Consider the following 72089-nt stretch of genomic DNA (forward strand, 5'->3'; position numbering starts at 1 on the left):
GGAAAGGAAAGGAAAGGAAAGGAAAGGAAAGGAAAGGAAAGGAAAGGAAAGGAAAGGAAAGGAAAGGAAAGGAAAGGAAAGGAAAGGAAAGGAAAGGAAAGGAAAGGAAAGGAAAAAAAAAAAAAAAAAAAAAAAAAAAAAAAAAAAAAAAAAAAAAAAAAAAAAAAAAAAAAAAAAAAAAAAAAAAAAAAAAAAAAAAAAAAAAAAAAAAAAAAAAAAAAAAAAAAAAAAAAAAGAAAAGAAAAGGAAAGGAAAGGAAAGGAAAGGAAAGGAAAGGAAAGGAAAGGAAAGGAAAGGAAAGGAAAGGAAAGGAAAGGAAAGGAAAATTTAAAATGATGAAAGGAAAATTTAAAATGATAAAAGGAAAAGGAAAATGGAAAACAATAAAGGGATCAGAGGATAAAAAGAAAAGGAAAATAGAAAAACAAATTTGAAGGGAAAAAAGAAGGGCAACGGGCGAAAGAATCGCATTTTAAATAAAAATTGATTTCAATACAGGTGGCTGATGTCTAAGGATGCTCTTTACAAGGCAGGGATTTGTTCCTAGCCCGTGGGATGAGGAGCATCCCCAGTGCCTGTGGGCACCCGCTGGAAGCTGTCCCTTCACAGCAGGAGGTTTCCAGAGTTCCCCTCCAGCCATCACTCCCACCAGTCCCTGATTTCATTCCTCTGGTGAAGCTGTGAGAAACAATATTTCTTTCTGCATAAAATGATATTTCTGTACCTTATTGTATTCCATACCTATGAAGTTTTTTCCAGCCTTGGAACCATATCGTACACGCAAAGGCAAAGGCTGGGAGGAATTTTTAGAGATGAGTAATAAAGCTCTGGGAAAAAAAAAAAAAAAAAAGATTTATGATGGAAAGCTGACACAACCTTAAGTGGATAATTCAATTTTTACTCACTTTCTTTGTTCCCTACAGAGGCACTTAGAGCTACAAAGCCCAGGCACACACGGGGCTGTTGATCCTCGGGCTCGGAAACACCCCGGAGCTCTTTTCCGCCGGCTTCTGCCCAGGGACGCTGACAGTCTGTGCCAGCAGTGCTGATAAATACTGACCTGATTTTTTTGGGAGCTTCCCTCTCTTTTGGTCGCACACTCACACCTTCATCACTGCTTGGGATTTGCCTGGATTTTATTTCCCAGCTCACGTTTGGGAAAAAATCTTTGAACATGTTATGGTCTCTGTGCTTTTTCTTAACTAAGAGTGTACAGGATGCAGACTTTTGGGTGCTCAGATTTTTAATTTAATTCTGATTTCTTTCCCTGTGTGTCACTCTGCACCTTCTTCATCTTTCTAATCTTTTTACCTATGAGAAGCTTTTCAAACTGGTAGTGGTGCAAAGATGGGTGCAAGAGTATTTTTGATAAAAGCACATTAGAATCCAAACTAAATTTGGGCAAAATGGAGACACAGAGGGGAAAAATATCCTTCCTCAGCCAAAAGCTCTTGGGTTTTTGTGGGTAACACTTTGCACACCCTGGGACTTGCTGGACTGTTGCTTCCCATTAAGCTTCTTGTGAGAGTAACGTCATTCAAAAAGGCGAATATGGAGAAGTGATGAAAAGGAAAAAGCTGTTTTCTAGGAATCCTGTGGCTGAGCATGATTTCCTCCCAAACTGGTTGGCAGGAATTAGATTATTTCCATTACAGCTGTAAAATTTGCTGTTTGATCAGGGATTTTATTGCATCAAAAAATTCCACAGGTTAGACTTATCTGCTCAGTTGATTTTGAGTCTCAAAATTTAAGCTAACAATAGGTTTGTGGTTTGGAGTTAAAGAAAGAGATTTTGGGGTTTAAGTAAGAAATTCTCAGCATGGAGTTTTATTCTGGTCAATATCAGAATAAATACTGTGATCGATCCAGCCCAGAAATCAATTTATTTTCCTTTAGGGAGTGTGTTCGTTAAAGAAGGGCACGATTTGCATTTTTAATCCTGATTTTTTTTTTTTTTTAAAATCAACACTTCAAACATTCCCCTGGGTTGGAAAAAAAAAACACGCATGAATGTGCAACCACAGCACCCACACACAGAATTCCATGTGAAGCTTCAATCACAGCATGCACACGTGGAACCACAGCATGAACATGGATGAATGTGTGATTTCAGCACACGCACACACACACACTCCTGGTCACCTTCCTGCCTCCTTGCCCCGGTGCCAGCCACGCACACCCCCCCCACACCCCCCATACCCACAGATGAGCACCCTGCAGGGGCACCCACGTCTCCCCCTCGCACACACAGTCACCAGACACACAGGCATATTTTTATTGCAGCTGTCAGGAACATGAAAAACCTTTCTGCCAGCACTCAGCACGGGCAATTTATGAGCCTGGTCTGTTTGAGTGAGGGGGGGGTGGGGGGGTGGAGGATCAGAGAAGAAATGATGGGAGAGAAAATGGCCCATAAATTGTTCGCCATGATTTACACTGTAGTCCATTTGCAGCCTATTCTTTTTTTTTTTTTTTGAGCCTCACACACACAGATCCCTCTCCCGCTCTCCTTCACGTTGGGGTCCTGAGCCGGCCCAGCTGGAGGAAGGCAGCGATCAGAGTTCAGTTGGTGCAGACAGAGCTAAAGTAAACAGCCGTGGTCATTCAGCAGGCAGTTAGCAGCCTTTGGACAGATGAGCAGGGCTTTGCAGGACCACACACGCAAACCCCTCCAGACCACACAGGGACCGGGCTGCGTTGGCTTTGCACGCAACGCATGCAGGGGGACACCCCCCTCCCAGAGCCCGGGCTGGGGCTGCGCGGGGTCTGCAGCCCCCGGCCGCCCCGGGAAGCGTTTCCTGCCCCGGTCCCTCCTGCTCGCAGGGTGATTAACTCCGTCACCCGGCCCGGAGAGCATGGTATACATTCCTCGGCAGAAGACATAGTGTACTCCTGGAAAAATGCCACTGCTACTTCCACAGCTCATAAAGTCATCTGCTGACCTTCTCCTTTCTCCCTTCCAGTTCGGCCCATCGGTCTCCTGCTTCTCATTGTCACCTCGGTTGCTCACTAACGAGGTACCATACTGGAGTTAGCAGCCTGTTTTCCCCACTTTTTGATCAGAAAACCCTTTTAGGGAGCAATGCTGTGTGACAAGGCTGAAGAGCCTTCAGGCCATTCCTGAAGTTTTACTGTGGCTGGGAAAACCCTCCCCTGTGCAGATCTGCGCATATAATCAAGTCACCTGGCAATATACAGGTACCAGCCTGCTCAGGCACAGCACAGCATCCTTCCTCCTTGAGCAAATGCCAGGATGAAGGTAGAAACATCCTTGAACCCCAGGATGAAGGTCGAAGCATCCCAGAAACCCACTGAGCCATTGGCCCACATACTCCTCTAGTCTTTGCAGTGTTTGCAAGCATTCCCCAAGCCCTTTCCTTCCATCCCAGCCTCTTTTCAGATGTTGAACACCACCCCTGCTCTGATGTAACTGGATTCTGTGGCTCAGAAATTGTTGCTTCTTTTCGTGCTCTGGATGGACTGATCCAGAGTCCTGAAAAGCCCTAACAGCTCTTTATACCCACCCTGCCCCCCATGTCCAGAGTCCCTCCTGGACACACTACAGGGTCAGGCAGCTGTTCCAGCATTGCCTGCTCCTGGCTGGCTGAGCAGAGCCTTTGCTGCAGGAGAAAGTAGGGATTTCCTGGAAATGGCTGAAGTAAAAAGGGTCTGGAGGTCAGAGTAAGAGCCTACCATCATTCCCAGTTCCCTATTTCTAGCTCCCAGTGACACCTTTCAGAACATCACCTCTCCCAGCACTGCTGAGATTTCACCCATGGGGGGTGAGAACTCCCAGCTCGCCTCCTCTGACATCTCCTCCAAAACCCTCCCCAGAGCACTGAGCACATCCTCCTTTTACTCTTCCTCATCCCTCATCCCAAACACAACTGTGTAATTTCTCCCTCCCCTCCAGAAGCACCTCAGGTTCCCCTGCAATACGAGCAGAGCTCCAAGGGGAAGCTCCCTGTGCCTCCATCCCCTCCCGCAGCAGCCTCAGAGCTGCAGCCGGGCCAGCACTGAGATTATAAAACAGATCAGTGTTCGCTGGAGTGAACTCTGAGAAATTACATTTGCCTGTCAGTATCATGTTAAAGCATAACACAGACTCTCATTTTCCCACTACTTTGGCTCCGAGGGCGTTTCGGTCCCTGCTGAGAAACATGAAGGTCGTGGCCTTCAGGTTTCCAGATCTGCCCTTACACACCATGGGGAGATCTGACAACAGCCTTATTATTTATGTATCCAGGCAGGGGCTGCCTAATGAAACCCAGAGATTTTTATTGACACGCGTTGGGGCTCTGGGTAAGAGACAAGCAATCTGGCGGGTGGTTCACGTAAACACAGTGGCCCTTCATTTGGGGTCAGTCCTACGGGTGGACTTTCCGTGCCAGGTTTGACAGCACTTAATTCACACCGGGGTCACACTTAAGCTTGTGAGCTGGTGATGTGCCCCAGCAGGGTGGGTTAGAGCCGGTGCCAGGAGAGCTGAGTTTTTCGCTGGGTGTTTGGGGAGGATGAGTGACAAGGATAGACTCAATTCCCTGCTGTAAATAAGGGGTGAAAAGTGGTTTTGTAAATGCGGTCGCTGCTGGGAAGGGGGAAAGTGGTCATGAGAAATATAAGATTTTTCACGGATGATTAAGGGGAGGAAAAAGAGATGCAATTAATGACCTTTCTACTCAGAAAGGTATTAGGGTTTCTCAGCACAGAGCTGGTCCTTCTTACGCTACCAATATCCACAGTGGAGGTTTTTTTGGGTGGTATTTGGAATATTATTTTGGTATTTTCGTTGTCCAGACTGCTTTGCTGCTGCTGCTGCAAAAGGCTCCTACTCTGGGGTGCCCTGCAAAGTCCAATTGCAAGGTCTCATCCCTTGTGCCCTGACCCCTAACTCTGCAGAGGGCTCCCTGTGTCTATCCCGGGTTCAGGAGGAAAGCGGAGCTTTTCTTGGCAAGGAAATGACTCCTAAGTAGTCTCCTCACAAACCAGGAACATGTAGGAAAATTGTGGCCGAGTACATTTTAGTCTGGCGTTTAAAGGACTGAAAAATGATTGCAGTTTCCTTTGGCAGTTGCAGTGGGAGCCTGAAGATGTGACCTTTAAGGAGATTCTGTTTACTGGAGCCACGGGCTCGGAGCATTGCGTGATCCCAGCAGATCTCTGTTCTCTGCCTTGGCTCTGACCCCTCCGCCGGCCGCCCGGGCTCAGCGGCAGCCGGGAAACAATAGAGAGGATACCTTGCAAATACTGCCCGAGATAAATCACCCCGAGCCTTTCCCTCAGGATCTGAGCAGATGAGAATCACACATGGCTCTACATCCTCTGCCCGGCATCGGGCGTCTCCGCAAGGTGCAGGGCAAGAGCTGTTTTTCGGGTGCCAGGTTTTCCTTTCAGAGAGAAGCTGCCAAAGTCACAGAGTTAGGGTTTGTTTCTCAGAGGACTAAAACACTGATGATGACAGGAGTCCTCCCTGCTCCAGGGTGAAGCCACTGCCAACTCGGCATGTTCTGTGATTCTGCGACTGTGATTCAGCAGCCTCTTGAGTCACACTAATTCCGTTGTATACCTGGACATATATTCCATTATATGCATCTTAGGAGCTCATCGCAAGCACCCACCAAGTTGTCTTGCTGTAGGTGCAGCACTATGGTCCATCCTGGAGCCTGGCACCAAAAATCTCCCACCTCCCCTCTATTTCTAAGAGCTTTTGCAGGAAAACAGCTACAGCTCAGTTGCTTATCACCTAACACCCAGGTCCCCTTTCCTCCTCCCTCCCCTTTGCTTTCTTCCATCCAAAAATGTCCTAATTCTCAAGAGTTTAAAAAAAAAAAAAAAAGAAGAAAAAAAATCTGCCTGAAAGGTGCGTGTGAGGAATGTCATCCTTAATTATCATGGGCCGAGGTCCAGTGCCAAATGACTCCTCCTGCAACTTCGCTGAGGGCTGGAACAGTGTATTAACAGGGAGTTTGGACTGGTGGGATCTATTTGGAATTCATGAGGAAATCTTAGGACCTGCTTTTCCTGCGAGAGACTAAATACAGCCTGTCCTGAAACAATGGTGGAAGGGCTCTCACTGCAAAAACCACTTTCTAGTAAACGGGAGATGTAAATTTAGATCTGGCCCTTCTTTCTGATGCTGCTTGTTTCTATTACAGCATGTTAATAATTATAGACCTGTGTTTTAGTCTGAAAAGAGCTAATAATGGCCAAAAATGCTGTTACTTTTTTCCATTTCACAACTGTCTTGTTTTATGGTATCCAGTGTCTTCCTCTGGTGTGTGTCCCTGTGTCTGTGTGTGTGTCCTGTGTGGGGCTGAGACTGGGAAGAGCCAGTCTGCTTCAACTTCCTCTCCCTGGTGAATTAGAGCAGGTTACCTTGCAAAGGAAATTTGCAATGGTTCCCTGAATTTCTAAGGAAAATATAAAATTTTTTTTTCTTTTTATCCTTCTTTTTAGCTCCAGAGTCCTATTCCGGGACACAGAGCAGCCCAGCCACATGCAGCAGCACACGTACACACCTATTCCCCTGAGGCTTCTTTGATGCTCACCCAAAAAGAAGAGCCAAAAGACTGTGTGCCCATCCCTCTTTTCCTGAGCCAAGCCCTGGTGGCTTTCCAAGACACTGGGACAGGATGCAATGAGTCCCCTGGGATTCACAGGGGGCCTTGCTTGCTGTATCCCCAAGACAAGATGAAGAATGACCTTCAGTGGCCCATCCCATGCTTTCTCCAGCTGCTGCCACCTCCACCCCCAAGGCAGGTGTGGGATTTAGAATACACTAACGCTACTGGGATGGTACCTGCTGAGCATCCTTTCCCCCTGCCAAAAATTCCTCTGGCATAATGATGTAGTTTCTCTAGGGAGGGCTGGTTTTATCCTCACTGAGGATGCAGATGGCCAACAAGCAGGAATATATTCCTTTTTGCTCCTTTTCCTATGGATAGGGTATAGTAATTGCAGAAGTTTGCAGAAAGATTTGCTCCTGAGAATTTGCGAGAACCCTGCAGAGGAGGGTGAGACACCCGGATCTCAAAAAATTCTTCCCTAGCCCAAGAGGATGTTCTGAAACTATACTGAGATTTTAGGGAAGTATTTTATAGTAATTTCTCTTGTGTTTTTGAAGGAACCTCTCACAAAAACCTGGAAGCCCTGTGGTGCAATTGAGGTCAGATGGCACTACCAGGGGAGCCAGAAGCCACCTCCTCCCTCCTATTCCTTCCTCTCCTCATCCCCTCCTATGTAAACCAAAACAAGAGGAAAAGCTTTTAGCCCCAAGTCTTTGCTAATAAATTGGTGTATCTATAACATAGAATTATGCTTAGTGTCTCCCAGCTTAGTTTGAACACTAAATGAGCAGCCGGATAGGTTTTCTTGCAATTATAGGATGAGATTTAGTTTGCAGTTGATTTGGTAATGGATAACCTCAGTTTTATTAATTTCCTTTCTGCTGAAAATCAGGAGATCGGGGCAGAATGCAGCATGTGATCACTCTCCAAACCAAGGTATTTCAAATTAAGGCACATATAATGTATCTACCAGGGCCCAGAGTTATTTTCAGGAAGGTGTAAGTGGAGATTCTCTCCTTTTGGTTGCAAACAGAAAATTAACTCTTTCACTACTCCACTACATAACAAGAAGCTTTTTGTTAGGGAGGCATTATGGCCTGGGGGGTTTGCAGAGTTGATTTTGGACTAAATAACCAGGGGAAAGGGGAAAAAAAAAAAAAGGTGTGTGAAAAACAAGCTCAAACTCCAGAAGATCCACCAGTACCAAATGTGGCATTTATGGGGAGGATGATGTGCTGCTGGAAGACCTGGTCTAGTGGAGAGTGTCCCTGCCCACGGCAGAGGGGAGTGGAATAAGGTGGTCATTAAGGTTCTTTCCAACCCAAACCCTTCCATGATTCTATGCCTAAGATCCTAAAACACTTGTTTTGGTGAAGCAAGGAGCAAACCTGCAGCTGAACCTCCTTGTCTTGCTGAAATATTTGTAAAAATTGAAGGTTTCTTTGCGAAATAGATGAAGCCAATGTGACAAAAGTGCAATTATTGCACTTTTAAATGTTATGAAATTATTGTTGAAAGTTATTACAATATGTTATTTGCATGATCTAGATGTAAATACCTGCGCTGGCTTGGTCACCTCAGACCTGGGGTGAAAAAGAGTGACTTGTATTTATTTTGGTGTGGCCCCTCCATGCTGGGAGTGTTTCAGAGGTGCTCTGTGCTGCTGTGGGACCAAAATAAAGTTACTCTGCCCCCGAAGTCTCTGCCCTGCTGAATGAAGCACTTCCAGCTTCAGACTGCAGGGCTCCCCCTGATCTCAGATCTAATCACTCTGGGCAGCCAAGACATTAATCCCTGGAGACTCGGAGCTGCCTGCACTAATAAATGAGGCATCGTTTGGAAAGCAGTGAAATTTGGACAGGACTCTCCTTGGCTCAGCCCAGCTCCTCACATTCCAGGCGCACACAGACCGCTCACGGAAGATTTATGCATTCAAACAGGAGAATAACCTCCTGCATATTTATTAACATACAACTTGGATATAGCTTTGTTTCCTTCCCCTCCACACCCTCGGTGTCTATAATTACTGCAAGGCTGAGCCCAGACAACCTCCCTGCCCAAAATGCCCCCAAAGGGTCCCTTTTAATGTGATTTTCCTTTGCTCAGGTAAACTTTGCTTTGGTGTTTCTGCAAATTCATTTTCTCCCAACATCACAGTAAGAGATTTGGCCACAATATTTCTTCTCCTGCCCAAATCTGTGCTTGTAACACAGGGGTTTGCTCCTCTTACTCCTTAAAAAATAATAAACCTGAATGGTCCTAATAATAATGACGAGCTGAGAGCAAAATTCAAGAGAAAGAAGCAATGGGCATTTCCAAATGCCTTTTAAAAATCAGCACAAATCAAACTGCACCTTTTCTGCAGTTTGAGAGATGATGTCACACCATCAGATCTCTCTACCCCAGGAATGTGAATATTTGTTCTTTAAATAACTGGACCTTGACCAAACTCTATGGAAATGAAAGAGAATCATTGATTTCCATGTGTTTGGAACAGTGTCCTGATTAAGCTTTCTTTTTAATTAATTGGAAAAGCTAAATGAACTGTCAGTGTCCTCCATCTGCTTGAAAGTCCTGGTCAGGTTTTTATTAATTTACACTCTGTGCTTTTGGATTCATCAGTCTAACTCAGCCTTGATTGCAAATGTAGGAACAATTTGTCTTTTAGATCCCCTCCAACACGACATTTGCTTCCTGCCAGGATTACAAAGAATTTAGGAGCGACTATTCACACCCAGATTGAATTCTTACCATTTACAGAATCCAGCTTTGACCTGTATTTATGGAGGTTTTTTTTACTTTTGAAAAACCACGCTTTAAGTGTCTGCAGCTTCCCTGGATACCTGCTGTGTGTGGAGCTTCGTGTGTGTCTTTGTGCTGTGTTGATGCTACAAATATTCCTTGGAAAAAGCAATGAACATTTAAAATCATGGTTGTGTGTCAGTGAAGGAAGATCATATGGACAAAAGGACTCTGAAAATAAAAAGTTATTTAAAAAAAAAAGAAAAGAGAAATTCTCATGATGAATATAAAATTAAGAGATCAAGAAATAGCTTGATAGCTCTTCCTTCCTACTTTCCTCGTTAGAATATACTTTCCAGACATAGTAAAATGGTTTATTTGAAGGAAATTAGAAATACATTTAGGGCTGCTGGGTTATTTCATTTTTGATTTGCAAGGAGACATGATCTGAAGCAGAAATGCTGCTTTTTGAGTGGAAAAAGGGTGAGCTGCAGCACGTAACTGTGTAAACGAAGGATTGGGTAGCCAAAGGTAGTTTTTACTGTTTTACAGGCAACAACATTAAGAGCACAGAGGAGAGATTTCCCAGATACTCAGAAAGAGACAAAGAAAGGAATAAGACCTGGACCTTCCTTGAACAACAGTGCCAGTGTGCAGAGAAATTTTCATTACTAGCCTGAGTTTATATTTATGAATCCCAATTTACTTCACCACAGTGCTCTAATAAATTAATAAACTGACCTGTACCTGCATTTATATGTGTACATATGTGTGGTTTTATTTTTCCATGAATTTTTATATTGTACACTATGCACAGAAGATAGTTGTGAATCAGATATTAGATAATTTAATAGCATCAAGAGGAATTCAGAGAGTGAAAAGAAAACTTAGATCCCCTGTATTTCACTTTATGTGGGTTTCCTATCCCCGTTCTGGGAAGGAATCTGCCACCTCCCTCTTTTAAACCCCATTTTGAAGCTAAACCCCTTCTCCACCCTCCATCTTCCCTGACAGCCTTTGCCCAAGCGATAAACTTTCCTTTCAAAATAAAGAAGGAGAAGCCGTGTCTGGCCACAGGCTGCCAGCCCTGTGATCCCTGTGATCCCCCAGCTCCAGAAACATCCCTCAAACTGAAGGCTTCACCCCCAGATGTGTCCCTGTCTCCACAGCTGTACCCAGTGATAAGGGACAGAGCCGGGTGGATTCCTAGTCCTCTCCAGATCGCGGGGATTTGCTTCTCGCTCCAGCGGGGTCGGAATTTCACCCTGTTATCTCCCACTGCTGCAGGTCTGCTTTTGCTGGTGTTTTACACGCTGTGGTTGAACATGTCCATCTGGTTGTTCCTGCAGCAATATTAATTTATAATTATAGCCACTCGTTATCTGATGATTTAATCCTGGGGCAACAAAAATAACAATACATATATAAAGCTTTGTAATGCTTCAAATAAAATTAACAAAATTGGTTTTGATTTTTTTTCCCCCCTCTCTCCAGAGCAACTAAAGAGACAGAGATTTTTCTGAGAGTCTGGAAGTTCAGCTTGGAGCTTATTAAATCAACCCCAACCTTATCTAAACCTCCCTGGAACTGCATGATAACAAAATCTTATCGCTCGTCTTTTACAGCCCAGCAAGAAGAGCCTCTTTTTTTCTTCTCCATTTCCTGCTACTTCTGCTGCCGTCAGCTGAGAGCAGCAATACCCCAAAATTTTGATCCCCCTTTCTGAAATACAACTGCAACCACACAACAACAACAAAAAAGGAGTCAGTTGAAGTCCTTCACACTTTAAAAATATATATATATTTGGGGTCGGATGCTGGTAAAGAGGCAGGTCAATGCTTTTATTTGATCTCAACAGGTTTTTCCCATCTGGTGAGACAAGTTTCAAATAAAAACCCTGGACATTTTGGATATGAAATGTTTGGCAAAATGCAGGCATTGGAACATCTGTTTAAACCTGATTTAAGTCCTTCTTTCCCCCCTGAACCACCACCCCCCAGCGCATCTGGGATTGCTTTCTCCCTTATCTCCTCGATTCCAATTACAACACCCTCTTGTCTGTGGTTTCACTCTTCGTTATGAAATCAAGTTTTATTTTTCAAACCCAGTGAAACCAACTTAATTAAGCACCACAAACAAGATACCACAGAGGGATTCTGCCCCTCCATTACCAAAGGGTGGGAGAGGAGAAGTTAATTTATTACAAAATGTGATGCACAAGTTGTTCAAAACGAAACATGAGGTTTTTTTGGGGGGGTGCATTATCCGGTTTCAGTCACCGCAGAGCTCTGTGCTCTTATCGGTTTATCTCCAGCTTTTAACATGGAGAAAAAACCTCATTGCTCCTATAAATAGGCAAAATAGAACATATAATTCTCCAGAAGGGAGCAGTGGTGCTCACCCGCAGCAGCCCCGCCGCCCTCCTTCATCCGGACACCGGCCGAGGGGGCTCCCGAAGACCCCGGAGGTTCCTCTCCCGCCGGGAATGCCGGGGAAGCGGGGGCTGTGGGTGGTTAGGCGTGGAAAGCCAGCACGGGAGGACTGGGGAGACACAAATGCCCTCAAGACACTGATAAACGACCGTATTGTTGCTCCCTGCGGTTTAAAGGGGAAGGGAAAGGGCAGAGGGAGAGATAAGGAAGGGGGATGAGAAGTAGAAGAGGCCAACAACAGGTCCAAACCCGCTGTGATTTTGCAATCTGGTAACTCCTCTGAGTCCTACTTTCTTTTTTCTTTTTTTTTTTTTTTTCTGCTGAATTTGTTCTCTGTACTGAATCTGACAGGATACAATGCTTCAAAATCCATCTGAAGTCCTTATTGCACAGCACTGGAGCTGGGAAGGAGAGAAAATTCTTTGCAAGGGTGAGTTGCTACAGCCCTGCGTCAGCCAAAGTGGCTCCTAAACACACCCCTGCAAACCCAGACCCTTTTGCTCTTGGTTTACCCCAAGTCTAAAACGGAGAACAGGAGCAGCCCAGGTCCAAAAATTCTCTGTGTATCAGCTTTCCTCAGCCCCATGACACGAAAACACGGCTAACAAAGATCTTTTGAGGGGAGCAGATGGAGTTTGAACCTTGGAGCCAAGTCCAGCCCAAATCTTAATGAGGTCTAGAGGAGGTTTACCTAAGTTTGAAACTCATAACGGGGTCTTTTATGTGCGTCCCTGCTCCCATGTGCGTGTGCATGAGCGTGTGTGTCTGGGTATACACACACACACACGGAGGTCATCCTTTAAAAAAAACCCGGTTGTTTTAGATAACAAAATAAAGTTACCTCACTCTTCCACTGGGAACACTTCAAATGTGGAGGGAGGAACATTTATTTAACTAAGGCAAACCACGATGGGTGACCACTGAGCGTGTGGGGACGCGCATGTGAGAACAGCAGCGGCGTTTGTTGCCTTGGAAAAGAAATTCAAGGTGAAGGGAGTTTAAAAGGACATGAGCCTGGTAAAAATGAGCTCAAAAGTACCCCAAGCACAATCTGAAGGAAACTAGAGGTGTGTTGCTGGTAGCTGGATCTAATTAGGCTAGAAGGAGACAACCATGAGGAAATGGGGTAAATAGTCTTCAGCTGGAACAATCTATAAATCAGAGCCAGTAATGTTAGCAATGGTCACTGGCTTCCTCTGGAGATGGGCTGCAGTTTTCAGAAGGCTGTTGGAGAGCCAGTGTCCTGTGCTTCAGCTTTTAATGCATATTTCTTCACAAAAAAATCCCCAATTCTCTATATTTCCAGTGTTTTACTGTTGACTGGGAGGAAGCAGAGTGACACTGATTTGTCTTTGTACCAGAGTAAATGTACAATGCCCAGGGATGTAAACCTTGGCATGTAAACTTTTGTCCTCAAGTGCTCTGGAGATGCCAAGTGCTGCCAGGGGAAGGTGGATTTAACTCAAGTCCCAGGACTGCTTCCTCTCCTGTCATTAGAGCGTCCACTGAAGGAACACTCAGTGCAAACGGCATCCTGACCAGGGCATCTCCAGAACATCTTAGCCTGTTGTTATATCCTTTACTCAGCCATGTCCAGAAGAAGATATTTGGGCTGCAGGTCCTCTTTTTACCTGGAGATGGGAGGAAAAACGACCATCTCCAGGTGTGATTTCCATGTGGGATGCAGCCCCAGGTCAGCACATTTTGGGATTGACTGGTGCGTCCATCAGTGATGTCAGACCAATGTTAAGGCAAGAGGCAAATGCAAGACCAGGCAGCTACAGCAATCAGATAGATCCATGGGAGTAAGAGGGGAAAAAAAACCACCACCACAGTTCATCTCTTTTTCATTTTTTTGGGGGGCTCTTCATTTAACTTTTCAGCCTTGGGAAGTTTCTGTTCACCCATTTGATTCAGAGCAACTGAAGTTCAGCATTTTGCCCAGTGGAGAAGTGCAGAGAAGCTAATTTTGTTATAAAAATAATCTTTTATCTGTGCACAACAGTAATATTTATTCAGGAAGGGTACACAGACAGCAGGAGGTCAGCGCTCCCACTGCTTGGCTCAGAGGCTCCATCACGCTCTTTATTTTATTTTATTTCTTCCTTTTTTCTTTTTTTGACAATTCATTCCCATAGATATTTATTTTTCCTGAAAAGAGTGTCTTGAGCTGATTTTGCCCATCCTCAACACAAACCAATAAAACACAACGGTGCCTGGCTGGGTTGGGTGTTTTGGCTGACAGTTTAGGTTTGTAGTCGATGGTCCCACACTGACCTATTGCCACAAACAAATAATCTCCCCGTGCCCTTCCACAACAAACACAGACTTCATTCCTTCCATCCAAGCCTCGGGAACTTGTGGTGGCTGCACTCGTACACACAGACTTTCCTTGAGCTAAGATCTGCTTAGAACTAAGTAAGATGTTGCAACTCTCTGTCTTTTTTTTTTTTTTTTTTTTTTTTTTTTTTTTTTTTTTTAAGTACAAGGCAATATTTTTTAAGCTTCTTCTTTTCCCCATTCCAGTCCTGGGAGGTGTTGATACCTCCTCCAGTATCTCTCCAAACACGGCACCAAAACACATCAGTTAAGACCAGCCCTTTTGTCAGCACAGAGATGCCAAAATCTAAATAAAATTCGTCATCTCGTCAAGAAGGAAGAGCAGAACTTGGCCCTCGGAGGTGTTGCCGTGTTCCCTTGACGTACCATCCACGATGTTCCACTCGGTGGGTGACGGAAAGGAGGGGGGAGGAGACGGGATTTAGGGGACATGAAAAAAAATTACGTTGAAAAAGAGAGAAAAATCTTTCTGTTTGAGGTGAACAGCCATAAACTTGAAGGCTGTGTTAAAATCTTATTAAAATCCTGCCTGTGCTCTAATGAAACAGGGATCTGTCAGTGGAGGAACTAAGGAGGATGTTATTACAGTGTTTGCTGTCTCTTCCTATACATTTTCATCCCGTGTAGTGATATAAGGCTTTTAAAACCCTTTAAGCACCTGTAATAACATTAACCTTTTCATCAAAATATCCTTTGAGCATAAGAAATTATGTTTATTTAAATTTTGCAATGAGGCAACGTGCTTCTGTTATTTGCACATGAAAAGCTTTAGCCGGCAAATCCTGGTTAAGGGGCTGCATTTCGTTTAGGCTCCTCTCTCCCTCCCCAGAAACATTTTATCCTGCAGGTAATGGGGGACACAGCCCCCCACAGAGCCCCATGCAGATGGGGTTGGGGTGCTGCAACCCATGCTGCTGAAGAAATGGTGCTAAATACAGCAAAATAAGTTTATTTTGCTTTTTTTTTCGTTCCAGTTTAACCCAGGCAATGCAGTGTAACTCCCACCTCCAGGCAAGGATAACACTGCAAGATTATTTCAACTGTTTCTTCAGTAGTTCTGATGGAGCAAATCTTTGCTTATAGAAAGCAGATAAATCCCTGGGAGTTTCCCTGGGACTCAACGACCAGGAAAGCAAAAACACAACAATTTTAGTCCCTTGTCTTTAGGCAGTTTCTTTGCCTTGTTGCGGGATTGCTTTGCTGTGCGAAGAAAACCCCGTTTTGCTAATCAAACATGCCTTGAGCCATGCACAGTTGTGTCAGCAGAGAAAGGGGGAGTGAAAAGAGGGGGAAAAAGATGTGAGTTTGACAGACTTAATCTAAGCCCTGCTGAAAGACAGGGCTGAATCAGAGCACTGAGCGTTCCCGCATCCGTCACCATCTTCTCGCCTTTCAAACCTTGACCGTGGGTGTTCCCCTCGTGGACTGAGGGATGGGCTCTGCTGATCTGATACCTCTTCCTGGGCCTTACCACACTGCCCATTTGCCCCATGCGGGCACTAAGACCCTCTTGTGTTTGGGACTGTGAAAAGTTGGGATAAAATCCCTTTTTTGTCCCCTTTAGGAGCAGAATGGCTCTGATCCCTCAGACCAGCTCCGATCCCTCAGAGCTGCTCCAAGCAAGGTGTTTTCCCCTTAGGGTGACCCACGGGGTGATTTTTGCCAGCAGCAGAGGCTGAGCAGCCTTTGGATCTCCCTCAGCTCAGCCTGCCAGGGTGGTGGAGCAGAGGAGACGCTGTGGATGGATGGAGACAGGCGGGGACAGTGGGAGGAAGCGCTCAGTTGATATTAGCGCGATGGGAACAACAACAATCCTGGCTGCTGTCATGTTTTGTTTTGTCTTAAAGGCACCATGGTGGTGGAGAGCTTTACAGAGGGGGCTGAGGAGGCTGGAGATGTTTTGCAGATGTTTAAGGGGGACCCCTTGCACATGGAGGAGGAGCCTGGCAGAAAACAGGGAGTTGCCTGTTCAAATCGAAAGGCAGGGATGGAGATGGGCTCTCAGCAGATCCAGAGGCCAGGTCTTGAATGTGAAGGACAGAGGAGAGCATGGGTGGGGATGGGCTGCAAGGTGAGGACAGGAAGAGAGCATCTGATGCAGCAGAGAAGAGCCAGAGCATGAGGTACACAGAGAAGGGAGATACAGCCAAAGGGGCAAGCTAGAAAAGCATCCTTTGCAGCAATATTCTGGAGGTGAAGCAGCTGGAAATGCAGGGATATTCCCAGAGCCTTGGCATAACTTCTAAACATGTCTTAGCAGGGACCCTTGTGCCTGAGCTCATCTATTGGTTTCAAACTGAAAGAGGGTAGGTTTAGATTAGATTCTGGGGAGAAATTCATCCCTGTGAAGGTGGGGAGGCCCTGGCACAGGCTGCCCAGAGAAACTGTGGCTGCCCCATCCCTGGAAGTGCCCAAGGCCAGGCTGGATGGGGCTTGGAGCAACTTGGTCTGGTGGAAGGTGTCCCTGACCATGGCAGGGGGTGGAATGAGTTGAACTTCAAGGTCCCTTTCCACCCAAATCATTCTCTGATTCTGTAATTCTATACACTGGTTTGTCCAGGAGGGCTGTGCAAGGGATGGCCCAGAGAGACTGGGAGCCTCCGGTGCTGGGAGAGGAAAGAGGCTGAAGATAAGTCAGGCTCATGTCTCTCAGAAATACGTCTGGGGGAACTAACTGAACCTGGAGAAATGTGACCTATTAAATGCCCCTTCCAGACCCACTTCTACGCAAATCTCTGTATGTGCAAATAGACAAAGGAGTAATTTTGGTGATTCTCTATGTAAATAGTTTTATTTATCTCCCTGCATTTAATTCTGAGATTTCTATGTGTACAGGCAGAGGGGAAACACTACCATTTTCTGATTTTCCCTTGTCCTTCCCTGCACACATTTTGTTTTATTTGAGTTTTCTCCAGGCTTAACCTCTTTCATCAACATTTTGCCTGCTACCCACAAAGCACACAATTGGGATTCATCAGAACAGCAAGTGCAGAAAACTGCAGAGGAACTGCCATTGAAACAAATACATCTGTATTTTTCTGACTCTTTTTTTGTTGCCTGAGCAAAAGGTGGTCAACACACTGGGAGTATTGACATTTCCAGTGGGAAGACCTGGGTTTAGAAAACAAAATTACAAGTGACATTTAATGACAGTTAATTTCATTACTATTATTATCATTATTATAATCATAATAATAAGTATTCTACCATACTACTACTTATTATTATTATTGTTATTATTATAATTATTATTTTGCTCTGCTTTCTTTTCAGTGGTCCCAGAAATTATCTCTGTTACGATTTCTCCTACAACCACTGGAAATCAAAGAGGACTGTGAACTAAGAGGAGCCATACCTTGCTTTCTTGAGCAGCGAGTGTGTCACCAAACCCTTCCCAGGAAACAGCAATTGTAACCAAGCCTTCCAGCAAAATTTCACAGGGCTTTCTTCCCCAGCAGGATAAAATTAGCCGAGCTCTCTCAAGATGACAGCTAAGAACTCCAGCTTCCCTCAGATGACCTCAATGGAGTCATTTGTTGCTTAAATGACAGACAAACGCAGTAATTAGGTCTATTTAGTAAAGGGGAGGTGAAAGGTCAAACTACTGGGCAAACTGTCTCCACTGCTTGACTTGGTGACCAAGACGGGGGTTTGTAAGGGGTGATGTTTGTACAACAACCTGACACGGGCAGCAGCCCGCCAGCAGGTCCCTGCTTGGCAGCAGGGGCTCCCAGTGGTGCTCAGAGCCTGAAATCCCCCGTTTCTACTAATAAAACCCTGAACTCACTCCTTTGTGGCATAAGAGATTGGACCCACATGAAGGAAGAGCTGATGAAAAGATACGCGATTGTGTTACGGGGCTTGGGGTGGGGTAATCAGAAAGGGGATCTGTGGAGAGGGGTTAGGAGACATGGGCTGAGTTAAGTGGGAAATTACTAACCCTCCCCACTTCATTTCCCTCTTCCTCCCTGGCAATGCTTCCTTCTGTTCTCTTTGCTTATTTGTTTTTCTGAACTTCGTTGTGTTTTGTGTGACCAACCCAACAGTGCACCCGGGATGCCACACCTGGATTTTTCCCTGCTGTTTTGGTTTGGATGTCACAGCACGGACTTTGAACATACATGGAAGTATTGCTTGCCATACATCCCAAATCTCCAGAAGACCCCTGAATCAAAATGTTTAGCAAAAATGGCCATTTTTGGCAGATTATTGCGGTTGTGCTCCTGCTGGCTGTTCATTCTTGGGGCTCCCAGCAAACCTTTTACCTTGCAACATCTGCAAGAATTCCCTCTGCTGTTTCATAAAGTTGAGTAACTCTGTAGGATTTTTAATTAGTGCAAACTGTAAATTAAGTGCTCCATTTTGCATAGAGAAGTTGTTAAAGATGACCAACCCCTTGCTTTTGAATGAAAAGAGCTTGGAGTGCCCTCACCAGGAGCACTGGACCACGTGTCTGCTAAAGTGCTACATTTCTGGATCTTTCTCTGAATTTTCTTTGGGTCCTCCTGCTTTCATCTTGCCAGAGTGTGGATAGTGCTTAGGAATCATGCCAGGACCCTTCCTGTGGTCCATCACTGTGGTGGTCGCTGCTCTGAAGCACACTCGGGTGTCCTGGCATTTCCCTCCACACCTTTCCTCCCCCACCCGCCTTTCCACCTGAGCCCCTGCCGGTCTCCCCCAGAGCTCTCTGTAAAACTCCCTTCCTTTGGGAGGCCTCTTAACCCCTGTCTGCGGGGCCCCGTGAGGAGGTGGCGGTGATGCTGATGAGAGAGAGGGTCATGGAGAGCCGAGGCGAGAGTGAAAAGAAAATTAGAAAACAAACAGAGGGGAGGTGGAAACGCACCCGCCCTTGAAGTGCAGAGACACTCCCATCCCCCCGCAAAGGGGCTTATCTTCAAAAAAGAGTCCTTGCGATGATACAAGAAAGAACAGACTTCTCACACCTTGTCTTCACTTCCCGGAGATCCTATCAGCCAGAAGTGCCTGTGATCTCAGTCAGACCTCTCTACCTTGCCACTCGCCTTTCAAGTCTGCGGCAGCTGTTTTGCTAAGACGGAGACCTTCCCACTTCATCCTTTTCTCCCTCGGTGATGGCGAGTGAGAAGACAGTCGGCGTTTCTGACGTGCTTGGGGAGCGGTAAATGTCACTCCAAAGCCTTTCTTTTGTATATTTTCTCGTGGATGGATTAGTTTGTTTAAAGAGCATCTCCTATTTAACACCTCATTGAGCAAAAAAACACGTACGGACAAGATTTTTTTTAACTGGCTGCTTATAATGAGCTTAAAGTGCTCACCGAGTACTTAAATAATTTGCTCAGTTTTCAGAAACACTGATCACACAGGAGTTAGGCTCTGGGTGAGTCATGAAACTTATATGTTTTATAATGATATGATACATATTTTCCCACCGTTTTTTCATCAAAAACCGGACAAATCACGGTATTCTGTATGAATATTCAGGGTGTGAGTAAAGAATCCCAAGTTGGAAATAAGATTTGCTGCAGTGGTTTCTTCTCTTTAGGATCTGGTTGGAGTCCCATGACTCCTGTGATGGCATCAGCAGGAGGGATGTCCATAAACCAAGAGCAAGGAGTAGCCCTTTTCCACATGGATTGAGTCATTCCTGCAGTGTAATGGTAACACACTGCTTTTGCATTGCACTCCTCATTAGCCTCCATAGACTGCAGTGTCCTCCCACCCCCAAAAATGTTGGTGTTCTCTTAGGAGATCTCTCTTCATCTGTTCCCTATCTTCATCTGACACAAACCATCCAGCAGGTCCTCTGTTACAGGATTACGTGGATGAGATCCACTTTATCATGAGATCTTTGAGCGTTTATGACCTTTTGTTGGTCCTTCGTGGCACTCCTGGTAGAGAATTCAGCCTGATTCAGCCTGATATTCCTCTGCTGCTCTGCTACTCTTCCTTCAGGAGTCTTTCCATTGACTGCAGGGGGACTGCCCAAGGGGTAAAGTCCAAATCCCTTCCCATAGAGCAGGTCTTTTTTCACAGAGCAGGCAAAGCTGTTTCTTCCTTAGGGTAAAATTAGCTGCAACGGCTTTCTCAAACCCTTCCAGCCCAATCAACTCTTACTCTGTGCTTTGTAGGTCACTGCAATTTCCTATTGGGAAGATTTTCTTGGGAAAAGCTTTTTTTTTTTCTGTAACTTTTCCAGCTGTTTATTTTCCCCAAGGAAAGTCAAATTATCCTTGAGCACTGTATCAGCAGATGTATGAAAAAGCTGATCTGTCACACAAGAAAAACCTGAACTGAACAGCTTCCTGCATTTCCTGGACTGGGAACCTTAGAAAATAAGACCCAGACTATTTTTCTTCCAGCACAAAATGTCCAGTATGAAATCAAACCATGACTCCTGGGACCTTGGAGGACTCTTGGGATTTGGTGACCTGGATGTATGCAGACTACAAGGGAGGGCAAGCCATTGGCCAAAACTAGAGTGTTTCAGGGACCAGAGTAAATTGTAACAATGTTCCAGGGAGCTTGCCAGGGAGGCTAATGGACTGATCTCATTCACCTTGATGTAAGTCCAGAGTAGCTCCATGAAAGCCAATAGCACTGCTCCTGGCTCTGTGCGGCAGTACCGCTGAGATCACAAATTACACATTTCTAATGAAGACAAAGTTCAAGGAAGACGTACCACGCATGGAAAGGGAGGGTGTAGCAGTGTCTCAGGTCCCAGGCTTTGGATCCCAGAGGAAATGAAACTGGCTCAAGTGTTAAGGATTTTGGAGGTGTTCTTTCATTGACTTGCTGAGTAAATCAGGAGTAGTGATGCTAATTAATACTGTTCCTATGTTTAAAAGCAGGCACCCAGACAGGACCTGCTGCAGCCCCACATTGTCTGTGGTCCTTCAGTGAGGGTGCAGAAGTGCTGTTGCAGGAGTATCCTGGAGCAGCTGGAAAGCATCATCGCCATTTCATTTCCAGAAGGGTTCTAACCTCAAGAACCCAAATCCTCCTCCATGTGGGCTTAACCAGAGGGCTATTAGACCATGAGATATGAACATTCATCACAGCAAAACTGAGGTGCCACATCTCAGGGATGTACAGGACCTCAGCTGTGTGTGAATGCTTTGAGGTCTGCTATTCCTCCTTACTGAATCTTCCCTCTGGAGCTCCCTGAGGATGTCTCAAGAGGGCTGTTCTCCCTGTGCCCTCCCACAACCTGGTTAAACTGCGGTAAGGATTAAGCGTCTTGCACAAATTCAAAGAGAAAAGCAGAAGTAAGAAAGGAACAGTGTCCTGAACTTAATTTTCCAAAAATTTAGTTGAACATGGTTAAAAAAAAAAAACAACAAAACAGAGCTGTGAGAAGCCTGGACAAGCTCCTTCCTTGAATGCATAGAAAAAAATTCATTGTGAGATCCCCAAGGATGCTGTCTCTCTGGTTTTAAATCTTATGCAAGAGAGAATAAATACAGAGCCCCTTCCCCCTCCTCCCTTGACATTTCATTTGTGATTAAGGCACTATTCATCGCCCCTCATCTCCCAAACCCTTTACTATTTATGGCCCTGCTGGTTTTGCAGAGGTTGACACTAGCGTGCATTCAGCTCGGTTCTTCTCTCCCCGTCTCATCCTGTTCCCCCCTCCCCTCCCTACAGGCATTTCTCCATTTCAGTAGAGAAACCACTAGTGACTGGAGTGTCTGTGACCTCTGGGCTGTCAAACTCCCACTAACTAAATAAAAGCAGCCCAAGAGGGAGAGAGTGAGCATAAATCACCTCCCGTGACAGAGACCACCTGGTAACCGCTCACTGCGCGGAGGTGCCCAGTCTATTCCAGCTGCTGAGTTTGCACTTTCCCGCATTTTTATGGACACCGTTGGAGAGATACATGGTGTTTACACAAGGAATGGAAATTTCAGTTTTGCTGCATGTAACTGATTTCCTCAGCTCATGATGGGCAAGGTTTTTGATCAGCCAAGCGATGAGGCCCAGCCCGTCCCAGAGGTGTCTGGAGACCCTGTTCCCAGGTAGGATGGGGCAAACCTTGCAAGGTCCGGGCTCCTTCCCGGCTCATCCATGTGAAAGCTTTTGCCACTGTGAGGGAAGATGAATAGGTTCATCTCAGAGGAAAGCAAGGTCAGATACAGGTCTAGGCAGGCTTATTTCCAGCCAAAAGTGGCATCTTTATGATTCACCAGCTTTTTGATTTACACTGAGGGTGCCCATGTTTTCATCCTCCATGTCTGGGTGGCCAGTCCCCTCAAATTCAGCATGCCTGAACTACCTTCAGCCTTCAGCCCACCTGAACATCATCAAGGGTCACCCAAAGGTGGTCACAGAATCAGAGAATGGTTTGGGTTAGAAGGGACCTTAAATCTCATTCCACTCCCCTGCCATGGGCAGAGACACCTCCACTAGACCAGGTTGCTCCAAGCCTCATCCTACCTCACCTTGGACACTTCCAGGGATGGGGCAGCCATAGCTTCTCTGGGCAACCTATGCTAGGGCCTCACCACCCTCACAGGGAAGAATTATTTGTTTTCTAATATATAATCTAAATCTCCTCTCTGTCAGTTTGAAGCCATTTCCTCTTGTGAAGATCAGCTGAAGATCTGCCACTGCTGAGAGAAGAGCTCTTTCTAGGGTCAGATATGGCCATTTCCAAACACTTCAGGTTAGTTAATCCATGTGGTTGTGACAAAGTGAATTTTTGATTTGCTCCTGCCCTTTTACATCTGGTAAAGTTGCTTTAAATTATTTCCAGCCAGGATTGCAACGCTCATCCGTGGAGGTCTCAGTTTGTTATTAAGTAGCATTGCCATTTTTAAACAAAAAGATGTATATACTAAGCAATGTTTATCAAAAAAGACTTTCACTAAGAAGAAGGGAATTTTGTTGATGGTCTTCCATGAACAAAGAAAATGGGGGCAGGGAGGTGAACAACCATAAAGTTCAGTAACATTTATCCTGTGAAATGAAGTTTTAAATGGGGAAATTAGGCTTAGATAAAGGCGATCCAGAGAGGAGGAGGATCATAATATCCCAGAGGTTTCTGAAATAAATAAATAAATAAAATATGGAGACTGTATTAGAAAAAATAGCAATTAACAGGTGTGTGTACTTTCTTCTGATCACTGTTTTTCCTGACTATAGAAATTTCAAAGCAAATTTTTTTTTATTAATTTATTTTTTTAAATTTTTTTTTTTTTTTTTTATTTCATGGAGAGAGTTCTGCTCCTCAGCATCTTGGATGAACAAGAGGCTAAGACAGATTTCAGGACAGCAACACATTTTTCCATCTTGGAGGCTGTTGCAGCCAAAATGCAGCTAAGGAAACACTGAAGCCAGCTGATAGAGTAAAACCCTAGGACTGGGTGCACAATTAATTTTTTCAGACTGGTTCCAAACCCAAATAACTCAGAGGAAAAGCAGTTTGGAAATAATTCAGGTGAGATCAGCCAGAAACGATGTTTTGCTTTTGCACGGAAAAGCAAAGCCAGAAATCAGAATTGCAGTGAATGAACCTATTCACAGTGAACCTGCTCACGATGAAACCTCCCCTTCTAACCCACCCCTGCTGACCCCTCACACCACGTGCTGGGCCTGGCTTGGTTTTCCTGAGAAACCCTGGGGATGATGCCCAAGGTGGCATTATGAATGATTCAGCTCAAAGAGGAATGGCAGTCCCAGATTGTCCCTCCACTCTTTTCCTGCCTCTTCTTCTCCTGCTACTGTGGATCTCCCAACCACTTCTGAACCTCAGAGGAGAAACTGGAGAAGAGAAGCTGGAGAGGAGTCTGGAGAAGGCTGGGCACTGTTCAGTTGGAAGCTGCTGTTCTGAAGTTCCCTGATATTTAAAAAGATCTGTTTTCTGTGCCTCTTTCTCCTCTTTGGATAACAGAATCAAGGTATCAGTCCTGCTTAAAGATTGCATTGGGGCACTCCATGGGGGCTCCAACATGCCGGAAAACTAAGAGAGCTTGAGGAATATCCCCCTGTTTTTTTTTTTCCTAGACAAGATCTGTGGGAGATGTTTAAGGATTTGGGTGTGCTACTCAGTTTGTCCCTCTGGACTGACTGCGATCCTACTGGATCTGGCTCTCGGGGTGAGCTACGGACACCACGGTGCTCAGCACACGCTCTTTGCTGATGCCTTGCACAGCCTTTCATGTGTATCCTTTGCCCCCCTGCCAGGACAGCAAGTTTGCTTTTTCCTGGAGCCCCTTCAGCTCTGGGATGCCAGAGAGGATGCCAGAAGGAGAAAATGCTTCAGTGACGTAAGTGCAGTAATAGCACTTGTTAGTGGTATGTGTGCTCCCTGCCAGGCGAGGGGAGAGCAACCGGGGTTTGCTCAGAACAGTGTCTCTGTGTCCCTTTCACACACAAAAAAAGCCTGAACCCTTTCCACAAGTCCACAAATTTAATTTAGGAGCATTGCATGTTCTCAAATAAGGGACTGGTTTGCTCAGGTTTACAGAGTTACATTTAATTGGAGTGCCCTGAGTAGCAAAAATTGAAAGGTCTCCATAAAGACTTCGGCAGCCGGGACATTAATTGCATTATTTTCTTTACAGATAAATCTTATTTGGTGGAGCCAGCATCATCAGATAAAAAACAGATAAGATCAAACTTTGCCTTTAAATTCCAGATCTCCTGGCTTGAGAAAATATGAAGATCAGATTACGGTGTAACTTTTAATGGGCTTCAGAGATTTCTGCCCAAGCGGGATGGTAAAAAATGTAGATCCTTCAAGATCCTGGAAGGAGCAGATATGCCGTATTTGTGCAGTAGTCAGCAGTTTCTGATAAGGAACAGAGGATATTCAGGTCTGATTGCTGATGTTTTCCACATAAAAGCTGTGTTCTCCTTCAGGAAAAGGACTCGAGTCTCCTCAGCAAACATGAAAGCCAGCCCTTACACCCGGCCTAACTCTCCTTGTCGGCTTTGATCCAAAACATTCTTCCAAGCAGGAGCAGGCTGGGGAAGGGAGAGGGGAAGGGACCAGGGGGAAGACTGAATAAGGGAGCCAAGAGGCTGCTCTGGAAAATCACTGCTGAAGTTACAGGAGGGGAATTAATCTTGAGAGGCCGCTTGTAACAGTTCCATCCATCAGGAGTGACACTGGTACCATTATTAGAGAAGATGGAAAATTAAATTGCAAAATTATCTGTTCTATTTCATTGACTTTTTTTTTTTTTTTTCCCCTTCTCTCTCTCTTTCTTTCTTTCCTCTTTTCATTCCAGGCATCACTTGCAGCAATACCACTTGCAGTTGGCAGCGGGTTATTAAAAGTACCTGGCCATGAAAGGAAATCAGATCCCAGGGCACGTTTGGTGGTGCTGCCATTGCAGAGCCATTAGTCCAAACGTGGCATTAGGGGGGACCCAGCTGATGCACTGGGTGGAGCGAGGATGAGGGGCCCTGTGCGGGATGCCCTGATGTGCCAAGCTCCTGGGTCACTGCAGATCCATGGCATGGCATCATTTCCCTCGGGATCATGGCCGGCTGCCAGACTTGAAGTCCCTGCCCATCTCTAAACATGGGACACTCTGGGAGAGACACTGGAGAAGAGGAACACTAGTGCTGACTAGAGGGCAGCCATGCTATTATTCTCCTCTCCTTCTCCCTGATGCTCTCCACCTCCATTTCTTGGTTTTTGGGTTTTGCTCACCCTCCTCACATTCTCACTGGAGATATCTCATCCTAAATTCCCCACTCCTTCTTCTCCCACAGCGTTTCCTTTGCATCTTCCCAACAAGTGGGAACATAATAATTTAAAACCAACAACAACATAAAAAATAAATCCCTATTGGAATGCATTTTAAAACAAGTTACAGCCTCCCACCCCAACAGCTGTTTCTCTCTCAGTCCAAACACAGGGACACCCCAATGTGCGTCAAGGCCAGGCTGGATGGGGCTCTGAGCAACCTGATGTCGTGGAAGATGTCCCTGTCCAAAGCAGAGGGTTGGAATCAGATGAACTTTAAGGTCCCTTTCAACACAAACCGTTCCATAATTGTCTCATTCTAAAATCATGGGAATCCGAGAGCAGAGGGACTATCAGGGAGCTAATGCCCAAAGTTCAAGAGCCCAAGCTGTGTCCCTCTCCCAAGTGATGTGCAAAGGGTAAACATGAAGAATGAAGCATGAAAAATGGTCAAAAAGCCTCAGTAACCTTCAGACACTGAGTCTCTTATTAAATCAGAGTAAAAATTTATCAAGTAATGTCAGGAGTGGATCAAGCCCTAATAAGTGGAAGAGTTCTGGTCAGTTTTGAGTTCTAATTGACTATTATCTCATAAAGAAAATAGGGGAAGAGAGCAGAAAAGAAATGACCTGAGTATCTCTGAGTTGTTCTGGTTGTTCTGGTGGAAAGATCAATTCATAATACTAAGAAGAAATGTAAATAAGTTGTCCATCTTGGTAGGAACTTAACCCCAGCCTGCCATTAAAGATAATTTCTTTTTTTTCTGTATGTGTGCTTATTTATCTCTGTGTATATATATTTATTATTATTTAATCACATAATAGAATTCGTGGGCATTTGAGGGCTGTTACCCTAATGAAAAAACGTAATGTAAAGTCTGAATTGTACAGAGCAGACAGTGAGTTTTTTACTGAAAATCCCTTTTCTTCCTTTTTTTTCTCTGCCTGATTTCTGGCTTTTCCTGGCTGTTGCATTGATGAGTAATTTGTAGGGGTCAAGACATACGCAGTGACTCCAGCACTGTATTTTATGCTGCTACTGTTTCACTGACAGTTGAGACTTAATTCTGTAAAATAACAAAAATAAATAGCAATATCCAGTTCTTGTAAAGTTCTTTAGTTTCTCAAAGTATTTTGCTAAGGGAAAATGCATCAGAGTGGGTACTCTGATAGAGAAAACTTTCAAGTTGTTTCTCCTAGTCCTGGTGGAAATTTATTTAGCAAACCATGACCTGTGGTCCTGTGGCTTTTGTGGGTGTCCAAATCAAAATGTAGCACAATGGCCAGAAATCCTACAGGCTGCTGTTGCTCTGTGAAGGGTCAAGGAGATCCGTATTATCTCCAGCACAGAAACTGCCTGAGCTCATAGTCTTGGCTTTGGTATCAAAATATCTCATGGAGGTGGATGCCCAGCTTCCCCCAGGGGCTGGATTTCCTTCTATGACCAGAAACATCCCTCAAGAGATGAGAGATTCCTCTCCATACCATGATTCAGAATTGGAGAGGCTGAAGATGACTTTTTTTATTTTTTTACATTTCTATGGCCAGTTTTTTCTACCATCAGACTTGGAGGACACACCGTATCTTCTTTGCATGGATTATCTCACAGAAATGGAGAAATTGTTGCATCCAAACGAAGCAACATGACCTGTGAGGCTCATTCCTCCCTCTCAGGCACTGGGAGAGAAGATCCTGGTGGAGTTTGGGTTTCCTGGCTTGATTCTTTGCAAGTTTGACAAAGCCCTCCTGGGCTGCCTCTAGGAGAAAATGCTTTTCTGACCAAGATGAAGATTAGATGGATGGATGGATGGGATTCACTCACACAGCTCTACTTGCTAAGCTAGGAGAGACCAAAACCTAAGCAACAAAAACACTACAAAGTAATTCTTCTTTTCCCCTTTTTCTCCAAATCTGCACATAACCCAGACCCAGCAGTGATGATCTTATGTTCTAAACCAAGGTGGCCCAGAGCAGAGCAAAGCACAAGGGAGGGTGGTGGTCAGTAGCTGGCTCAGGGGCTACTTATCTGTGTCTGTCCTGGCCTCTTCAAGTGCCTCCATCACCATAAAGAAGTCAGAAATGCCCCTCTGCCCTCACCCCAACCCCTGGTAATAAATCTAGGGAGATGCAACGTATAGCACAGCAAGGGACTGTGCCAGAACTGTCTCTGGAGCAGCACAGCCAGGACGGCAGTACCAGGAGAACATAAATTTCAGCCTGTTCTGCCTTATACCATGAACGCTGAGAGAGAGAAATGTAATACAAGCCTCTCCCAGGCCATTCCTGTGCCAAACAGCAGCCTCTAGATCATTTGTTGGTTTATTATAAACAGGCTCCCGCTGCAGTTTCGAAGCAGATATTTTTTATGAATAAACGTGGGGCTCTTTTTCTTTCCTTCCCCCTGTGGAGCAGTTGCTTGCAAACCCTCACGTGTCACTGCCTAAAAACCCAGAGCTCCTGCAAACCTGGCATGTTTGGCTTCTGGAGTTGGGAGCAGGGGTTATTTTGGGGTTACTCCTGGAAAACTTGTTATCATTTGCCTTTCCCAGACCTGCCTGTACTGGGAGGCTCTGCAGTGTCCCTTCAGGAATGATCAGCTGCAGTTTTAGTGTTCAGACCCAGATCCCTGTTTACTGCTTCTGCAAAGGCTTTTTTTTTTTTATTTTTTTACAATCAGTGTAAACACAGTTGATCACTTTATATCCTCTGTATATTGTTTCTTAATATGAATGAAGTGAGACAGCCTCACAGCCATCACTCAGATTATGGCCCAATATAAACTCACAGAGAGTTGGGGAGTGTTTGGGTTTGCAAACTGTGAAAACAGCTTAAACTGTGTAAGGAGAACATGGTCATGTTGTTAACACTTAGCATTTAACATTTTATCAAAAATTAGGGCCAGCATATCTTCGCTGTGTACAAATTTGATCTGTTTACCTTGCTTTTGGTGGGGTTTTTTTTTTGTATTTTTAAACAATTCTCCCTGGAAAAATGTTATATCTGCTACTGAGTAATCCAAGACAAATAAACCTGCTGTGAGTGCATTTAAAAGAAGCAGCTTCTTGCATTCAAATGAGGTAAAGAGAAAGAAATATTTGACCTTTTTGCCAAAAATATTATGGCTTGCATTTGCTTTTTATTTTCCTTTTATTAAATTACTTTTATAAACCACTCCGAAGTTTCAGTTTATTCGGTGACAATTAGTTTATGGTGTTTCTGAAGTGGATTTAGATTGGAGTGATAAAATTACAGGCCAAAATTACAACCATAATGGAAAATACTGGTTCATGTTTGGCTGCACATACCACAACTGAAAGATTACCAGCCATTGCCAATAAGCAGGAGGAAGTAAAGATAATAGTATATGTGTTTATAGACATGAGCTGGATTCCAGGACATGCCACGATAGATTTGTAGAAGGTGAACTGGAATATTTAACTGTGTTTCATTAACAGAGAAAGATCTGGCAGGTTGTAAAGAGGTAACTACAGTTCAGACACTTGGTTTGTATGATCTTTCCAGGAAAAATGCACATTTTGTAAACCCTCAAATTAACAGCTTTCTGAATGGCAGTTCAGCTGATGACATCACAGAATAATTCCCTCTTTCCTTTGTGTTCTCAAAAAAACCTTGAGGTGTTAGGGATGTTTTCTGGGGATGGATCTTGTCTTTCAGGGGAATGTTTGCAAAAAAAACCCAACCCAGAATTCTCTTCTATGGAGGAGAAATATCACCAGAAAAGAGGGTTTGATACTCAGCTCGATGTTCCTGCATGATCCCAGCTGGGGCAGAGCTTCCTGGCTGTCCTGGCTTGGGCATCACTCCCTTGCTCCCATGCTCTGCCTCTTCCAGGATGCTCCTTGCTTACAAATCCCATAGGATGTTGAAGTTGCCAGTTAGTGCTGATTGGATATGAAATGTCCTGGTGGTTTCTTTGGTAGGTTACGATCCTCCTTCCTCCTTCTTCCACTGAAGCATGAAGACCTCACCAGGAGCAGCAGCTGTACCTCATCTTCATTCCAGGTGCTGCCCTCCCGGTCTCAATCCATTCAACATTAGCTGTGTGTCAGGAAAACTGCAGGACTCACCTCTCCTCCTTTTCCCTTCACTCTCCTTTCCTTTTTCTTTCCTTTCTCCCTCTTCCCCCCAGCAAATGCCATGTCTTTTTCCCCCTATGTTGACCTTTGTTTAGTTTTACCCGATCGTGTGGAAGCGCAGAGCCATGAAAAGAAAAAACCCCAAACCAGAACACTATGGCTCTGCATGCACTCTGAGAAAACATCCTGAAAATCCTGAGCTTTCACAGAATCACAGAATCATTTAGGATGGAAAAGACCTCCAAGATCATCAACCTGTGACTGATCCCCACCTTGTCCCCCAGCCCAGAGAACTGAGTGCCACATCCAGTTGTTTCTTGAACACTTCCAGGCATGGGGACTCCACCACCTGCCTGGGCAGCCCCTTCCCATGCTTGACAATTTAACCTTGAACATTTTGGATGCTCATGGGTAATTATTGTCTGGGTTTGAAACTTCCTGAATTTGGTTTACCCAGAGTACATCCGTGATAACAATGAGCCCAGTGGAGCTCTTCAGTTTTCCAAGGGTTTCTAAATTTGTTGTTATACAGGAATTATTAGATGGGACCCAATGATCTTACAGGTGTTATCCAACCTAAACGATTCAATAATTTTAGGAATTAACACAGTCCTTGAGCAAAAGGAAAGGCAAAGAGTTTCCTCAGGTTATGAGAAAGCTCTGTGGAAGAAATTCCCATTTAATGATCTCAGGTAAGTTTGTTTTGATGGATATAGATGGTCAGAGGCTGTGTAGTATCCAAATAGCTCTGGGAAGGGGGTTTTATTCTGGTTGCTGATCTGCAGAGATGGAGCACCCTGTGAAATGGTTGCTGCAGAAGCGCTGTGATCAGCACTGGTTAAAACCCATTCTTGGAGAACACCGAGGAGAGTATTTCTAAAGAAATGAGTCAATGCTGCTGAGAAACTGAAAACATTAGTGGTCTGAAAGAGTGTCATTATTTCTGCTGTAAAAATGTACAGGGTAGTTTGGCATCTCTGCCTGACATCTGCTCCTCATTGTCTTGTGCCAATGCAAACTCATCAAGTCAGAGAAGATGAAATATTCCCCTGTGCTCCCAAACCCACCTCTCCCCTGGCTTGCTCTGCAGCTGTCAGCAGCTCAGCCACCTTGGTTTCATTACTGGAGAGCTCCCCCCGGGCAGCCACTTCTGCTGCTGACAGTTCTGCTCGGAGTCCTGCTGAGCCTGGTTAAGATGCTGTTTCCCCACGGCTCTCCACATCTCCTTCCCTTCTCCAGCAGAGTCGAGGGGGACAAACCTCACAAGAAACACCACATCTTAATGTAAACCCACATCGATGAAGAGCTTAAATTGCAAGTTTGGATTCCCCTTCGCTAGGGAAAAACTAAGGAATACCAAACATAAAAGTATGAGCTGAGGAGCCAGTTGTCCAGAAAGATGGACAGTGTAGAAATTGTAACCATGAAAGAAAGTCAGAAAGAGAGTCCAAAATCTGAATGAGAAGAAAAAAAAGCAAATATTGCAAATTAAAATCCATTAAAGCCTTTGAGATTTGACAAAGCTCATTCTCTTAGCTCGGCTTGAGATAGTCTTTTGTTGCCAACTAAATTAACAACCTTGCAGTCATCAAAAGGGGAAAAGGTTGGTGGGGGGAGGTGGGTCCTCAGGAGATGCTGGAGGGCTATGTAGAAATCCTAGAGCAAGTGGAGTTGCCAGGAGAAGAGTTTGGAGGAAGCGAGCAATCTCAGGAAGTCAATTTGCACTGAGGAGCAGGGCTGTGCTTTCAAATCCAAAATAAACTAGCTTTAAAACAAACCAAAGACCCAGTGGATCCAGGCTTCTGGATACAGCATTTGAAAATGTTGGCCCCAAGCGATGCCTAAATGTGCTGTAAATCCCTGGGATTGCACACACACATCCATGCTCACACACACAGGGAGGCCCATAAAAGCCCAGCTTTATGGGAGCTGAGCTCGAGCTCAGAAGCTCAAGGAAGCAGCGAGTCTCTGTGGGCCCATCTGCACAGCCCAGCCGTCTGCTGCCGGTGCACGACCAAAATGCAGCTGCACAACAGCTGTGCTGAGCCCCAGAGCCACGGATACCCCAGGTCTGGGGTGTCTGCAGGGAATCCAGGATGCCTGCTGGGGTGGGAGCTGCAGAAGGATCAGCAGAACCCCACTGAAACTCCATTAATCCAGCAGTTCTTCACACCCCAAGCCTTGCAGAGGCACTCGAGGTCCTTGCCCACCACCTGAGCCCAATTATTCTCCTGAGGAGCAGAGGGCTCCCATTAGCTGGTGGCTCCTTCTACCCTGTCAGAGGTGAACTAACCTCATCACTGCTGCAGGTACAGTCTGTGTTCCTGGGGTCTATTTCTACTGGCTCATCCCAGAGAGCCCTTTCTTGCTTTGCTCTGGCCACAGCTGGTTCCTCTGGGAATGGACCCTAGGATGGTGTTCAGCTACACAGGCATTGCTGGTTCTTCATCTTGGTTTGGCTTCTGGCTCTGCTTCCAGTCCAAGTCATGGATGAGTAATGCCCTTGATTGCTTTAGTTCTTCACTTTTGTTATCTCTGGTGTTGGCATGTGGATTTAAACATGGCTGGGTCTGCTGAGCTTGGCTCTTCTTGTCTTGGTCAAGGTCCTCTCGTGGGCTCTGTTCCCAGTGTGCTTTGAAAGCTGTGGCAGGCATGGCCAGGGCGTGTAAAGCTGTGCCCTAAAGGTGAGCCTGGACTTGAATATGGGTTCATGCCCAGCTTCAGCACACAGTTAAAATATCAGTGTAACTTGTAAAGCTCCATTCAGGAACTCTTTGGGATCATTTCACCCCTATGTATTTGCTTTGGAAAGAGGAAAGCATTGCTTGAGGTGCCTCTACCAGGACCAATCCAACTTTTTTTGCATGCCCTGGCCATGTGTGCACACAGCAGCCTGGGGTTGGGAATGCACAGCTTTGGAGTTCTGAGATATATTTTAAGACCTGAACTTTGGGAAGTCAAACTATTGAGCTCCTCTCTTGGCAGAGGTCTCTTTAATTTCAGATTTTTCATGGCTGTTAGCATTTATCCTGGTTTGGACTTTCCCATGTTCTTATTCCCATGCAGTCGGTACCATTTCTGGATTGCAGCTGAGAAGTGCAGCCTTCCCCCAAGATTTGCAAGCAAACCAGCAAACTGTCTGTTACTTCAAGCTGGAACATGGCCCAAACCTTTCACCACTCATGGCAGGGTATTGACAGCTCCAAGCGTTTTCTCTAAACTGTTGATGTTGTTTGGTATGGTTGCGATATTTTCTCCTTAGGCTTGAACTGTCGTGCCTCATTTCTTTGTTTATGCAAAGCCTCACAGAGTTCGTTAGGAAAGTGTGGGCTGGAAAAAATGTCTCGTGCATGAAGCAGCTCTTCGGGGCAAGGAAAACCAAACTGAAGGCTCTGGGGTGGTGGACCTATATGGTATGGTTTATAGAACACTGGTTTTTCAGGACACTGGTGGATGTCTAGGTCCAGAGTCAGTGCTGATTTGGTGAGTGCACAGCTCTCCTTCCCCTATTAGTGCAGCTGGAGAAGATCTCCAACATCTGGAAGGTGGGCTGCACTGCTGGGCCTGATGACGGGAAATCCTGGAGGGCTTTGCAATGAGTCTAAACTTGTCCAGATCCAGGCTGCTGCCTGTGCGTGAAGGCTGATTGCATGTGTGTGTTTGTTACGGGATCCCAGCATCATGGACTCTACATAGGAGAACTGCATGGGTATTTTGTATCCCAAATGGGGGGTTCTTAACTCTCAGTAGTCCTAAACCACCTCTTGAACTGTTATCTGTGGCTGGGCTTGCAGATGGTTGCCCTGATGTTGTACAGACAAGCCAACTGCCTGGCTCCTTGGAGGGTTGTTAAAGTGGAGATGTAATGTCCAAGCTGATGATCACCTTAACCCATCCAGCCTGGAGGTGGGAAAGGAGGAGTTGCGCCTTGTAGATGTACCCAGAACAACTCTGAGATTCACATCCAGATCTAAAGCCTTTTTCCAGCTTTTTATGTAGCACAGTTCGTAGCCCTCTAAGGGCTCTGGAGGCTTCCAGAGACTTTAGCCAAAGCCAGCACTGCTCTGGGTATTTTCCTTTCTGCTCCATAGGGGCCATCTCTGTTATCCTGGTTCTCTATCGAGGGGTTAAGTTCCCTGTGAGAGATGTTGATTTCATTACAACCCCAGGCTATAAACACTGCGTGCTGCAGCACTGACTAATTGCTGGGTGTTATTGGCAGATGGAAAAGTGTGCACGTGGGCCAGGAGATCAATTCAGCCCCTTGCTCTCTGCCAGCAAGTGAGTTATCTCCATCTCAAGTGATTTTTATTTCGCTTCTTAATCTCATTTGTAAATGCAATCCCCCGATGACACATGCACAAAACCTTGGCTTGCACCACCACGTTGCTGAGACGAAGCTGTTTCAAACATTGTCTTAAAATCCTCCTTCTTTATTTTCTCCCTTGTTGGACTTATTTGGGTTAAGTGGGTGAATGAAAAGGGGAGATGTTTCTTTGTGATTTCAAGGGGTTGGGGAAAGGGGAACACATCTTTTGTCCAGATGAGGAACCAGAATCCCAGAGGAGCTGGCTTCTTCTCTCAAATTTGCTGTTTCCCCAAGTGCAACTGAGTGGATCACTTCTCATTTATTCCATGTCTTCTGCTTTTTCTGTGAGATTTAATCGAAGAATTTGCCCGTGAGAAGTTACAAGAGTGATAGTTATTTTAGCTAAAGACTTTCAAAACTCTTATTCAGCTTGCTACCAAAATACTCTGCTGTAGGTTGAGGTGATCACAACGGGAGGAAGGATTCTGTGGAGCCTAGTCTTTCCTCAGCTTCACACAAGGATGTATTTAATTAGAGAAGCTTATATGTAATTCTACATAGTGATATGAATATTGAAAGTGCTACTTCCATCTTCAAAGATGTTTGAGTAAAGCTTTGATTCCAGTGGGAGCTACGTACACAACTGACTCTCTTGTTCTAGTTTTGATCAAGTGTGACTTCACCTTCTCCTCACTTGCAGCCCTGTGATTGTCTTTGCTTGGGTGAGCAATTGTATTAAAATCAGTGCAGTGGTTCTGTATGTCAGTTCAGGGGTTTTTGGTCTGAGGATGCTGCTGCTGGACGTCAAGGTTAAATCACATCCATGGAATCATCACAGAATCCTCAAATGGTTTGGGTTGGAGGGAACCATTAAGATCCTCCAGTTCCAACCTCACAGCCATGGGAAGGGATGTCTTCCATGAGACCTGGCTGCTCCAGACCTCATCCAGCTTGTTCTTGAACACTTCCATAAAGAAGAGGGGATGAGGGACAGGATTGTAAGTTCCTGGGAAATCCCTCACAGCCTTTCTCTGAATTCATGTCCGGTTAGGGCTGGGAGATAACTTCATCCACCATCCAACAGCAAGGATTTCCTCAGAGCATGAGAAACAGCCTCTTTATCCCTCTGACCTTGATCTAAATTAGTTTCCTTTTAAGCTGCTATTTAAAGGGAGGGGGTGCAAGAGAAAGAAGGAGAGTTTGATTTCTTTAATGTTCCTGGAAGCAGGCGATTGATAACACTTGCAAGGGCCAGGCAGGGAGCCAGAGGGATCCTGCACGAGGCAGCTTTGCCAGCGAAGCTCAGTGTTGCTGGCTGGGGATGCAAAGCTCTGCTTGTTTACGAATCCAGGCCACCCTTCGAGATGCTCTTGCCAATGGCTTCAGACTGGAGGGGGTGCTGAACACTGAGCTTGATGATCTAAACAAATGCTCACCAGGGACTGCGTTAGGACCACCAGCTTCATGGTCCTTTTCAAAATCTACAGGCAGATGCCTTCCCTCCCGGGATTCAGAAGGATTAACTCCTTCCACCTTGACTGCTGCTCTCATGACAGCTTTGGCTTCGAGCGAATTGGAGAGGTTTGGCTTTTTCTGTTTAAGAAAAGAGGAGAAATGCATGAAAAAAGTCAGTGTTGTGTTTTATTTGTGAGTAGAAAATAGTTCTTATCATAGCTCTGGGAAACTATTGTTCTGGTTTTTATAAATATGCCTGTATTCCCCTTGACTTTTTTCCTCTCCCTTCCCACTTGCTATCTCCTCTGCTCTATGCCCTTGGCTGCTTCCCAGATGCTTCTTGATGCAAAAGAAGATAAGCTGTTCCAAGTTATAAAACTCAGAGGTGCTGCACATCTCACACTCCCCTAAATCAAATCCTTGCCTGGATATTCCCACACATTCAGAGTAAAGCCCCATGATTTCACTGGGACACAAATGATCCCAGCCACCTTCTCTCCCGGGTGGAGACTTTCAGATGAACCTGGAACTGGAAGTCTTGTGTTTCTGCCTCTCCAAGTGCTCCAGTGAGCAAAGCCTGGGTAACCTTCCTGGCATCTGCTCTTGGCCAGGTGCCCTCTGCTGACAGCCTTCCTTGTGCTGGGCAAGGCCTGAGGGTTTGAGGGAAACAGGGACCAAGAGCCCCCAGGCACAGAAGGATTTTCAGCAGTGGTAAGAAATTTGGGGTGAGCAGGTAGATTTTTAAGGGATTTGGAAAGTGAAAACCCCAACGCCTTTATGGTGTTTTGGAGGCGCTTTTTCTGTAAAGCTGTGGACCAGTGAGAAACTTCAAGGTTATTTGAAAAACAGGAGTGAAAAATCCCTTGCCACTCTGTTCTCAAACACTGGCCCCAAGGATTCAATTTTGTTCTTCCTGTGACTCACAGAATGACATTGGCTCTGTTCTCCTTCCTTGGAAAGGAAGTAAGGAAGGTTAACAATCCATCTTAAATATATTTTAACATAACATATCAGATTCCCTTTTGCAAAGTGTAATAATTTCTTGGGCTGGAAGGTGCCGTGTACAAGCCAAGCAGATTCAGAGGGTGTAAATCACTGTGATGGGATGAGATTTTTAATAATCCCTTCATTTTTATGGATCCTTTTGCAATGCATCAACACACTGCAAGGCTTGATGTAGTTACTCTTTAACGCCCTTATGAACTAAGGTTTCTTGGGAAGATGGCAAGAACCTACAGGCCAGCTTCTGGGGACTCTTGTTTGCAGGCAGTGGAAGCAGATGGGTTTGCAGAAACATCTCATGTTCTGTTTGTAGCACGTGGAGAGTCACAGGGCTGGTGAAGGAGCCAGCAGAAGGCAGTCATGCTATGGTGGAGGGCTGGGCAATGGGTGTTAGATCCCTTCCCTTACAAAGCCAGCTGGGAGGAGGAGGAGATGTGTTCTGGAGAGGGGAGGAGGGGACGAGCCGCCCCCCTGGTAAGGCTGTCAGTGGTGCCTGCTCTGTGTTAAGGGAGGGAAGGAGCAGTTACAGTGCTGCTCGGCTCCCCCCCAGCACTCCTCCTTGCCTTAAAAGAGGCAGAAATCTAAATCCCTGGGTAACTTCAAAGCAACTCATGCAAGATTAGGCTCTTTCAGAATCAGGCAGCAGAAGAGCAAGAGGGAGGAGGGATTCTGAGGTTCAAATCCTGCTGAGGACCCTTAGGCTCACCCTCTCTGGGGAGGAGGGGGAATTTGACCCCTCTGCTTTGGAAATACTTGTAGCAGATCAGGACCCTGTGCCCCTGTTACTCCTTGCTTTCTATTTCCCAAGCTGCCGACTCTTACTTCCTTTCTCCCTGCTCCTCTTCATTAGCAGCTCTCAGCAGTGCAAAGGAGTCGTACTCACAAGTATGAGTTCATCTCCCAAAACTTTGTACTGGTGCCAGCGGGTCAGTCACTTTGCAAAAAGAAACTTCCCTTGAAGAAACACTATCCTTTCTGAGAAAAGGCCAGCAAGCCAGAAAAACAAACTATCAAAAATACTGCCTTAAAAAACACTCCTTAACTTCAATCTGTTTCTGGTCTCTTCCAGTTGGATGGCTGGGTAAGCAGAGCCTCCTGGGCTCTTGCAGCTCTGCCAGTGACCTAAAAACCTGCTTCTGTTGGGTGACTGAACCTGGCCACCCCCTACAAAGGGTGGGCAGAGATTTCTGGCAGAGGCAAATCGAAGTGTTGCACAATTCCTGTCCCTTGTTTCTAGGACCAGGGTGCTTCTGGGGAAGAAGTCTGGGAATGTCAGGCTATGGGAGAGGCTCTACCTGATACTGAGCACAACACATCCATGTCTCATAACAATTCCAGGTGGATCTTTCAACCACTTCTCATCAAGCATGAGATGGTGATATGTGGAAGCCAGTGCCTCCTTTGAAGGAGTTGTGATTTCAGCTTGCTCTTCTTGCAGTCACTAAACCCTCTGAGGAACAGCACAGCCTAGCTAACACTTGGTTTGAAAAATGTTATCCAGCACCTCCATACCTCAAACCATCCAGATCCCAAATCCCAGCGTTTCTTCCGCTGTGTGCCACTTTATTTCCTCACAAAGTCCTCTGCTGGAAAAGATTTTTCCCATTGAACTGCAGTGAAGGCAGCTGAAATGTGTTATTCCTGTAGTGAAATAATGTTTTCCTAATCTCAACATCTTTTTTTAAAGCATGTCCACATGTAGTGCACTTCCAGAGCAATTCAAGTTCCAGGCACAGCTGCTGAGAGCACTGGGAAAGGTTTAACTTGGTGATCTTGGAGGTCTTTTCCAACCTTAATGATTCTATAACTGCTGGCACACTCCAGTCCTGCTCCTCTCTGTGCTGGACGATGTCAGAAACCAAACGAAGTACTTGTCTGTCCCTTTGCCTGAGTGAAGTTTTCGTGGGATTTTTTGTTTGTTTGTTTGTTTACTTCCTCCTTGATCTCTTGAACATAAGCCATAGAGGGCAGAAAGACAGATGTGTTTTAAAGAAGTATTGGTAGCATGGCAGCACTTTATCTTGGCTTTGTTCTTTCTGACTGCATCAGAAAATCCCTGGCTCAGAAGTGCAGGAGATCCAGAGCAGCTGCAGGTCAAGGGGGTTTGGACAGTGAGATGTCACTGGTATTTCCAATTGCTGGTTGAGGCTTTGAGCAGAAGTGGAAATGTGCTTTCTACTTTTAAGGCCAGTGACTTTCAGCCAAGTCTCCTTTGAGTTTCCTCCCCAGTCCTTCCTCTCCTCCAAACAGACGCAGTCACACTAACAACATTACTCTGGATTGAGCTTCTTATGTGGGCAACAAGGAGAGGAATCATGACTTTGGGCTTGGACCAGAGCCAGCAGTCTTGCCAGCTGCTGAGATGGAAATCCAGACTTCAGGAGTTCAGTCAGTGTTTACCTGCATGCCTGCTGATGCTCTTTCCCTGTTTTCCATGCTTCATCTGGTGGGTGACCTATGGATGATTCTCTATGGAATCTAAAATGGTCACCAATTTTCATTCTTAATAGAAGTCTGGCCATTGCCATTGCAAAGGGCTCTGAGAAGAGGCCAGATCACTGGGCTGTTGTAATTACTAGATGGTCATTCTGTTAATGTCAATCCTGCTAAGATTCAGTTAAGCACCAACAGATTAGTCTAACGTGTTCCCAGTAAGAAATAACTACTTTTGAATACCCACTTGCTTCTAAGCTGGAGAATAACCCTAATGGCCAAGCACTGCCAGCTACGCAGGGCTCTGCATAAAGAATAAAACCCATCAGATTCAACCTCAAGCTGCTGAAAATGAGTCTTTTACTGTGGTCAATATGTTAAAGCATCCAGTGCTTTTTTTTCTGGATAACTACTTTAAATACCCTTATCTATTCATTTGTGAATTGTGGGCCTGTGAAGCAGCGATAAAACACAACAGGGAACACGGGTTTGATCCAACATATTCTTTTATTTTTCCCCACAGGCAGAGATGAAGATACAGCAACCTTAAAAGTACGTAGCATGTGCTGCTGTTTTGAGCCCAGCTGGGCTTTTAGTGTCAACCCTTACGCCCTGTTCTCTTTAGACTCTTAGGCTGATCACAGTCACTGTTGAATCTATAGGGCACCACCTCATCTGTCAGTTGCCACAAAGCATTTTTACTGTCAGCCAGGACAACGCCCGTATTCAAGCCATGATCAAGCCTTAGACAGAGCATGAGCAACAGCTCCAGTGAATACTCCTGTCAGTACACGGATTAGAGTCGTCTCTAAAGCACCTCCTGCCAAGGGTCTGATGTCATCTGTCTTCTCGGATCAGGGAAATGGTGTGAATTCATTTTTTGTGACGAACAAATCCCTCTCTGTGAGAGCACTCAGGCTTGATACCAAGAATCCAACTGATTACTTTTTTCCCTTCTCCCCTTCCCCCATCCCCACCCTGATGAGGTAGATAATGGCATTTTCCATGCCTGTAGTGTATAGGAGGAGATGCTGGTTTATATAATGACAGCCTCTCAATGGACAAAGCTTCTTAGAACTGGGCCCAAGATTGAAATACGGAATTTTGGACACTGAAATTTAAGAACAACTGGAAGATATTGTGGATCCCATCACTCTCCTTCAGTAGTGAGCATATGCACCCAGCTGGGCTTAATACCAAGAGCTGAGTGACAAATATTCCTGCCTCAGGTTAAGCTGCACCTCAGGCTTTGCTCTAAAACTGATCTAGCAGGAGTGTAGGTATTGTTTTCATGAAAGCTCGTACCAGTACCTCCAACCTACTGGACTTCTGTCTCAGGAACTGCACTGACACATGCAATCACAATGAAAAATCTGAAATTCCAACCAAACTTCATTACTTGTCCTCATGCTCTGAGAATTATGTACCAAGCTGAAGACAGAATTGAAAATTTACATGAAATCACACCCAGCTGTTCATACTATGGAGTGGAAGGTTGAATATGCACTAACTCCTAATTAAGTCTGAGCTGGTTGTATCCAAATACAAGCAAGATGTGCTTACTGGTGATCCATGTGGATCTGGGAGGTGACTAGAAATCCCTCTGCAAACAGCCATCACTGATTTATTTTCTCTCTATTGCTGATACAGCCTCAGTAGTCTTAATCATAGAATCATGGGATGGCTTGGGTTGGAAGACACCCCAAAGACCATCTGCTTTGAGAAGAAAAGGGTTGAATTAATCCACCTTGCTTTTATATTGTTTGCCATTTTTTATCCCCTTGGTACTTTGCTCTTTTGAATTGTTGGGTCTAAATTAGGCAAAATTGTCACCTGACAGACTTCTCCTGAGCTTTCTTGGGAATGCAGTTTATGTGGCATCCCAGGTGGCTTTTAAACCATGCAGCTGTAGCACAGTGTTCAGTGTGAGCTAACACAAGGATATACCCAGCTCCTTGAAGGGGATTTACAGTTCAGCTGGGTTTCTGCACAGCTCTCCTGATTTATATCCAACCTATATACGCTGGCATTAGTTATAGCCTCCCTGAGCATCATGAGATGCCTGGTGTTGATGATGCTTCCAATGGAAACCTGGCTCACATCAGCACAACATCTGGCACATCCTTATTCAGGTGACAGGTCCAACCCCACCCAGAGCTCAAAGTATTGCAGTGCTGTAATCCCCAGCCCAGTGTGGGGTTTGGTGACAACCCCCCTTGAAAATCTCTTTGTAAGAGCTGTTGCCAAATATTAAGAATCAATTTTCAGTGTTTTGTCCCATCTCCTCACAAAGAATGCTTAACAGGACTGGGATTGTTGCTCAAATCCTCGTAAGAAACTGCTGAAACATAACCAAAAAACCCTTTTATAAAATAATCCTCCTGTCTTCATTCTGTCACTGCTACCAAGCTGAATAAAACCTGGAATTTAGGCCTTGATTCAGCAAAGCACTTAAATGAACACTCACATTTTAGTGAGCACACTTGCCATGGGCAGGTTCTATTCGAATGTGTTGCTCTCGTGGCCTTTCCAAAGGATTATTAGCTGGTTTTTTTAGAATATACCTTTCTAAAGAAACTCCTCCTCCTTCCGTAGGGTTTAGTCCTCAATCTGATAACTGTGCCTTCTGCAACAGAGTAAGTTTCAGAAATACACTGTAAGAAGAGGTAAATGGATTTGGGAAATGCTTTTACTGAAAATGGATTATTTTTATAGATAAGAAACTGAGTATTTACCATATAGACTAAAATTTGACAGGTGATTTGACTTTCATAACCAAGATACTGCAAGGATTTGAAAGCATCTTTGCAAACTGCAGAACTTCCAGTTAGAATAACATTAATCTAGAAAAAGATAAAGCTTTCAATGGATTAAATAAAAGTAGGGGAATAATTGAGCGAAGAAATAATATGAAGCCAGCCCTTTTTCAGGCAGTCCATAAGTAAAATGATTTTTTTCCCTTGTTGTGCAGTCACCAGATTGACCAACCCAGGACTGCCCAGGACTTGTCACAAGTGGTGGTCGCTCCACCAGCTCTGTGCAGTGTGAGGTCTGAGGAAGCAGCTCATAAGGAATTGCAAAGTACCTCGGGATGAAGCAATGTTATTTGTCATAATAATTACTAATCCCTTAAGAAAGCAGAACAATGTTTGGGTTGGATGTACGGAAAGATTAAAATTTCAGCCCGCACTTGAGTTTAATTCTTTTGATTACGAGGTGTTTGTGTTTAGAAATCCAGAGGACACTCAAAGCTCGTCCTGTAGCAGCCCCTTCCCCAGCTGAACACCTACCCAACCCTTGGAGGGAATGCCCTCATCGGAAACAGCTAATCCTTCCCCAAACAAAACTTGCTTTCCTTCTCCTTCTCTTTTTGGCTGTGGTTATGTGGTATCATGTCCTATTGTATTACGTTATCATATCTTATCAAGTCATGGCATGGTATAAAGCAGCTTAATGTGTGGAAGGAATGCAGCACTATCTGCAGCATCTACAGTAATCTCCCCTGTCAGCTTTCCTGTCCAGAGCCTGTTCAGTGTATTTTGTGTGAGGTGGAATCGATCAAAGCTTCCATTTTCCTATCTATGTGGCATCATGTTACCTCAACAAGAGGAAAAACTCGTGTATGCAATATCAAAGAACAGACTTTATTCCCAGAAGTCATGCCCGGTGTTTTTGTTGGACCATCAATACCTGTCTCTAGCCAGAGAAACAGCTTAAGACACAATGCTTAGATTTTCTCTTTACATTGATCTGAAAATGTCTCAAACATCTGGAGTGCCTAAATCCTCCTCTTGTTCCCATTGTCCTGGACAGTGGAAGTGTGATAGTTTATAAAGATCTGAATGGTTGGCAAAAACTTGAGCCACATCAGTACAAGGATTTAAAACCATGCAAAGTTTGGGAGAGAGGAGGGAAACAAGCACCTTTGAGGTTTTGTTTCAGACCAGTTTCTCCCATAAACTTTTCTCAACTGTCTGCTTCCACTTTAATTGCGCAGGAATTCCAGTGACATCTTTACTTCCCAGTAAAGTGCATGGGGAGGGATGCCTTATATAACTTCCCTGCCTTAGTTGCAGACAAATCAGTTCAGCCAAGAAAGTGAGTGTATTTTGCACACAAGTCTTAGATCAGTTTATATGGGTTTTATTTCACTCACTGGATCTGTTATCACATTTCATCCTTAAAAGTGGTTGGACTTCTCCTTATTTCTCCTCTTGGTGGTAGGGATGGTAACAGGAGAAGGGTACATTCTATTCTGTTTTATTTTTAGGTATAAAACCAGAACATTTTTAAGTCCTAGCCCAAGTGTATTGTAAACTTCAGAGTAAAGCAGGTCCCATTTCCGTGTTGTTTGTACAACATCTTCTACAACAGTGTTCTGGCAGATAACTCCGAGCATTGTGTTAATGCAGATGATGACAAAAGGGGTTTGTTCTGGGAGAGACATGGTATATATTCTGCCCACTTCTGAATATCTCAAAGCTTTGCCAAAAACTCTATTTCGAAGAAAACTGGGATATCATATTTAAAACTTCTGGAGAGAAAAAGCTGCGGTGGAGGGAGGTAAATTAAGGTCAACTTGAAGAGAAGCAAGAAACCCACGAGCTTCTGAGCTGTGTGTGTGCATGTGCACACACATATCTGATATTGCTGTCTGGATAACAAACCTATCCTAGGAAGGGACTTCTGCTTCTCTGAGTTAATCCTACAGGATGCTATGAAGCATTCCCAAGCAATGCATCATCCCAGAGTGTATTTCTGCATGGAGCATTAAAACCTGTGCTGTCAGAAGAGCAGTAGGTGTTTTCTACATCAGGAAGACTCTCACCTGTCTTTGGTTTTTAAATTCAGCACCAGTTTTTCAACTGTGTGGAACCAGAGATTCAACCCCCCACACCAATACTTCAAGTTACTGCTTCAGGACTAGTTCTGCAGAGCCATTTTGACTCTTCCAGTAGGACCCCTCCAGCTCCAGAAGTTGACAAAAACCTCTCTTTGGTTCTATTTATCCCCCGGACAAACAGGTCCAGTGCCTCCAGCTTTTGTAGTGATGACAAGAAGCCAAAATGGCAATGGGGATTGGAGGAGAATCAAGCTCTGATCCCACCTGCTGCACAGCTAGATGGGATTTCCACATTGTTGAAGCCAAGCTAAGAGAAAGCCACCTGTAGAAAACTAGGAGCTTGACTGGTGGTCCTGGGCCACAGCTCAATAGGGACCACAAACTGAATTTCTCTAGCAGCATAATGGACATTTCTTGGCAACCCAGTGGCATCAAAAACCCCAATTTATTTTTTTTTCCCTGAATAGTTTTCCCTGGCCTAATGTCAACCCAAGTCTTTCAAGCTTGCAAGACAATTCAGGCTTCAGTTTCCCACAGAGCAACAAACACTCAGCAGATCTTTTTGCTGCAGCTTTCCTTGCGCAGAAAGGACGGGGCTCGTGTGAGCCCAATCCCACGCACATGGGAGCGTCTGTGTGGGACAGAGGTGTGCAGGGCTTGGGTGGGGAGGTCCAACAGCTCAAGTCATGCTTGTGGTATCACAAATATGAGAGTCAAAAACTGTTTAAAGGGTTTCCAAGCCAAACACTCAAGCACATTTCATAGCCTTTGAAACACATCTGGCCGAAAAATCCTGACAATGTGATCTATTAGGCTGTGGAATAGTTTCCCCCAGGGAAGTGTTGGAAGGGCTATCATTTGAGTCATTTAGCGTTGAGGGGGATATACTAAGGGGAACAATCCCTCATTAGCTGGAATAATGGATCTTTCTGCTTCAAACCCTAGTGTTCCTATATATATATTAAAAAAAAAAAGATCCATTGACTTCTCCTTGTTCTTCCATATGCTCGAATTGGCAGGGGTTTGGGGCTGTTGGCTACATTTTTTAGCTTTTGTTTATAAGGCATATAAATCTATCAAAGGAGGGGGGGAGTTTCGTGTGTCAGGAGAAGTGTGTAGTGTCAAGAGCAATCTAAAGAAAACAGTCATGGGGATAAATGAAATGCACATATGTCATGTGCTAAAAAGCAGGGAGACGTGTAGGCCCTTCTTGAGAAGCTTCAGGAAATGAAGACAAGGCAGCTGAGTGGACCTGAACGTTGAGTTCACCAGCCACCGGTGGACTGAAACTCTGTGGGCTTGGCTGGTGTATTTCCAGTAGATCTCATAGCCCATGCAGATTTTTTCCTAGGATAATGCAATTACAGTGTGTCCTTTTCATCCTGTATTGTCTCAGATTAGTCATCCTCGTGGTCTGGACATGGAAGTATCCCAGGTATGGTCCTTTGGTCCTCTTGTGGGAATATCAGTATTGTGACTTCGAGGACCAGGCACTTGCTTTTTGGATGACAACTGTTTCCTTCTCTCACGATCTGCCTGTGTAACCATGGGGGTACCACTTACATCTTTGAGATGGCTTACTGTAAGCTGCAAATTAACAGCTCTAATGATGATTCACAGTGTTAGCCTGGATCATCACCAGCTTTGCCTTAGGTGGAGAACATGGAGCTACGTCCCCAAACTCTGTTATTAAGACCTAGGATGAGTATTATGTCTTTTCTCCTATGGAATGCATAAGTTAGCCAAGATCTGATCATTTCAGAGAGCATCAGCTCTCTCATTGCTCCCTTGACTACAGCTGCCGTAAGTGCACTGGTGGCAGTGTGGCCTTTCAGAGGAGAGGAGGTAGTACTGACATCACTCCAGGATTTATAGTGGATTTGGTTGAAGGCTATTTTTTGGCTTCCCAGTGTTTTGAATATTTTCCAGTAATGATGATTTTCCCTTCTGTGCTTCTTTTTTTAACATTAGATTTTCCAAGTGGACAATCCCAAAGGTGGCCAGCTTAAGGCGGGGGAGGGGGAATAAAAGCCATAGAGATATTTTAAATGCGACGTGAATTTTATGCCAAAAAGTGTCTTTTCCATATTTATAAGCCCCTGTCATCCCCTCACCCTCCGCCTCCTCCTGCTTAAAAGGAAACTCCATTACAAAGGCAGGAAAGAACATCAAACAAACCTCGCTTGGCAGCCATGTCTATATGTGAAATTACTGTCAGAGTACAAAGGAAGACTCAAGATTTAGAAGGTAACATGTGACAAGAGAATGCCGTCCTTCCCAATGGCTTTACCTTTTGCTGGTGAGAACTGGGAAGGGGTTGTTGTTGGTGCTTTTTGTTTTTAGAAAAATCTTGCCAATTATAGAAATTCAAAGGCACAGATCACCGCGAAGCCCCATGGGCTGTGGGTGATTTGGCTCCCTGCGAGCCCCAAAGCTCTGATCCCAGCGGTGACTCCAGCAAGGGTTGTGTGTAGGCACGTGCTCACCCTTGGCTCCATCCTTCAGGGTGGTGGGTAAGTGTTTGGGCCACCCCAGGAGCAGCTGTTGGGTTTGATCACACAAACCTTTGATGGAGCCACTTCTGGGCAGCTGGGTGCTCTGGATGCCCTCAGCTCAACTTGGTATAAGGTAAAACGTGTTTAGTGAAGCAACCTCATGTTTAACTACATGTTATACAAATGTGTTATATTTCACTGGGAAAGCAAATTAAGGACTTGTAGTTATTCCTGCTCTGTGAATGGAAATTAATTAATGGATTAACGTAGCAGTGGTCTTGATGTAGCTATTTGCCTCATCTTTCTCTTTATTAGCTCTGTTCTTATCCATACTCTTGCGTTCCTACTTTTTATTCCAGAAAAATACTTGTTATCCACCCTTCCCAAGCACAATGAAGGGTCCCAAGGACAAAACAACCAGAGAAGCAGCACAGGCTGCAGGTCCCCCAGCCCTGCCCCATGGTCTCCTGGGACGTCACAACCTGCTGCCCTCACCAGCCTTGGCTGCTTGAGCTCTGCTCACAAATTTAGATATTCAGGTGAGATTTAGACACTCAAGAGTTGTGATAGGGTTTGTAATGAAAAAAACCACCAAGCCACAGACCTTGTTTGGGTGTCATCCTGAGGGTGGGAGCATCTGCCCTGATGCTCCTCTATCCTGAAGTCTCAGATAAAAGATAAGCTGAGACTTATTCCCAGACCCAGCCCTAAACTTGTTTTCCACTTCAGTATTCATAAAATGTTGTCATTTTTAGTCTGGTTCTTGCCCTGTGTGGTACCTTGGTCCATCCCCTCCTGGTCCCCTGTGCCAAAGCACCTGCAGGAGAAGCTGGTTCATACTTGGTGTGGCTCTTAAGGTGTAAGTCTCTCTCCTTTGTTGTTTGAAAGAGGATTTTTTTTCTGAAAGCCAGGCTTAATACAAGAGACACTTTTAATCCCTCTTAGTCTTGAGGGCTATTGAACTTATCCACAGTAATTAAAACATGACTTTAACTTCACAAAGAATGGAAGATTTCTTTTTTGGCTGTCACTGAAGTGTTTGTGCTGCAAGGTCTTTCCTCTTTTATTTTAGGGATAGAGGTATTGTTTGCTGGAGTTTTTTTAATAGAGTTGATCACAAGCTACAAGTGACATTTGTTGATCTCAGGCCAGACATTCAGAAGCACCATACCGACTGTACCTTGCATCTTTGGGAAGAATAATGCCCCTTCCTCCTCCCTTGAGAACAATAAAATTGAGCGTTTTTCGTTTTCCCCTGCAGGAACGGAATCCTTTTAGAAAATCTGCCCAGGGAGGCACGTCTGCAATCCTGGTTTGCAGCCCTTTTTCCAGTCTCATCAGAAGTTTTCTTGAATGAGGTGCAAAAAGTGGCTGAGAGCAGGGGGGGAAGGGAGAAGAACTCTGTTCTGTGCGCGCACACACACACACACACACACACACAGAGTGGAGACACTGGTTAGCAACATAAACAAAAGGTGGGTGGTAACCCCCGAGCCTTTTTTTTTTTTTTTTTTTGACAGCCAGTGGTGGCAGTGATGAATTTGTGAAGTTATCTAATTTTCCACTGTTTTAATTAGAGGCCTGGGCTCTGAGACCTAACAGCTGGGTTCTTTGTACTGCTTTCTGTTGCCTGACAGAGAAAAATTTCTACTGTATCTTCAGCCAAGCTTTCAGTCTGACCTGAGCAAATGAAACTTCTGGGACTCATAAACTGTGGTTTCTGAGCAGATTGCTTTTTGAACTGCTCCTTAGCGATCTCAACATGCAAAGAACACAAAGGCTTACAAAGTGAACTCCCTTTGTACTTTAAAGCTAATGGAGATGCTCATTAAAGAGGTGGGAGGAGAGCAGGAGGGGAGGGAGGAACTCTCCCTGGCATATTAGAGGACTTATCAAGTGTAAAGTTTCTTCTGATGGGACACAGCAGAGCTGGGGCCAGTTGGGAAGTTACAACGCTGCAGCCCTTGGAAGACAATGGCTTTGGTTGCAAAGCACGACCAGTTGAGCAACTTAATTTATTACTCAGTTCCTGCCAAGTGATTTTTAAAGCTTTACATTCGACTGAATGTGCATCACAGTTCATCACCCCTCTGATTCTCAAGGCATGCACTATAACCACTTTCTTTCACTATAATCCAGAAGGAAAAAACGTCAGAGGAATTTTTAGACCTGAATTCAACTAAGTCTTAAGTCTTTGCTTAAATCCCATTGGAGTCAAAGGAATTAAGCAAGGCTTTGACTTAAAGCATATACTTAATTGCTTTGCTGAATCAGAGCCCATATTCTGATTTTCCTCCTCAGGAGCCCTTCAGAGTCAGAAATGTGTTTTCATCCTATAAAAGGCCATTGCTCCCTCTTTCCCCACCTGCTCAGCTATGGCAGATTTCCTCGGGGGCTCTTTTGCTGTAGGAGTCAAAAAGACTTGGTGATGATAAGGGTACTCAAGCCAATTCAAGTTCAATAAACCAGAAAGTTACTTGATTTGCAAGGAACTTGGGGAAAATAGCTTTTCTGTAAAGGCAGTTGAGTAATGACCCATCACTCAAGCAGTTGTGAAAGAAAAACCCTTTACAACTCCGAGGTGAAGAATGGTGTTTTTAATAGCCACCATTTCAGTCCTGGCTTGGACAAGAATTTAAGGCAAATACTGCAGCTAATGAATTGTACAGCACAGGGAGGGATTTCAGGCCTTCCATCACCCACACCAGGGTAAGAACCATCTTCTGCTACAGCCTCCTGGCATTACTGCATCCCCACCAACTCCAGGAGGAAGTGTTGGGGAGCGAGTGGCCAGCTCTTGCTTTGATCCATAGCTGGAGAGCAGCAAGACACCTCCCATACAGACTTTGGAGGTGGGAGAGGTTTTTTCCCATCCATCCATTCCCCTTCACCCTTGAGGCAGCAGCTCAGCTGAGAAATCTTGACCCAGCACTGCTGTTGTCTTCCTCAAAATTTCATTCTTTGGAAATATCTCAAAACTGTGCTGTAGAACTTTGCTTGGAGAGCAGCAGTTGCATGCACATATGTATTTAACCTTGTTAATCACTGGGCATTTTGGTCATAAATTGCATCAGCTGCAATTATGTCTTTGCTTTGCAGGAGGAACAGAAGATGAGTGGTGGATGGTGACCAAAAATGACAATGAACTTGGTCAAAGGCTATGGTGGAACATCTTTCTGGCCATAAATGTTGCTTCAAAACTCTTACAAAAGCCCAACTGCTTCCAACAAAAACCTTTATTCGATTCTCATAGGAAATGGGTCTTCATGACGATGTGGTCATGCTCCATTTGGTGTCCTCCCAGTGGTTTTCCCCATAAGTTTGAATCCTGTTGTATCAGATAAATTAATCACTACAGAAGAGCTTTCAGGTGCTGCTGATCCATCCCATACAAGGTGTGAGCAGGGAGATCACAGCGTTTCTCTGTTGGGGGAATCTCCATCTCCCTGATGTGCAAAGTAAAAACTTCTCCTTGCACATTTTTTGCTGCTTATCCTTCACATGCAATCAGAGAGGATGGGGAAAGCTTGTTATGACCTTCCCTGTATATCAGTGGGTGGATTCCTTCCATGAAGAAGTGAAAATTTCATCTCCATCCAGTCCAGAAAATTCTCAGACTCACAACTCCCTCTTTCATGGACTCTGGTTCTGCTGAGCAAAAGTTCTTGTGTTTTGCCCTTGTGACTCCTCAGGTTTGTTGTTCCTGTGCTAAGTGTGGTCTGGGCACAGCCGTGCCCATGTGGAGGCTTTGGGTAGAAAGCAGGAATTATGCCCGTCCTGAGTCTAATTAATGGGACAGTGCTAAGTGCATTTTAATGGAGGCCACTCTGTGCCCCATGTGGAAACATCTGTACTTTTCTAGGATGAAGTGACGGCTGACATTAAGCAGTTTGCGAGTCCCAGGTGCCGAAAGTCCAACTAAGATGGGATTTAAGCCAAATTCAGGTTGCATTCCAGTCTGTGATGAAAGGGAATTTTGAAACGTTTGACTTTCCAGCAGAGCAGAAATTCCATTTCCCAATCAGCTCTAAATAATCATTTAAAGATGGACTCTAAATTGAGATTGTTTTAATGTGTCATCTTGGTTTTAATTGCTTATGGTTCTGAGTAAATGTTATCAGACCATCAGAGTCTAAGGATGAAGCAAGAGCCGGGTGGTGATTCAGATGGGATCTCCTGCTGCCAAAGAGGAAGTCCTGGGATTGAGATGACTCTATTGCTAGAGGAAAAGACAAGACAGTGAACTCTCTGTTTACAGTGGGCCACCAAAAGAATGGGATAATTGCAATTATCAGAGTGAAGCAGCATTTTAATGACTGCTTCATTTTAAAAATACATATGTAAATCTGGGAGGCAGTGGAGAGGTGCCAATTTGTCCTGGCCCAGCACTGGATGCGTTATCTCCTTCAAAGGGCTGGCAGCTTCACCCGTGGCAGGAGTGCAACATTGGGGCAAGCTGTGCTCTGCTCAGCTAATGAGTCACAGCACCAGGCGTGCACAGACCACACCAGGGTTGGGATGAGAGACCCACACAGCAGCAAAGAGACAAATATCTTTGGCTTTCCCTTGTAGTAATCCTGGTTGATGGCTGTGGAAAGAGGAGGACATGGAATTTTCCTGTACAATACGCTGAATTCATCCGTAGGAGTTTGATCTGGGGAGCTGCTAAACTGTGGGTGCTTCTCATCGACTGCAGTGGGTGGTGAATTCTTCGGTTCTTCCCACTTTTGCTACCCCATTTTTCACCTGCTTTCCCATTTTAATCAGTTTTTTTTTCTCCAGGGTACATGTGATCTGCCTTCCCTGGGATGTAAGTGATCCCATATTTACCATGCCAGTCCAAGATACTCAGCTCTATTCTCTGAAGAAGAACCTCTGTATTTGGAAAGCAAAACTTCACTTAGCTGAACTTTGTTATAATTCCTCCCTCTCAAAAGCTACTGCTGCTGAATTTCTGAAGAGGCCAAAGGAATGAGGAGCCAGCACCCCCTGGGTTGGATGCTTTGGGCTCTTTAAGGACTATCTTTTGGGCTCTTGAGTGGACTATCTTTTGTCCAGCATGTAGTCAGAGGTATACAAATGATCAACAACATGTTGAGAAATCAAGATGTTTTAAAGGATAAGATCTTTCCCCACAAGGGTTCTGGCCAAATTCAGCCCTGTGCTATGAGTAACCGAACAGGAGCTGTGCTCTCAATGCTGAATTTATTAGTCTTTTTGTTTCAAGGTCTCCAGTAATTACCATCATGTGACTGGGGTTCATGGACTTAAGAATGTTACACGTCCTGCTATCTGGTGTGGGAGTTCTCATATACACAGCCTAAAAATGTGGAGAAACCACAGATTTATGAGATCAGGCTTTTTAAGTCTGCCCTTGTCCAAGAAATGGTAGTTTCTAAATCACTCGGGCTCTGTGTTCGTACCAACATATTGAATTTGCTTTTATGAAGTATGCACTGGCCCATTTTATTAATTGCCATCTTAGTAAATGTATGTGAAGAGGACTGGAGATTTGCCACGTCACTTTCTGACTCCTGCCCTCTTCTCCACTCATGGAGGGGATGAGGGGGAACAGCTACCTGGATGCTTGCCAGGCCAAGAGGATGGCTCTGTGCACGTTGGAGAGCAGGAAAGTCTCACTGGCATATGCTAAAGACACTCAAAATTGCTGGCTGAGCTCTGGTTCACTCATTTAATCTATAATTAACATCTCTCTCCCACATTAGTTTCCCCTCTGCTTTTTTAGGCCCCAAAGGTGACCATGGTGTAGTTGGATGGGTCTCAAGAAGCAGATCTTCATGGAAAATGGTCACAGGTCCTCTAAATTTCACACTGTAAGGAAAACTTTTCTAGAAAAAATAAAGCTCATTCACCTCTTAGTCATCGTCCCAGTTACAAAGGCTCATTAGTCCTGTAGTGTTGGGGACCTACAGAAAGCATTGTATGAGGTGAAATTCAATTTCTTTTGTTTCCCAAACTATAAATCCTCTCCATCATTTGCAAAATCTACTTAACATGGTTCATCCTCTCTGTTTTCTTTGAAAACAGGGCTTCCAAACAGGTAGTTTGATAGTGAACATGAGAGAAAAGACAGAAAAATAATATCTACAGAGAGTCCCAGTATTATCTACTCAAAGTATAAATTGTCTGTTACAAAACGTATTGGAAATACTGGTTGTCCCCTACCTGTGGGAGCAGAGGGAACTGTCCTGCTGGCACCTTTGGGTTTGGGATACTCATATAGGACAGAGTATTTAAATGATTGAGGCTATTTGTATTCATTAGAGTGATTAAGTGACTGACTGAGCAAGACACATGTTTAAAGTTAAGCATAACTTTGAGTGCTTTTGTTCTTTGGGTGATACTCCTGTGGATGATGTGCACAGCTACTCTCTGTCCTCCCCTGCCTTGTATTATTAATCTGATCGCCTTTCCCAGCCCTTGCTGATTCATTTCTTTGCTTTTTCTTTCTTGAGCTTGATCTGTGGAAAAAAAACCACCAAACTCTGGCTCATTGGCTTTTACCACCTTGGAGATGTTAACCCCTGCAATGGTTTATCCTTCAAGAAAACATTAAGCTTTGAGTTTCTATAACACCAGAGATTATTTCAGTAATGTCAAAATACTGTGGATACAGTGCAAGAGTGTGAATTAACCTCTGTCACTGCCACCACAATCCTGCCTTTCCATTCCCCCTGACATGATGTTTCCATCCCTTCCCTTCTGCTGGCTCTGGGACTTGCCTGACCTGGCTGAGCCAGCAGAAACTGCTGTGTTGTTTTTATAGGGCTCATTTTTCTGCTCAATCAGTTAATTATGGAGTCAGGTGAGCAAGTAAGTTGGTCCTAAGGATGAGTGAACGGGGGCTGTATCCTCACACCACCCTCTCATGACTGGGGTTCAGGTATTACTTGAATTAAAAAGGTACAGTGCAAGGGAGTCTTTGTTGGGTTTTGTTGTAGTTTTTTGTTTGTTGTTTTGGGTGGGTTTTGTTGTTTGGTTTGGTTTTGGTTTTGGGTTTTGATTGTTTGTTTGTTGTTTTGTTTGGGTTTTTCTTTAATTTGGACTTTTGATTTTCCAAAACTCCTTTCCAAAAATGCCAAACATTTACTAATCTGACTTGAATTTTTTATTAAGTTTAATTCACAGTTCCGAAGATCCTCTTTCACTTACCACTGCAGGTTCATTTCCATTTTTATTGCAACCTTTCAATTTCCAATAATTTTTTCACTCCAGAAGTTCTGTGCCTGGATGCATCACATGAAGTTAAGCATGGAAAAGAATATTGCTGCCCATGCACAAACTTTGAGCAGAAAAACTTCCATCACTCCTGAGAAGAAACCCAGAACTAATTCCCTCACACGTCCCCAGCCAAGACACATTTTCTGCCTATAGGACACCTGTCAAAGAGGAACAGACTTTTTAATAAAATAAACAAAAATCATTTGGTGAGCAAACTCAGGGAAGAGAAAGAACCAGCCAAGTTCCGGATATCCTGGACAGCAGTTTTCATGCTTCCTTCAGCTGTCTTGAAGAAAAATGTCATCTTTTTCTGGCCAATTCTAGTTTTATTTTCAGCCTAAGGAATAACTGGATAACATAGGCGAAATTTTCTTTCTTGCCTAATGTAATCAAAGGCTTAGTGGACAAGGTAAATGATGGCATGAGCTATAATTAAATGTTCTAGGGCTTGAGGTATCCAACTGATCTGAATGTCAAGAGCGGGATGAAAAATGAGCTGAAACGTGAGCAACAGATCTGCTTGGAACTGTTCCTTCTCTCCAGGATGGACCAGGACTAAAAGGCTACATTCCAGCAGCCCTAAAATGTGTTGATGCTCAGACCTGGCTCCCAGATTTAGGTTTGCCCAGTGGCTCAGTGAAGTCAGGGAAGGACTTGGGGCTCCTCTCCTGGGGGCAGTGGAGCAGGATGAACTGTGCTCAGCTTCATGGAGAGACGGGTCCTGAGTCAGAGCTGGAGAATCAGATGGTGACTTGTATTGGAATTGTGGATGAGTGAAGTCCTTGGTGTCCAAGGCAGAGGTTTTGCCTCATTTCCTTGTGGCTGACTGGGTACCAGTTAATGAGCTTTAAGAAAAGACACTGTGGCCTTGCTGAACTCGCCCTGGATCAAAAACTCAGCTCTGTGAGACTAGAAATCTTTCTAATTACTTCTGATACTGAGCATGGATGTTGATGCTTCCTCAAAGGCTTCATTTGCAGTCTATTTTGAGGTCCCTGGCCCTTGTGTCCCAAACCCAAACAGCAGATGAGACAGAAGATGGATGCAGACAGGCAGGATTAATGTGGTATCTGCTGGGCATACTCTGCCTCCCTGTTTAGTTCCTACTTGGCTTTTTCTCTCTGTCCTGATCTCAGTACATCTCTTTCCCTGCCTGGTGCTCTCTAACTAACACCCGCCCTTAAAACTGTATCTTAAAAAAAAATAAAAAATCCCAGATTCACTGTTTCTAATTCAGAAGTTCAGCTCAAATCAGGCAAAGAAATTGAAACAGAGACCAGAGCAGTTTAGACAAAACTGAATCGCTGCATGTTTTAATTTGCTGCAATTTTCCTACTTGTGGCTCTGGGTGTTTTATTTGGTAAAGTGTGAAATTACCTTAATGTTGGGAGGCAGAGACCGACACTGTGCGACTGTTTACCCACAAGCAAAGAAAATGTTTTTGCAGTTGGCTGATGTTCGGTCCCATGAATAATATTTTGCAGAGCAGTTTGCTCCCTGATTAGCACAAAACGATCTGGGCATGCCTAGGAACAGCTTTCTGCTTATTCTGCTTGAAAGCAGGGCAGGTTTTTGAAATCCCCCCTGTTCCTTGGAGTATCTGTGTTTGCCTTGGTATCCAGGCAATGCAGAAAGTTGGAACCCCATAGAGGACAGAGGAAAAATTGCTTTATTCTGTAGAGATTGTGAGTAGGATATGATCTCCAAATCAACTATCTCATTTCTCAGAACAACTGAAAAATATTTAATTACTCATGGTTGGGTGGAGCCACTGCTGCAGTTTGGCTCTTCTTGTGTTTGAAACCCATCAGTGTTCAGCCTATTGCCCTCCCTCTCAAAAAAGACTTGTTGCATTTGTGCTACCTGAGCCTAATCCTGCTTTTATCCCAGGATGAATCAGCAATCCATCATTCAATTCAATGGCTTCTCCAGTGATTTGGCAGGATTCAAGTTTGGGTGGGAATTTTACATAATTGGAGATGGACTTTAGATAGCAAATTTAAGATTGTTTACTGTTCTTGCCCTGTTCTTGGCTGTTGTACATTCAAGAGTCTTCAGGCCACCAATGAAGATCAGTCAGGGTAAATGTAGGTTTAGGACCATCATAATATGAAAATTTCACAGAGTCATAAAATCACAGGCTGGTTTGGACTGGAAGGGACCTTAAAGCTCATCTCATTCCACTCCTCTGCCATAGGCAGAGACACCTTCCACTATCCCAGGTTATTCCAAGCCCTGTCCAACCTGGCCTTGGACACTTCCAGGGCTGGGGCAGCCACAGCTTCTCTGGGCAACCTATGCCAGAGCCTCACCACCCTCACAGGGAAGAATTTCTTCCTGATATCTAATCTAACCCAGCCTTCCTTCAGCTTAAAACCATTGCCCCTTGTCCTGTCAAGATCTGTGTAGGGAAGAGTTTCCCAGCTGAAATCATTCACCAAAGGGTTAGGGAGATGCCCATGGAGGCCATCTTTGCACAAACATATTTTTATTGCCAGGATTTCGAGCTTTGGAAGGGGTTGCCCAGGGAGGTGGTGGAGTCCCCATCCTTGGAGGTGTCCGAGGAAGGACTGGATGTGGCACTCAGTGCTCTGGGCTGGGTGACAAGTTGAGGATCAGTCACAGGCTGGACTCGATGATCCTGGAGGTCTTTTCCAAGCTAAATGGTTCTATGATCTCTTCTCACCCAAGATGACCCTACCAAGGCCTCTACATTTTAATCTGGAAAACAGGCACACACTTCACTGTCTGAAGGGATTTTTTTTCCTGTTCTTATTGAAGTATTTATGATGCTCTTCTTTTTTCTATTTTGCAAGCAGCACACACCGTGAGCCTTGGGAAAATACTTCCACAAACTTTGGCAAGGGTATCCTTAGCTTTGCCCTGTGCTTCCTGTGGGTCCGTGGGGAAGCTGGCCTCCTGAACAATGGACTCCAGCTCTCAGCCCTCAATGGTTTGACCTTTCTATGTTCGGGCTGCAAATCGCTGTGTTCACACACACACAACATCGGCTGTACTTTCTCAGCCCCAATTGTTTGAAACTGCCTGAAAACTTCCTATTGACCAAAAGGATTAAAATGACCACATTGGTTTCCCTCCCCCCACCTGTTTGGTAGCTACAAAACAACTCAATTAGTACAATTTGTAAAAAAAAAAAATCTACAATGGTGGCACATTGTTATTTCCTGCTCACACACCTGATGGATTTGCACCCCATGCTGACTCCAAAAACAAAATGTTTCTGAGTTCATCAAAATGATTAATTGGGCTGAACAGAGAAAAGTTTGGGGTGAGACAGAGATCTGGAACAGTCACTGAGGATGACGTATGAGCAGGAGGGAGATGATGGAAATGAAAGCAAAGTGATCAGAGAAAGCGAGGAGGGAGCACTGAGAATGTGTAACCTGGGTCTGTCCATCTGAAGCTTTGGGATGTCTTTGGGCTGGGATCACCCTCTGGATGTGTTCATGTTCCCTGGCAGTGAAAACATTTAGTTAGCTTTACTCTGACAGAAAACCTGACCTGTAACATCCACCTGCTGCTGTTTGCTTCATCCCTATTCCAGTATCCCTCCCCACCAGGGTTTTTAAAGGGAAACCAATTCTTTCCATCTTACAGAGGTGCAGAGATCGACTTGCTTGCTGCTGGAGAAAAGGAGGATGTGACAGCTTAGCACCACAAGACCCATTCCAGCCCCTGGGAAACACCCACCTCCCTCCCCAGCAGAGACATTTGTCTATTAGCTGGAACTCTTCTTGATTAGTTGATTTTGCTTCACAGGAGTCCCCCGGGACTGCAGGAAAATATAAACAAAGGATAGAAGTGGCTCTGTTCTGTAGAAACCTTCCGTCTTTGAGGCTGGTTCTTCTCTAAAAGCATCCTCAGCATGTCCTCTGGAAGGTGGCAAGGAGCAGCTGCCACCCTGGTGTTCCTGAGCATCCCGTGCTAAATCTAGGCAGTGGTTTTCATTTTTGTTTTCCCCCTTTTTGGGGAGGAGTTGCACAAGTCCTTATTTCTGCATTTCTCCTGGCTCATTTGTGCACTTTGCAAAGCTTATAATTAAGATGTTCTTTGAGCAAATGGCTGAATGCTTCCTAAAGCAAAGGCAGGTAGAGGTGCTGGTGTATTTGTACTTTGCATAGTCTGGGGAGGACTGTTTGCTCAAGGCTGGACCTCTTTGGCAGCCTCTTGTGGTTTGGTTTATTTTCAGTTTATAATAAATAAATAAATTTAGAAGGAAAAAAAAAAAAAGATAAAAAAATACCCTCCAGTCTTCTGCAAAATTGAAAGCTGAAGGCTGGAACTGCGTATGAAAAACTGGAAGAAAACTTCCTTGGGAAATTACAGGCAGAGGTTCTGCACAAAGTGATGCCAGAGTGAACTAGTCCAGAAAAAGCCAACCTGCAGCTCCTGGTTCCCATGCCAGTTCCCTAGCTGCTGTGGTAGAGAGCCATCAGGAGCTGCTGGATCAGGGATGTCTGGGTCACTCTAGGATCTCTCTATATGGTCAACCTGGACTAATCCTGCCAGAGAGCAGTGGAACCCCTGGGGAGGTTCTGGAATCCTCCCCCCCAGACTCCCATTTTCCCAGGCTTTCCAAAATGGGAACTAAATCCTGGCCAAATGAAGCCGTGCATGTGCTCTGCAGAACTGGGCAGGTTGGGAACCTCTATTCCTGCATTCCCTGTCTCTCTTAACTCCCTGTTTAGTGCAGGGATCCACCTGCTTTGGCACCCTGTGGATCCTGTCCTACCTTGATAAAACAGTTCTCTGCTTAGAGCAGAGATTTTTTTGAAGAATACTGGGATTATCAAGGTTTGGATTAGCAGGCAATTTCCTGAGTTTCTCAACATCATAAATGAGGTCAAAAAGGTCTTTTTGAATGGAACCCATTAATCTCCTTGTTGTTAGCAAGGAAATGTTGAAAAGTGCAGGTGTTAACAGTCGCTGTGTTATTTTTGGGAGAATGTGAACTGAAACACTCACAGGAAGTGTAGTATTCCCCTGCCAGCATCCTGGAGTATTATTTTAGGCAGCAGAACTAAGGGTTATGTGCAGGATTATGCTTTCATCACACCTTTAGGGCTAGAGCACTTCGTGTGCAAGAATTTTGCCTGGAGCATTTCTTTTCTCTGTTTCTTCTGTTTTGGAAAATTAAAATAATCACTGTGGTCCCTGTCAAGGAGCAACATTATGGGGCAACTCCTGGATAAAAGCAGGAGAGAAATCAGTCAGCAAGTTACAGGAGGGATCACAGAAGGGAACACAGAAGGGATGCTGCTCTGCTTAAGGAGTAATTTCAACTTGCTCTGAAATACAAATGTGGGGGCATTTGTTCCTCCAGCTGCTCTTTGAAAGGCTTCGACAGCAAAGCCTTTTCACAAATACACTGCTGGAAATGAGCCCAGGAAGGAGCTTTATCTGAATCCAATATCCAACCTGTTTGCTGACAGGATGATAACCTGTGATAGGTGAAATAATGAAGGGGAAGGAATGGAGCAAGTGTGAAATGAAGTGATAGGATGAGTCTCCCATCTGCTGTAGTGTCACTGTCCTGTAGTGACAGAGAAAATCTGAATTAGGGAGAGCTTTAGCCATCAGGTTGCTGCTGCCTCCGGCTAGAGACTCTTCTCCTATTTGAATTTCTAGGCCTTGTAGCTAAAGCAAGATCCATACCCTTATAACAACAACACAGGCTTGTGTTTCAGGCACACATCTAAATATGTCCCTCAGTTGAAAGGTTTCCAAAACATGTGAACTTCTCTGTGTGCAATGGACAGAGCTGTAATATGTTCTGATGGCAACGAAAATGAGAAAAGGGGATAAAATGAGAAAAAAAAATATTTCAAATTATCCTTAAGAACAATGAGTAGTAAATAAAACAACTTGATTGAAGCCTGGGTTTTCCAGGCATTGATGTTTTGATATAACATGTCTACCGAATTGTTTGTGCTTGCAAAGAATGACCTTATGTAGAGGGCTCTGCATGGCCAGACAAAGTTAACAAAGCCACATCACAGGGTAAATGTCAGGCAGCACTGGTGGCTGAGTAAATATGCTGGCTGGAGAAGCTTTCCCCAGTGACATGAGATAGTTATAAAAAGCATCATCTCCACAGAGATTCACAGGGAAACCATCCAGGATGCCTCCAGAAATTAATGACTCTCAGAGATGAAGGGCTTGATGTTCCTTTCTGACACAAAACTGCTGAGTGGAGGAGCGGAGTCACCCCAAACCTTCCTATTTGTTTGTTTTGATTTATTGTCCTTTTCAACAGTAGTTGCTGGAGCACATCAGCTCTCCAGGCAATAGAACTGGTAAGGAAAAGCCACCTGTATCTTGAGTTTTTTCCATCAGCTGATTAAAATCTAGAATACAATCAAACAGGAATCTCACTGAACATGTAAAGAATTCCCTTTCCATCCCACCAACCTGTCCTGCACTACTGCTCTGGCAGACCAGGCAATTTTCCTTGGAATATCTGGAATTTGAGATGGGTTAGTCATCCCCCGGGCACTCTTCCAAACAGCTCTTTATCAGCCACAAGTTCTTTTTTAGGATTTGTGGAGTTCTGACTAAGAAAGGAGGCACAGCTCTGAAATGCTGCAGAGACGTTCTTGGCTGAGCAAAGTGTGGATGCTCAAGGTCTGCTCCAGTTATTCCTGGGGAGTTTAAATTGGGTGATGGGATCTCTGGGTGGTCATTAATCCTGGAGATATATCTCTAAATGAGTTTTAGCATTGTGTTGCCTCAATAATTACCAGATTTGCAACCTGTTACTATAATTCTGTGACTGATCAGGTGCATAATAGGACTCCCTGGGTTCTAATTCTGACATAGAAATCCCAGATAAGGTTGATTTTTGCAAACAAGGGACCTGGGAAATTCCCAAGAGTATAGTGACTGTACAACACAAGCCAAATCAAAGGTTTTCCCTAGATAACAGGTCAGTAATGACTCAAAATGTTAAACTCTCTTTTTATTCAGTGTGTTCGATGTTGCTTCCCAAGATGATGGAGATTTAAGCCAAACAGGATGATAGGCAAGGATCCCAGCCCACCAGCACTGTCCTGATTCTGACAAGGGAATCAGGGATTGCTGCCCACTCCAAGGGGAAGGGAGGATAATTTCCCAGTAACCAAAGTCATAAATATTTTCACCTTAAATGGGATTAATAAAGATACTCCCTTCTCTTAAATGCACTAATTTAAAATAATGCACTAACTCCCCAGCATATTTTTTTTTACCTGACATCTGCTCAAACATCTGCTCAGCAGGACAAGAATGAATCATATTACACTGATTATATTTGTTTAATTCTACCATGTAGTCTTTGATCCACATCAGGTCGACATGCCTAGCCAGATACCACAAAAACCAAACTTCAATCTGTGTGTTACTGCACCAAACAATTACAGTAACAGGCCCAGATCTTGATTGTTGGCTGTGTGGACGCAGCAAGGAGAAAAGCCATTTCTTGTTCACAGGCTGCTGCTTCCAAACTCACTCTGTGTGTTGGGGAGGGGAAAGGTTCTACATCTTGTTCCTCAAGTTTCACCCCGTAAAGAATAGTCTGGAGCAGGCTGCAGGTTTCCTCTGGGTGAGGAAAGGTGTTCCCTGCTCCCACAGTACCGTGAGGTTTTGCTGATGCCCCAAAGAGAACCGTTTTCCTGATGCTTCTTGAGCACATTTCACATCCTCACTGGGCTCCCCCAGGGCTGTGCCTTCATCCGTTGTTCCAAAATCCTCATTAAGGCTTTGGAAGGGGAAATCTTCTTTTCCTCATTACATCATTCTGAAAGGGATGCTGCAGTAAGAGCAGGATCACAAGCAATTTGATTTTTCCTGTGTGTACCATAACCTTTGGCATCGAGTCCAAACGAGCTCTACACACATGCGTGACAACTCTCCTCCATATCCTATCCTGCTCTATAGGATTTCCAGCCTGTGCCCTTTCCAAAGAGCTGTTTAGAATAATCCCTTAGATATGTGACTCCAAAGATTTCGTTTGATTTAAAAATAAAAGGAAGAGGAAAGGAGAATTAAAAATCACCTAAGCCAAATGATTTGGTTCCATGGTTTTAATTAGACAGCTGGGAACATACCAAAATCGAGTTACTGCACATTTGGAAGCATCTCAGGCGGCCATACAAATTACTTAGTTAAAACTAAAAGCTGCAGAAATCCCATGGATTACATGGAGGCCCAAGTAAAGCTTCATGGGACAAGTCAGAAGAGGAAAAGCTGTTTTTATTTACATTTGTTAAAGTGCTCATTGGGGTAGAATACACAGAGCAGCAAGATGATAGTCTTGTCACATTTTTAAAAAATGTGTATATATGGATTTTTTTTTTTTCCTAAGATGGCATCAAAACTCTCAGAGTCCAAGACAGAGAACTTCAGAACTGGAAAAGACAGCTGGGAGGACCAGAATGAGACTTTGGTTAGTCAAAGCCTTGTTGTCTTGGAAAGGGGAAAATGTGTGTTGAATAATTTCCAGCTCATTTTAATTGGGTTCTCACTCACTCATGCTCCCTGGAGGTTTGTGTCAGGGTCACCTGAGTGGCCTTTAAACAACAATGGATGTTAATGACACTTTTTGTTTCCATCCCTGGTGTGTGAGGGAGCCCAGCACTCTTCAAGGAGGGACAGACACCCACTCCAGGCATTGCACAGTTTGTTCATCTTGACGTGTTTTTAGGTGTTATCTCAAGCCAAGTTTCCTTGCTTTTGTCTTAGTCCCCTGCCCCTTTCCTGGTACAATTCACACACACACACAGAAAAGCTGTTTATAGTGCCTAAGACGCCTCATAAATAAACCAGGAGGGCTGTAAGAATTTCCTGGGGCCCTGCTGGTACTGCCAGCCTCTTGTCTTTAAATGTTGGTGCCTTTTGAAGGAATTTTTGGTTCCTTTCAGGCACAGAGAGTGTTTGGAAGGACCCTAGAGAAAGTTTGGAGTGCTGGAGGTTTGGAGCTTGGTATCTCCAGGTTTCTAAAGTCTAGACAGATGGTTCTCCCCAGCCTCCCTGTCACCAGTTTTCAGATTCAAGATTCATGTGTAAGATGTTTTTACAACATTTTGACTCCCTTTGGGGTTGGAGTATTGTAAACTGGGATTGTTCAGCCTGGAGAAGAAAAGCTTTAGGGTGATCTGATTATGGTCTTCCAGCACCTGACGACCTACAAGATAGATGGAGAGAGATTATTTGCAAGAGCCTGGAGTGACAGGACAAGAGGGAATGGTTTCCCACTGCCAGAGGGCTGGGTTAGATGGGATATTGGGAAGGAATTCTTCCCTGTGAGGGTGATGAGGCCCTGGCACAGGTTGCCCAGAGAAGCTGTGGCTGCCCCAGCCCTGGAAGTGTCCAAGGTCAGGTTGGACAGGGCTTGGAGCAACCTGGGATAGTGGAAAGTGTCACTACCTGTGGCAGGGGGGTGGAGCAAGATGAGCTTTAAGGTCCCTTCCAACCCAAACCATTCTCAGATTTTGTGATTCTATTCTATGAAATCAGAGCTTTGGGTTTTATCATCTTATGAAGATTGAGACTCTCGTGTTAAAGCAGCCAGGAATAATTTAGGTTAGAAGGGACTTCTGAAGATCTCCTGGGCTTTCAAAGTAAGTCCAGCTTTAACGTTGCATGAGATTTCTCAGGTCCATCTAATTTCTTATAGTCAGGTATCATCCTGGAAAGCTTTCTGCAGGAGTTGGCAGTGATCAGCTTCCTCCTGGCAGAAAGGCTGAGCAATTAAAGCATCCTAGAAAAACCAGATGGTTTCCTCAGCCATCCCTGGAGCAACCTCTCCTGGCTGGGTTGGAGGTAGCTCAGCAGAGGGGCATGGTGGAATGAAACTTTCCTCCCTGGTTCCAAAGAGTAACACTCATAACACCCTGCCCCTCTCAAGAGGAAGAGAGAGGAAAAAATTTAAATATTAATGAAAAGCAAAGATCAGTTGGCCAGTTAAATCATCCAAAAGCAAAGCAGATGCTACAGGATGACAGTTCCCTGTTTGTCTGCTGGCCAACCCTGATCCTCAGGATTTCAATTACAAACCTCAGTGCCTGGAGGTGGTGGGAAAGGCTTAAATTGTTCCACGCAGAATCGCAGCTCAGATGGAAGGAAATGTATTTATTTTTCCTAACAAGGATGGGGTCACGGTGATTTCTCCTCGCTGGGTCCCTCGCCATGAACACGCTGCAGGGGGAAGTGGGGGCTCTTGTTGGGCTTCCAAAGAATTCGCTTTGAAACCTTTTGCAACGTCTCTGAAAGTAAGAAAAATGTTCCCATTCATTAATGCTCTGGTGCAAGAGAGAGGGAGAGGAGAAGGAAAATGCATGGTCGAATAAAATAAATGTGGTATTGCTGGGATTGAAGGTAGAGGAAAGGCAGGGGAAACCATCATTTTTCATGGGGAAAGAAAAGAATTAAACTTTGGAAGGAACAGGTTCACCAGAGCTCAGGGCAGCCTTTTTATTTTTACTAGAGTTAAAAGTGATCTTCTAAGATTTATTCTAGTCTGTGGATTTGGATTCCTGGTTGATAGCTGAGCACCTCTGGAACATGGGAAAAACACTCTGGATCAAACCTCTATCCATTGTGGACCAGCTGGTGCAGTCACTGAAGTGGTTGTAACCTTAACAAGATGGCAGAAATGACCTCCCCATCCACCACATCTTTTCTCTGAGCCCTGCTTCTCTGTCCAGGAGGAATAAGTTCCTATCCTAATAATATTTTTTCTTTTTTTTTTTCTTTTTTTTTTTTTCTTTTTTTTTTTTTTAATTCAACCAGGTAGATAAATGAAGCTTTTCTCCCCCATTAGGGAGTTCTCTGCTGGATGTGTGTGATGGCTCCAGTTTTGGTCATGACGGTAAGAAACCACTGTGTGTGAATAGGAGTCATTAAACAAAAGGAAAAGGAATTACAGGGTCAGAGGTGGGATGTAGGCTGGTGCAGCCAAGGATATGCTGCAGTATCTGCTCTGCAACCTACTCTGTGTAGTCTCTTCACCTCACTGAGGAAGTCGGGAGATGGACCAGTCTCAGACCATGTTTGGCACCAGGCTCAGCCCATCTGCCTGGAAAAGTGCCTGGAAAAGCCAGCAATAAAATTAGTTTTCTCAGCTTGTCAGCAAATGAAAAACCATTATCACATTCTCCATAACCATAATTAGGGCAAGATTAAAAGGAACCATAAAAAGCTGTTAGTGTTGAAATTATATAGGGTCTGATTAAACGCCTTTATTAAAATCCCATTTCAACTGTGCAGGCAAAAAGAGGAAATTTTCTGAGTGCAGAAATTTCACTTACCTCTCCTAAGCTGAGCTTGGCATTCATTTTTCCATCTGCAAGGACCTAATTATATATACATATGTATATATTTATTTATATGTCTTTAAAACATGCAGGGAAAGTTTCCTGGTTTTATGGTCATTGAAGCTTGCACGAAAAGTATCACCACATGATTATTTTTTTTTATTATTATTAACATTTCCAGGTCTGCAGTGATTTAGACTCTGATGCTGATCTTTAGAAACATATTCCCACTCACTCAATTTTACTCACATTGTTCAGTGTATGTTATAATATTAGAAAGACATTGTCAATGAAAGTGGTAGTAAAATCTCATCCACTGAGCAGCTTCTTGCCCTTGTTTTGTTTTCATTAAGTTTATTAATCATTAAATTAATAAAAGAAGACATTCCCTAGGGGAAAAAATATTAATGTCTCATAATAAACATATCATTACTCTGGCCCCTCATAAGGACCAAGGCATTGAAGAGGCTCTTTTTTTAACTTGCAAAGAAGGTGGGGATGGTGGACTCCGAAGAAGTTGGAGAAGTTTGGTTCTTCAAAAAAAGTTGGAGAAACTTGCTTCTCCAAAGAAGTTGGAGATGATGATCCAACACCTGGCCCTGAAATCACTTCCACTCTACAGGCTCCCATTCACCTGAAATTTTTTCAGCAATGTTTTTTCCACTGGGCTGTGTCCTGCAGGGAAAGTTTTACTGAAAAGAAGAACATGACTTGTTATCTGCACAAATCACCAGCCCTGATCAGTCAAAGCCCATGACATCACCTGGAGTGACTGACATCTGTCACTCAGAAAGGCAGTGGCTCCTTCATTTGGGACTGGAGGTGTCTTGCTACAGATACAAGAATTGAGGACAGCTTGGAGTGAAGAGGAGAGGATCAAGATCCTCTTTAAAATCAGTCTGGCAGAGCTGAAACAGGTTTTATTTGAGTTCATTGTCACATTAGATGGGGCTGGAGAGGGCAGTGCTGAGGGGACGAGGCTCCTCTCCAAGAGGTAGAGCTGGATTTTTACACCCACTGTTACATCCATGCCTGTTATGCAATGTGGGAAAAAATGGGATAGTGCCATCCACGTGTTTCTCATGGTCCTCACTCCAACCCATGAAGTCAGTGAGAAACTTTCCACTGGCCTTGGGAAGGCCGGGGGAGGCCCCTCTGGCCGTGCTGTTGTCAGGGAGATGGTCAGGCCCTGCCCTGACCCCGCCGTGCAAACCTCACGCTGGCCGTGCTAATGGGAAGAGAAATTCCCGAGGGGGTCCTTAATGTGTCTGTCACTGCCTTCTCCAGGCTGTTTCTGCAAGGCACAGACAGGGATGGAGTTCTCCAGGACACGGATGGTGCTTTCCCATCATCCCATCTCCCGAGCTTGCATTGCGTGAGGGTGGGATTATCCAAACCCTTTCCATGGACCTAATCCTGCTCCAGCTCATGCCAGTAGGAGGGAGCAGGCATTCCCTCCTCCAGGGAGGTGCCTCCAGGCACCCTTGGGTGCATGTTGCAATTTGGTTTCTGCTTAAAAATTAAGCTGTGTTTTGTGAGTTGGAACGTTGCAAAAAAACACCATGAAAGCTCAGAAATCAAAGGTTTCCTGTTATAAATAATTCTTGTATCCCTCAGGCATTGAAGGGGAAAATATAGCCAAGATTAGATTAAAAGATTTTTGGGGGCTTTTTGTGGTTATTTTTTAATTTAAAAAAAAAAAAAAAATCTAAAAATATCTTTGGATGGTGGGAGGTCGAGGTAAAAGTTTCTTTGCAGTTGTTTTAGAATATGTTTATTAGAATAGAGTGTCAGTTTGTCTTTCTGGCATAGACACTCAAACACAAATACATGTGTCTCCACCTCCAGGGATCTCAAATCTCATGCTAATGGGGTTTCCTTTTCCAGGATGAAAATTTCACACTCGGAGAGACACAGTAGAAAGCTGAAGTATTTGATCGCTTGAAAAATCCATTGCAAACTGTGAGGAACTTTACATCAGTGGAAACAGAGCCCAGAGCCAAAAGTGCTCAAGGGCTTTTAGATATAAATACACTGTTTTTATTCAATGCTGCATGTCTGTTCTCAAATTTGTAACTCTTTTCCCAGTGGCAGCAGAGAGGACAGTGGATTTTTGGATTCATTTGTACTCTTGGTACCCAAAACATCCTCAGGGCAATGTTTTTTTACCGCATATAATGATGAAGTGTCATTAAAAAAATTACTCTGTTTGTTTCAGAACCGCTGCCTGCTCATCTAATTTGAAATTTCCAACTTCTGAGAAATAACAAGCAATTCCTTACAACCTTCACCTGCCGCTCATAATTAAATGTTTCTCAAATCTCCTACTTCTCTTTTTTTGTTTTCTCTTTTTCCAAGTTATAATTCAGGATTTACTCTGGGTATAAAAATTTGAGCTGAGTGACACTGACTGTTTTCAGATGCTTTTTTCATTTATTCATAAAGTAGGATCTTCCTTTAATCCACTACAGAATATGTTAATTCTGGGAATATATTTGCTATCAGGAAAAATATCACCTTGCTAATCTATTTCCTTTATTACATATGAATTAAAAATGTCTGCTTACTTAAACAGCAACTTTTTCCTATTCCTTCATAGACACTATATGGATGAAGACGTGCAGCCTGAGTTGGGAAAAGTGTAGTTGTAGCTTGGGAGGATGGGAGATTGGTGCTGGTTTATCCCTTCTGCTCTGGACCGTAGGGTGATACTTTTGCTGATGGCACAGAAGGAAGAATGACAATTAATGAGATAAACATGTCCTCTGCCCCAAGGCTGTGCTATACCAGCAGCTGTGATGGTACGGTGAGGTTGGATTAACCTGTAATTAATATTGAGAGAACAAGTAGAATACTTGGAACCTCTGTAAAAATATGTTTTGCTGTGAAAACCTGTCACCTGTGCAAGAAGAAAGAGGTGATGTTTGCATTTCCAAAAAGAGTTTTATGGGGCAGCAGCAAAACCCTACACAAGTCCTGTGACACCTGAGTGTCTTGGAGCACCTTGGCTTTACTGCCAGTGAAGGTCACGGCGTGTGGTGGCACCACACAGGTGGCTCAGGTGGCCAAATCAGAGCCCAGGACCTTTGGGATGGGAGGACTCCTCCCACTGTGCCTTGTAGGGTTTGTTTTTGGTGCCCAGGTTGGGCTACAGCAAAGGTCTTAAGGCCTGTGTTGCTCTTCCACAAAGAATAGATGAGAAAACAACAGCTGAAGCTTCTGAGACTAATGAGAAACTCAGTGGTTCTGTGGGAAGATGCCAAAGATGCTGGTCCTTGGCTCCGTCACTGACCTGCTGGGTGGTCTTGGGCAACTCACTCTGGTTTCCACATGTGCCTGTTCATTGTCCCAGAGGGCAGTTCTCTTGGGCAAGACCTGCAGTGCTCATCCATGGACTTCTCTAAAGCCTCTAGTTTGTGTGGTGGTACAAATAATACCTTCCTGCAAGGCACAGTGATGATCTTCAGAGAGCTTTGATGGTTCACAGGCACACAGGTAGATGGTGCTGATAATTAATAGGGATGATTAGGCTTATTCCTGCTATAAATAATGCTGAAGAGCTTTATATTCTTTGTCTTAACCACTTGTAGAGATTCTTGATTCACAGTCAAATACCCTCCTGCCTGATCCTTATAGCAGATCTCAACCCAAATATTCGTGACTTAGACTCAGGAGGAGGAAAAGAGGAGGAAGAACTGCACTCAGGCCAACATTTTCTAAACTTTCAGAGTTTTTCATAGTGATGAAGTTCTTGTATCCTTTGTCTCTGCATATACAAAGTTTTGCAATTTCAAGGCACAAGTAGCTGAGACTTTTGTCTTCAGAGAATGACTGCGACTGGCAGGGATTAATCCAGTGATGGAGATACCAGGAGAAACAAGTGTCCTTAGATTTTTTCCTGGACAACCTCCAAAATGTTTTGGTAGAATTAGGTTTCTGTTTTGTTTCCAGGTTTTATAGCATTGTAGATAGTATAAAGTTAAATAAACTAGTCTCGCTTCTCTGGGCTGTACTTATTTATATCTACCATTTCCATGAAAATCAAGGAAAAACACACATGTAGGGTCAGAGTCTCATTTCATATCAAATACGCCCAAAGTTAATTGAATTGCAGGAAATGTCTAAGAATTCTGCAAAAGGAACTTTTGGAGAGAGTAACCTGAACATGTCTCAAGACACATTTTCAGTGGTTGTAAAAAACAGTACATGTGCATCAGGAGACTGCTTAGTCTTTCATGTTTTCTTTTCTTCCTAAAGTTCATATATACACAAGGAAGGCAGCTTGAAGTAATTTTATCAAGTTCTTCTCTGGTGAAAATTAAAAAATATTGAAGGCATGTGCCAGTTTGTTGGAATGAATTACCTTGTGGTACTGAATCCAGAGAAAAAAATTTTGCTTGGTAAAATGACCTGGTGCAAAATATTTTAGATCTTGCACATTAGCTAGCTAAGTTACCATGTGATTCTTTATGACACAGCTGCAATAGCAAGCTATTAATAAAAGGATTAATGGTTAGAATAATAGCAATTCTCAGCAAACCATGTGATATGGGAATACTGGAATATGAAATGTGAAAATGTAGTGATTTTACTGTAAAAAATCTTGCACACTATGTATGCATCCATACGCTCACATATGGTTTCATAATATATCCTAGATTGCAAAGAACAAATGGAATTTAGGAATGATTTGGTTTACAGTTCCCTTAAGTAACATTATCTTGTTAAAGACATTAACCTCAGGCCTTTACTGTTATATATTTGCTTTTATTGTTTTCATCCTGGGGAGCAACCTGTAGGAGAGACACTCAACAGGAAAAGAAGGTTCAAAGGGCATCAAAACATTGATTTTCAAGATGGCTGAACAGCTGTCTTGGGAGCACTGTGCAATTATGAAAAACAGACATCTCTGTTTAGCCTCCTTTATTATTAAAAATCTTCACATACCTTCCCAGCACTAATAACTGAGGTAAGATTTCCTTGGCATCATTGATTTTCCTCAGCAGGCTGCAATACTCCCACTAAAACAGGTTTTAATGGGATGAAATATATTCTCTGGTGTGCTATATCCAACGGAGTGCTGGCAGAAAGAGTGAAAATGGGTCAAACAGCCTCTTCCAAGAAGATTTCCCCCACCACAACTGTAGTGATCCACGTGGGATTTGTTTCTCTCTATTTACCCTCGGGGCTTTTATCCACTGTTTGTTTGCTGTGGGTTTATGGGTTAAGCATGTACAAATCTTAGAATAAACTTTAGGAATAACATTTCCATTTAAGTTGCTTGACAAGTTCATTTTAAAAACCCTCTGGAAGCCTCTGCATATGCTCTCCAGAATTGCTCCTATTCCTTAAAACAGGTGTTCTTCCTTGGTTTCTCTTTTCCCTGCTGAAGGCCAAAGAAGCTTTTTAAATGCCTTTGGCAAACCCTCCGCTGGCTAACACGCTATCTAGGGACAAATTAGATCTCATGATGAGTTGTGTCCTTTTCCAGAGCATTTGCCACAGCTTCTCACCTGTGCTTTAAATGAGCTGGGGATGGGGAAATGCTCTGTGGTCCCAGTTGCATCATCCCCTCACAGGCTCAGCTGTGCAGATGCTCTGAACAGAGAGGTCCTAAAGTGCCTCTGTTTCACCTCAATGTGCCCACAAGTGCAAATCCCTGCTGGCTCCTTGATTTCCTTCCCTGATGCACAGCACCATCCTTACAAGTGGAGGCAGTTTGCATCTCACAGGCTTAGGATGGAAGGGGTTTGGCTGCCTATGGAGCCCTCGTCCCCCAGGCAAAGCAGGGAAAACAGAGGTGATGCCAAAATAGATGAGACCATGAGAATGGGATAATCAGGGGAAAACCCAGCTGCTCCCAAGGGGAGGGAAAATTAAAAAACAAAGTAAAATATATACGTTCTTTGAGTTCCAGTACTCAAAGAGGGCTCCAAGTTCCATGATTGTTTTCCCAAATAAAATAGCTTCCTCTGGAAAGCACTTGGTACACAGCTGCCCCACTTTCAAGGACTTCTGAGCTCTTGCCTCAAGGTTTCCAGTCTGGGGCAGATTTTTTGTGCAGTCACAGCTTCAAAGGTCATTTTAAGTATGTGATGCTTTTTGGTTTTTTCCATTTGTTTCCAGTTGTCCTCTCCTAGTAAAGGCAAAGACTCCATCAAGTGACATCCATTCCGGAGGTCACAGCACACAGTTCACAGGAACAAGCAGGATCTTCAAATTTCTACCAGCTCCTATTCCAGGCTACTTGAAAACTCAAGCACCAACCTCTTTAATCAGTTACAGCTGAAGGGTTATTTCTTTCCCATGACCACAGCAGATAGAGACTGATGTAAAAAAAAAAAAAAAAGTACATATGCCTGAAACTGTGGGTTCTGGAACAGAAAGGAGCAGCTGAGATGTCCTGTCAAATGGTATTGCTGTTACTGCCTCCACCAGAGTGAATGTTTGGGGCTCCCTCCTCTCTGCTGTTCCCCAAGGATGTAATTAGGATGCTGTGCCGTAGGTCTTCGTTCACAGAGTTTCCTGGAGGCCAGCAGCTGTCCAAGGGCTTTTCCTTTTGTCTTTTCAATAGCCTAAGACTCAGGAGTTTGGAGTTTTCCCTTACTGTCACAGTAATTTGATGCAGAGAGAAAACGAACAAATTCAGTGGCAACCGATGGGGAAGGGGGGGGGGAGGGGAAATCAATATTTTTTCTTCATTGGTTGTGAATTAAGACGTGTTTCCTAAGGCAGAGATGAGTAATTGTGTAGCCAGATGCCAGCGCTGTGTTTAAAAGATACATTCACAGTATTTAACAACATGCTGCCTTTCAAAAACATTGAATTGTGGTTTCATCAATGAATGGCATTATTTCCGCCTTGCAAAATACAAAATAAGCTGGAACACAAAGATCCAGGAATGGTGTATTTGAATGTATGAAGTCATCAAAATCCCTTTTTCCCCCACTCATCCAGCATGCTCTGATGATTTTTTTCCAATGTGCTTCGAATGAAACTGTAGGATTGTGTTGTTGGATGCTGACTGGTGGAAAATTGGTTGTTTAAATTCCAGGAAATGTCTGATTTTTCAACTACAACTGGTTTCTAATTAAGGAAGAATCCAGCTGTCAGCCAGCAGAGGAATTATGAAATGCTAAAATCACTGG

At 44.3% G+C, this 72089-nt stretch overlaps 1 long non-coding RNA gene across 1 annotated transcript; it reads right to left on the minus strand.

The window, feature by feature from the left end:
- Positions 1-17151: 17151 nt before the first annotated feature.
- LOC114060543 lies at positions 17152-19183 on the minus strand. The gene is made up of 3 exons (XR_003571912.1): positions 19024-19183; positions 17436-17619; positions 17152-17191 (listed from the first exon to the last, which is right to left on the minus strand). It is a non-coding gene; the product is annotated as an uncharacterized LOC114060543 (long non-coding RNA).
- Positions 19184-72089: the final 52906 nt, after the last annotated feature.

Source organism: Empidonax traillii, unplaced genomic scaffold (assembly GCF_003031625.1).
Source record: "Empidonax traillii isolate 1590-97213 ecotype Southwest subspecies unplaced genomic scaffold, ASM303162v1 scaffold13:size3042203, whole genome shotgun sequence".
Lineage (NCBI taxonomy): Eukaryota > Metazoa > Chordata > Aves > Passeriformes > Tyrannidae > Empidonax > Empidonax traillii.